Source organism: Bombina bombina, chromosome 7, assembly GCF_027579735.1.
Source record: "Bombina bombina isolate aBomBom1 chromosome 7, aBomBom1.pri, whole genome shotgun sequence".
Lineage (NCBI taxonomy): Eukaryota > Metazoa > Chordata > Amphibia > Anura > Bombinatoridae > Bombina > Bombina bombina.
Window position 1 is genome coordinate 85,136,173 of NC_069505.1, and position 65,244 is coordinate 85,201,416.

At 36.0% G+C, this 65,244-nt stretch overlaps 1 long non-coding RNA gene across 1 annotated transcript; it reads right to left on the bottom strand.

Annotated features, from left to right (window-relative positions):
• Nucleotides 1–21,819: 21,819 nt before the first annotated feature.
• On the bottom strand, nt 21,820–35,625 carry LOC128665905 (uncharacterized). Its single transcript, XR_008403191.1, has 3 exons — nt 35,578–35,625; nt 32,375–32,598; nt 21,820–21,963 (listed from the first exon to the last, which is right to left on the bottom strand). It is a non-coding gene; the product is annotated as an uncharacterized LOC128665905 (long non-coding RNA).
• Nucleotides 35,626–65,244: the final 29,619 nt, after the last annotated feature.

The window sequence follows — 65,244 nt, forward strand, 5'->3', positions numbered from 1 at the left end:
TTTCATGAAGATTTAGAACCCTCTAAAATGTTGACTCACCTGATATGTTGAATTGTTGACTACACATACATCCATTGGTACTGTTAGAAATAGAAGAATTAGCATTAGCAAAGCAGATCTTATATCTTATTATATTATTATGATGATGCATTGAATGTCTGTTTGTTCAAAGTATTAATTTCATAGAGTCCTTTACAAAATATGTAATAATATAAAAAGTATTCTATAAAAGATCATTTAAATGGTTTTACCATATGTAGTATTGGAAATATACAGACAATACATATAGGTCATGTTGACAATACAGGAGCAAAATTTTATCCAGACTGCTTGGCACTGGAAAAGGTTTGGATTTCAGAATATTTGCATTTGTAAAATGGGACAGCTCAGAGAGGGGATGGGAATTAGTGTAAACAACAATATCTTATGTAGTTTAGGTAATATTTACATGACATAATACATCTTAGCAATGCAAGCTAAAGTTTTATATCAGACATCTGCAATTGTTTTCTTTCCAAATGCAAATTCTTAAATTAAAAACTTAAATTTATTTTGTAAATCCAAGCAAATGTACCAACTAAATTTAAAGAAATTTGTCAATATTTATTAATTTCTTTAAATTATCTGTAGAAGTTATAATAGTCCCCTCTAGTGTACTAATCCCGACACTTGTTGTTAGAGCCCCAGGCTGGGCAATGCTAATAGAAGGTTTGGCACGGTGGATCCCAGAGCCTGCATGGAAGGAGAAGGTCCTTTAGCTGCCAGGATAAGCCTCTTATTAGCATGGCCCGGGGCTCTAAGAAGAAGGGTCAGGATTAGTGCGTCTCTCATTAGAGGTTACTATAGATCATGATACAGATGAACTTTTTCTCCTGTAGCAAAGGAACATTTTTATGTTTAAAGGAAACTAATGTAAATGTTCCATGAATACTGTTTATTCTTCATGAGGTATCACTGTGTCATTGCTATTAATTATTGTGTTATGCATAAAACTATAATAAAACTATAATAAAATCACATTTGTGTATTTTCACGTGGGGACAAAGGTGACAAAAAATATGATTATTATATAATTTTCTGCTATGAATGTATAAAATGATGATTACAGACTCAATGACACTTTACTGACTGTTACAGACGAGGAACAGGACTTAGGAATTATTATTTCAGATGATTTAAAACTTAGTAAACAATGTAGTAATGCAGCGAGTAAGGCTAGCAGAATGCTTGGATGTATTGGTAGAGGTATTTGCAGCAGAAATAGTAAGGTTCTTATGCCACTTTATAGATCATTAGTTAGGCCTCATCTTGAGTATTGTGTGCAGTTCTGGAGGCCATATCTTCAGAAGGATATTAACAAACTTGAATCTGTGCAAAGGAGGGCTACCAAAATGGTACATGGTCTAAAAAATAAAACTTACCAGGATAGGCTCAATGACCTAAATATGTATAGCTTAGAGGAGAGAAGGGAAAGAGGTGATATGATAGCAACTTTCAAGTACATTAAAGGGTTTAGTAAAACTGAGGCTGTGGGTATTGTACATAAAATGGAAAATTCAAGAACAAGGGGTCATGAGCTCAAACTAAAGGGTAGTAGATTCTGTAAAGTAAAATGTCACCTTTGCTATATCTGGTGACTCACTAACTTACCACAATTGTAGTTTAAGCAGCAGTCGCCTTCTGTATAGGTAACATCATATTTAAATCCAATTTGACAGCTCTCTTCTATTTTAATGCAGCTTGAGGTATTGCACCCTGCAAAGGTTTATAATGGTTAAAACTTGTCTGTTGGTTCTTAAAATGGTTGATTTCATTATTTTTCTATATTGTAGATTTTCATGCAGTATTTTTTCGATAAATCTTTGACAATCCAACAATTTGTCTATTCCAGGACATGCAATATAATTTTGTATTAAATGTAATGTTTTAATGTGGTTTTAATAATAAATACTTGAAATACCTATGTTCTTCAAAAATAAAACATGTTCTACATATATATATATATATATATATCTGTATGTATTCATATAGATATATAAAAAAAAATATAGATATATATATAGAAATTATATTTAAAATTTTTAAAAATATATTTCTTCTAAGTAAAGAACATAGGAATGTGAAGTATTCCTAACCCACCTTCGGCTTTATCGCAGTTTTTTTAGAGCATTTGTTTTTACCTTGAGTGCAGTTAGCGCTTAAACACACACACCAAAAACATAGATCACCACTTGTAATATATCCATATATTGTTTACTAATTAGAGGGGATTTACAGTTCATCTAGTTTAAACTGACATACAATGTTTTTGCATAGGAGTTATGATGGACTCATATGGGGTAATATAAAAAGGAATTAGAATGGACTTGTATGGGAACATTATACAAATTAGTTATGATGGACTCATATGGGGGTGACATAAAAAAAGAATTAAAATGGACTTGTATGGGAACATTATAAAAATCAGGTATGATGGACTTATATGGGGCAATATAAAAAAAGAAGTAGAATGGACTTTTTATGGGAACATAAAAAAAATTGTTATGATGGACTCATATGGGGTGATATAAATAAGGAATTAGAATGGACTTTTTATGGGAACATTATAAAAATCAGTTATGATGGACTCATATGGTGGTGATATAAAAATCAGTTATGATGGTCTCATATGGGGGTGATATAAAAATTAGTTATGATGGTCTCATATGGGGGTGATATAAAAATTAGTTATGATGGTCTCATATGGGGGTGATATAAAAAGGAGTTATGATGGTCTCATATGGGTGTGATATAAAAAGGAGTTATGATGGTCTCATATGGGTGTGATATAAAAAGGAGTTATGATGGTCTCATATGGGGGTGATTTAAAAAGGAGTTATGATGGTCTCATATGGGGGTGATTTAAAAAGGAGTTATGATGGTCTCATATGGGGGTGATTTAAAAAGGAGTTATGATGGTCTCATATGGGGGTGATTTAAAAAGGAGTTATGATGGTCTCATATGGGGGTGATTTAAAAAGGAGTTATGATGGTCTCATATGGGGGTGATATAAAAAGGAGTTATGATGGTCTCATATGGGTGTGATATAAAAAGGAGTTATGATGGTCTCATATGGGTGTGATATAAAAAGGAGTAATGATGGTCTCATATGGGGGTGATTTAAAAAGGAGTTATGATGGACTCATATGGGGGTGATTTAAAAAGGAGTTATGATGGTCTCATATGGGGGTGATTTAAAAAGGAGTTATGATGGTCTCATATGGGGGTGATTTAAAAAGGAGTTATGATGGACTCATATGAGGGTGATATAAAAAGGAGTTATGATGGTCTCATATGGGGGTGTTGGCAAAATAAAAAAGGATTTATGATGGACCTATACTGGGGCAATATAAAGACTATATACAGAAAGAAAATAATTTTGAAGAGGAAACTTTATGCTTTTAGGGAACATTATTGGTAATGATCTTCAATGTGAAAGTCATAAATAAGCTAAAGAGACTGTAGGTTTAAGGGATTATCTCCAAAGAAAACATTTTTAAGAACTGCTTGCTCTCATTTGACACATGTAAACCACCTATCAGGCTTTATTACACTATGATTAATTGGTCCCTGCTCAGGTACATAGGATCATACAGCTGCATCTCAATAACAAGCTAATCTTTGTTTGGGTTATTTCTCTTATTCAGTAGAATGTCGATTAGAAGCTTCCAACTAGGCTGGTTTCTGATTATTATACTAGCACAAAGTATATTTAGAAAGATACCCATGAGAAAACAAGGGTGCATTGTGAACTATGCTATAAGTTCTTCATAGCTCAACATATTTAAAGATAAATTAAACCCAAAGTTTTCATTTGTTTTTCAGACAGAGCATATAATTTTAAACAAGATTCCAATGTACTACTCCTATCAAATTAATTTCATTCTCATTTTATTATTTGTTAAAGTTCATGCCTAGGTAGGTCACGTGCATATGTATGGGGAAGTATGTAGCAGCTGTGTTTGCAAAATTTTTTTTTAAAGAATGTTGTAAAATTTTTAAGACTAACGGGACGATTTATTAAGTGGCGGGTGGACATGCTGCTGCGAATCATGTCTGACCGACATTGCTAAATGCCGACAGCTTAACCACAGAGGTGGCTCGCGTGGAAACAGCTGCATTTGCAGCTTAATAAATTAGCCCCTAGATGTTGAAAGTATTCTTGCAAAACTGCTTCTTTATTGTTCTCCAGACGCATGAACATTACCTATTTAGATATGCACTTCAGTAAAAAAATAAGAGGAATACATTTGGTAATAGAAGTCAGTTTTTTTGTTTCCATACACTATTAGATTCATGAAAGACAAACTTTGGGTGTTGTGTACCTAAGAGTTGCTTGTTGCCAGTTGAGCCACATAGTCTGTGTTTAATTTTAAATAAAATAAGTACATAAAGAAAAGTAAACAAATAAAAAAAGGTAAGGAGATCTCTGCTTACGACACTCAGTCTTCATACAGCACGGGTTCTCTGGATCCACTTTCGGTACTACAATGTATCCTTTCAGGGTGCATGTCTCATTAACTAATGGGGGGCACAGGACGGGCTTGCAGATTACAGTTAATGTGTGAACATTACAGGAGCAGTTATTGCAATTACACGACCATATATCCCCAGGCTGTAAAAAAATAAATACATGATGTCATTTACTTGAACTATTACTTTACTTTTATTTTAATTTAATTGACGCTTTTCATTTACTTATTGTCAGCATCAAAATCTAGATGTAATAATACTTAAGTTTAATTTTAGAAATGTATTTAAAAAAAATAGAAACTTTGTTGAGTATTAATTTATGCTATTACGTCTGTTTATGTGGTACCCAATTATATTTCTGGGCTTACTGACATACAACTGTTTGAAACCTGGGCAGTACAATAAATATATTGTTGGTAATAAAGTCTTGTAAATTCGGGTCTGGAAATGACAATCACAGAATTAATTATTATTATTTTTTAAACATTTTACTTTTATTTTGATTGTAATAATTATTAGATCTGTGCAGACCAGAAAATTAAGTTTTGCATGAAATTATCATTCCGAATATTGAGGAAAAATTAAGCGACACTGAACCCAAATTTTTTCTTTTGTGATTCAGATAGAGCATGAAATTTGAAGCAACTTTCTAATTTACTCCTATTATCAAATTGTCTTCATTCTCTTGGTATCTTTATTTGAAATGCAAGCATGTAAGTTTAGATGCCGGTCCTTTTTTGGTGAACAAACCTGTGTTGTTCTTGCTGATTGGTGGATAAATTCATCCACCAATAAAAAGTGCTGTGCAGAGCACTGAACCAAAAAACACCTTAGATGTATTCTTTTTCAAATAAAGATAGCAAGAGAACAAAGAAAAATTTATAATAGGAGTAAATTAGAAAGTTGCTTAAAATGGCATGCTCTATCTGAATCACGAAAGAAAAAAAATTGGGTTCAGTGTCCCTTTAATATCTCCGAATATTCGGTCTTTGTACTATTCAATTTTTGTTTAGTTTAAAATTTAAATATTTCAAAGTTGCAGGTGAAAAGTTCACCTATAGCTACAATACTTACCTTAATGTGCTCTCAAGATCATGAAGAGCACAGTAAGTATTAAAGCCTTAAGGGAATAGTTTTGTCAACTTTCATGATTAAGATAGAGCGTGCAATTTTAAGCAACTTTCTATTTTACTCCTATTATCAATTTTTCTTCGTTCTCCTGGTAAGAATGTAAGCTTAGGAGCCGGCCCATTTTTGGTTCAGCACCTGAGTAGCGTTTGCTGATTGGATGGCTAAATTTAGACACCAATCAGAAAGTGCTACCCAGGTGATGAATCAAAAATGGGCCAGCTTTTTCTATTACATTCTTGCTTTTCTAAATAAAGATACCAAGCGAATGAAGAAAAAATGATAATGAGAATAAATTAGAAAGTTGCTTAAAATTGCATGCTCTATCTGAATCATGGAAGTTTAATTTTGACTAGACTATTGCATTAAAATAAAAAATAAAGAAAACAAATGAATACTTTTTCATCAGTACTTTTTCATTTTCTTTAATTTTCCTTGGTGCAGTCTTCAGATATTAATTTAGTTAAAACATAACAAAAATCCCCATTTTTGTGACGAGTGTGCATTCATCCGAAAATGAATGCACATCTCTAGTATTCATACTCAACAGTTAAGTTAAATTCAAACAAGGGTATATTTTGTTGTGTATGTAAATAATAGTGAAGTTAGGAAAAAGCCACATTTATATACACTGTCCCCCAAAACGTCACTTTTCACAGTAAAGGATTACTTTTGAAATGACCAGAGAGTGCAAGTTTTTTTGTTCGTATCTATTTAAAATTCACTAGCACCTGGCAGCTGTTTGACGGAGTGAGAGTGCGCATCCCAGCTGTGTTTAAATATATTTATATATATATATATATATACACAGCATATATAGATAGATAGATAGATACAACGCACCTTTGGCTTTGCACACTTTTGGGTCAGCACTTGGGTTTTGCCAGGATTTGAGTTTTGAAATGCACCTCATAAAAGTCTATTATGTAAGGATTTAGTACAGCTGCTCTATTCGACCTCAAATGATATGCTTTTGCTCAAGCACTAACATATTAATTAGAACTTGTAATATGAGCACAAAAATAAACGCTCTATTGATTTATCTTGAGCAGTGTTAGCACACAATAGTGCTAATATTGTTGCACTCCACTTAGGCCAGACTATTTACTGTAAATACAGCCCTTTCTTGTGTTCCTTGTCCTTTTATACAACGCTCTTCCTAGGTGTGCTGTATCTTGAAAACTTATTGCTGACCTGGATTTGTTTACTCTTTTGTCTCCTGATGTTGTTTTGACCTTACCTGACCTGACTTTACTTTTTTGTCTCCTGATTTTTGACTTCCATGCATGATCATGTTTTGACCTTACCTGACCTGATTTTGTACTTCTCTGCATAAACCTGTTTTGACATTATCTTACCTGACCTGACTTTACTTTTTTGTCTCCTGATTTTTTACTTCTCTGCCTGATCATGTTTTGACCTTACCTGATTTTTTACTTCTCTGCCTGATCATTACAAACTTGCCTAATGGCTTGTAGATCCCACCACCTGATGCTGAATAGCTGTCATTAATAGCAGAGGGGAATCTAGCTGCTGGGTGGTTACAAAACCGATAATTATTTATTTATTGGTTAAAAATTTATATTTATTATTATTTGTGGGTTTCATAATTACAAAACATCCCTAAAATCAACTGTGAGGGATATAAACTTTTTATGATTCCATACACAAATAATCAAACAGTTAAATTATAGCAGACATTAAAGCTGTATTTTCCTTTGATTTCAGAAAAAAAAAACATCTGATGATATTTGGATACAATATACATTTATACCTATATATAAATATGATTATATATAGATATAGGTAAAATACATAGACCATTTTCTGCTTTGTGTAGAACATCGGAATGTGAAATATTTAAAGCAAATACACACTAACACTTTATTAAAAATGAATATTGCATAAATATGCTTTTAACAATAAATAGAAACACATTCTTCTATGTGAAGAACATTGGACCGTGAAATATTCATATTGTTCAGGTTAGCGCACTTAAGAATATGCAATTGGGTTTGTGCACGAGTTGGGATTTTCCCACTGTTTGTACTCGATAGACTTCTATGGGGGAACAGTCTACTTTAAACTTGTATTACGAGCGCTACCCGATGTGTGCAAAAGCTAACTTCTAATGGCGTTAATGCTCGAGTGGGAGCATTAAATACTGGTCCACTTGTAATCTGGACCAAAAAGTTTACAGTGTCAATTACAAGAGTTCTCACACCCACCCAGCTGTTAGACTGTACACTTCCAACCTCATACTCATGTAAACAGTGAATTGACAACATATGCATGCAGTATGACAGGTGGGTTGGATAAGCACTCTTGTAATTAATACACTACATTTTTTTCTTGCATTTGTCTATTTATTTGTTAAAGGTTAATATATATATATATATATATATATATATATATATATATATATATATATATATATATATATATATATTGTTTTTTGGCTACATATTTCTCAGCTGTAATGTGTAATTTTTGAAAATAGAATTTCAGGTATATTATCTAAATCTGTTAAAATCAAATGCAATATTTCTTACCATTCTTGGCAATCCATCAGGACCAACGCAAACTGTAAAAAACAAAAAAATTAACATGTAAGTCAATAAAAATTGTTTTACTTACTTCACAGAGCATGAAAGCCAGATCATTAGAAACATATCATACATTGATATTAAAGTTAAAAAGCCTATTTAGTTAATCATCTTTATTATTGAATTAATAAGCTGTCGTGTTAATTTTGCTTTGCTCACATATCTTTTTTATTTTTATGATAGATTAAACAAGGCCTAAATTATGTTGTTAAAATAGATTAAAAAAGAGACTACTTAGTTGTTTTAAACCAATACTGTAAATACTAGACATGTGAATTTAGATCCTTCATTAGAATCAAATGCGGAAATATGCACTATTTGTCTCTTTTCTGAGCCAGATAGATTCTTGTGCAAGATCTCCATGTTAAGATCTGTGCAAAGTCTGATCTTAACGTAGTGATCTTGCACAAGAATACATCCAGCTCCAAAAAGAGCTGAATAGCGCATACTTCCGAGTTTGGATCCTAACGAAAGTTCCGAATGCACATGTCTAATACTTACTGTATTTATGCAATATTTTTAAGATCAAGATAAAGATAGATAGGTACTTGATATTTCATTGTCATAGTTTAGAAATGTTAATATATTGTGTGTCAATGTTTTGTGAGATCTGAGAATTAAGTTCTTTATATTAAAATGCAGATTTATCAGGACAGAAATTAGCAGCACAGATTAAAATAAATACATAAATAAATAAGTAACAAATGCATATCCAATATGACAAACATTACCTCATACTTCATCTTTAGAGGCATTATTGAGGGAATGTTGGTTGAAAGGATCTGTCACTTACTGTAGCTGCCTGAACTCTATTATTTTTTTTAATTGGGATGTGGGTAAAACTTCTGATAGGGTGTACCAATCTATTTGTACAAATAATAGTAAGAGAAATCACGCGGACAGCTTTTTCAGTCTCATTAGTGCATGATAGATGTCTTATGTGCTTCATAGTGAAGCTTGCATAGGGCATCCAAACCAGACTCAGAATAAATTACAATAAGTAAAAATAGATAAATAATCCATTCACTTTGGGTACAGTGACATACAACAGATAATTTCAGTGTTTTAGAATTTAATAGAATAATTTATTCACCAAGTATAAAAAAAAGAAAAATATACAAGGAATTAATCATGGTACAAAAGGTATCAGATGACAATGAACAAACAAATACAATCAGCAATGTAAAAATCTAATCATCAAATATATTCACAAAGAGTATATAAATTAATAGCCAGGGGGGAAACTATTTAGAATACATGTTATCCTAGTTCATAAAACTTTCAACCTTGGCCTATGATAAAAAGATAGAAAATTAAAAAAATAAGGCCAGGGTGAGATAAATTATTTAACATTTTACAGATTCTCTTATTCATCCTTGAAAAGTAAATGTCCTTAAGAGAAACAAGTCTGCCGCCAATTATTTTTTTTCGTAGATCTCACGATTCAGTGTAATTTCTCCCTAATTATAATGTATCAGAGCTATACAATGTAAAGATAGAGGATAATAAAACAAATTTGATGATGGCTGAATAAAAACAAGTTAACAGTTTTTGAGACGGGCCAATTTTTTTTACGTTGCCTTATGAAGTACAAACGTTGTTGAGACTTAAATTATAGTAAAAATATTAATGTTCCATTTCAAATCACGTTAAATTGTTGTGCCATGGAATTTGTACAATGTCTATATTCTTTGAAAATCTTTAATTTTCAGAGAAAAAGGTAATGGAGACTTTTTTTTCTAAAATCAATTATCATCTCTTTGGTTTTATGAACATTTAATTCTAAATTCTTTGCTTCACTCTATGTTACCCGCCTGTCTACTTCCATGTTATAGCTTAATGTATCTTCATCTGAGATAAGCACAATCAGAGTAGTGTCGTCTGCAAATTTCAATAACTTCACAGATTCATTTGGAGAAGGATAATTGTTGGTGAATAAGGAATAGAACAAGGAAAAATAACATAGCCCTGTGGGACACCAGTATTGAGGAAGATGGGGTCAGAAATCAGACCATTCACTTTAACAAATTGTTTCCTATTAGTTAAAAAGCTATAAAACCATTGGCATGGAAAAGGGCACATTGAGTTGTTTTAATTTAACAAAAAATAAACCAGGAACAATAGAATTAAGAGCAGAACTGAAATCCCCATATAAAACTCGGACATAGGTGTGAGGATTATCCAAATGTTGTAAAATATAATATAAAGTGACGGGTACAATGAGTGCTAGGTTCAGTGTGTGCCTGGGTATAGGGTGTGCCTGGGTACAATGTGTGCTGGGTATAATGTGTGTTGGGTACAATGTGTGCTTGATACAGTGCGTGCTGGATACAGTGTGTGCTGGATACAATGTGTGCTAGGTGCAATGTGTGCTAGGTGCAATGTGTGCTAGGTACAATATGTGCTAGGTACAATGTGTCTTAGGTACATTGTGTGCTAGGTACAATGTGTGCTAGGTACAATGTGTGCTAGGTACCAGTGTGTGTTAAATACGGTGTGTGCTAGGTACAATGTGTGCTAGGTACAATGTGTGCTAGGTACAATGTGGGCTAGGTACAATGTGTGCTAGGTACAATGTGTGCTAGGTACAATGTGGGCTAGGTACAATGTGTGCTAGGTACAATGTGTGCTAGGTACAGTGTGTGCTGGGTACAATGTGTGCTGGGTACAATGTGTGCTGGGTACAATGTGTGCTAGGTACAATGTGTGCTAGGTAAATGTGTGCTATGTTTAATATGTGCTAGGTATTGCGTGTGCTAGGTAAGGCGGGTGCTGGGTACGGCGTGTGCTAGGACAGTGAGTGCTAGGTATTATGTGTGCTAGGTACAATGTGTGCTAGTTATAATGTATGCTAGGCACAGTGTGTGTTGGATGTAGTGCGTCCACAGCAGCGTGTGCTAGGTACAGTGAGAGCTAGGTACAGCGTGGGCTAGGTACAGTGTGTGTTCAGTACAGTGTGAGCTAGGTACAGTGAGTGCTAGGTATTATGTGTGCTAGGTACAATGTGTGCTAGTTATAATGTATGCTAGGCACAGTGTGTGCTGGATGTAGTGCGTCCACAGCAGCGTGTGCTAGGTACAGTGAGAGCTAGGTACAGCGTGGGCTAGGTACAGTGTGTGTTCTGTACAGCGTGTGCTAGGTACAATGTGTGCTGGGTATAATGTCTGCTAGGTACAATGTGTGTTAACGATTGTTCTGATAGTCTTTCGAGAGTTTTATATAATACTATGTGTCGTTGGAATATATTTCTCCCCTGAAGTACAAAAGTTTTTTTCGGAGAGCTTCTTTTTGGTTTACCTCACATATTCCTTATATTCCTATATTCCTTATATCGATTCTTGGAGCTCTAATTTCAATTTTTGTGTGTTAGCTCCCCCCGCCCCCCACATTTCGAACCCACATCAGGGTTCCATCTCGGTGAATATTTTTCACCTCTGATTCCCTCTTTTTACCCATTCCCCCCTTTTCTGGTCCCCTTTACCAAAAATATTGTATTACAGAAGTGTGAGTTCCCAATGGCCAGATGTATATTAGTTTCTGTACTTCTATATCCTAGTCTGCCCTTGGGGACATAGGTACCTTGTTTATTGTTTTTATATGTACTTTATCAATGTTTTGACAATAACTTTCACCGGACCTGCGAGTCCCTTCCATATGTTTGTGTCTACTGGAGCAGGGGTCCTGCGTGTCCCCAACTGTTACCTATATTTTTGAAACTGAATAAAAATGTAATATTTAAAAAAAATAAAAATAATAATAATAAAAATAAATTAATCACATTATCCACAGATCTATTGTATTGTTAACTGTAGCTGATTTTCAAGTCAAGGCTCTTTTATATGGCACAGCATAATTCTTTCAAAGCATTTCATAATAGCAATGTAAGAGCAAAAGGTCTGTTATCATTCATGCTCAAAATCTCTTGTTCTTCGGAACCAGTTGGAATGACACATTGAATTAAAGACTGGTTAAAAAGATCAGTAAAAATAGGAGCACAATGTTTCACTGTAGCACAAGAAATATTGTTAGTGCCTGGTGCTTACGTAGGGCTTCTGTCTTTTAAACAAAAGAGTTTACTTGTGTTTGGTGACAGAACAACATTCAGGGCTCGATGATTGAAAGCTCTCTGGGCTGGCGAGATTATTAAAGAATGCTCGCCAAGTCCTTCTATTTCCCTGGTGGAATGATCTAAAGCCACCTTTACCCTGAAAACAGGGTGTCTCGCTAAGGGGCGTATACTGCATTTTCATATGAAAAATGCACAATTAAATTTGTATTTTAAACTTCATACAAAACAAATATTTGAACAATTCACACAAAATAGGCAGAAAAAAATGTATAGTTAAGGTGCATCAAAAATTGTACAAAATTCTTCACCAAAACTCGTATGTTAACAAAAAAGTAAAATTTGTATGTAATTTACACAGGAATACATCAAATTAAATATGCACAGTGTAAATCGTAATTGTAGTACACTGGATGTGCAGAAATCACACAGAAATATGAACTTATAATAACAAATGCAAAGCGTAATTGTTTTTTTGTAAAATGGGCTGAACATGGGCGTTTTATGGGCGTATATGACAATGTCTCTCTAATCCCGGCGTAATTCTATAAAGATTTTCGCACTGCAAATCTCACCGTTTTTTCTCGCCAACTGAAAGATGGCAAGCTTTTCTCAACAATACGAACACTTATAACCCCAATAGAAAATCAAAAGCATACTAAATATAGGTAATGTAAGATGCTATAAGCAGAAAGCAGCGCAATGTGAGTTATATTGGCTGCTGGATTTTATTTTTTTTTATTTTTTTTTTTATTTAATTTTTTTTTTATTGAGGTTATTCATAAATACAGCTCCAAGCAATGCACAATAGCGGAAAAAGCTATACATTATGTTACACAAGTATGACATGGAAGTGCATAACATTAAGTTACAATGATAATTAAAAGTCAAACCAATAGCACCGTAAGTAAAGCTATTTGCACTAGTAATAAACCTCATTTTATGTTTTTAATATATAGATAGATATGTGCCCCCCACACTTCTAGGGGCACTCCTTGGACCCATGAAAATATATGTGACTCAATAGGGGGACTCTAATGATAGGTGCAGTCACTTTTGGACCACAGAATTTAATAATGACCCAAAGTGATAATATTCCTATGTCTGCCATATCAAAGTACAGCTAAAGGAGAAATGAGATAATAATCAATTATAAGGGACATATTACAAAGGTGTCCAAAGTTTGTTCTAAGCGATTGTCATCCCTGTTATATGCGCACTATCTCTTGACTAAGTCTATGTCCGCAATGGAAGGAGAATTGGAGTTGAACATGGCGAACCTATTACTCATTAAGGTTGACAGGGGACTAATGGTGACTACAGATAGGGGAGTTGAACTATCTTTGCTGCCATTGATATACCTTACAACTACAGAGCCAACCTCCTTAGGCCATAGGTGACCTCCAACTCCCCCAGATAATATCCCTGAATGCATTTTGGGTGTTTAAATCCCAAACCACGGCCAGCCCCTTACTCAAGCTCACTATTACTTAGCTCTCCCGTTTTTTTTTTTTTTGTTTGTTTGTTTGTTTTTTTTGTTTTTTTTTTCTTTCCCCCAGTAGTTACCCTCAAAGTATTGCGCTTACCTTGGCCGCTGGCCTGCGCAAAAGAGGAATTAACTGATGTTATGTTAGCTATTATCCATCATGAGAACTATTTTCTAATTGACCTCTGCAAGGGGGCCTCTAAGTACATAGGGACATCGTGTGAGGAGAAGGGGTCACCCAGAATGCACAGTCAAATCACTCCAAAGTACCTGAATAGCAAACTAACTTAGATACTGCTCTAAACATTAGTAAAATAAAATGGAACCTCCAGTTCAACTAACATAACTACAAACATTGAAACAAAAAACATGTGTTTGAGGGGCACTATCCTAATGAAATATCTTTCCTCCATATAACGCCAAAGTGGAGTAATACCCCTGATCCTGGAGTAGGAAAATGAGCCTACCCACCTTTGCAACCAAATCTCTTCTGGTGAAGGACATATATAAAAATACAACAGCGCCCATTATAACTCTAATAAATTACCAGACATTGCCCCCAACACAGACATAATATAAATCATTGTGTGACGTGTAGGAAGTTTGTAAGGGAAAACACTTAGGGAGCATAACAGAGTAGAGCAGAATATTACATTTAAGTCTAAGCAATATAAGCTACCATATTAATCCTGTTGTACAGTGACACATGTAGGTGCAGCTTAACTATAGAGGCATGCACATATGAAAGAAAGCAGATTGCAGGGCCAAAAGCCTTTAACATATAGATTGTTCAACCTGCATTATAAGTTAGTTCTGCTTTATATTGAACTGTCGGTTAATGTTCCTTATGTTATCCTGTATTAAACTAATGAAGAGAAGAATCATACAACAGGACATATAATGCTGAAAGAAAAATAAAGAATACAGTGAAATTAACAAAACAAAACAAAAAACAACCACCAAAGGGCTTAATGTAGTTGTTAGATTTCCCATTCTGTCCATGTTCATAGTGGAAAGTAACCCCATACATAGTGTAAGCAGGGAATGAACTTGCCTGCTGATCCCTTATAATTAGTTCTGCGGGTGTGTAATATAACAGTCTGTCTAAGTGCTGCACATCAAAAACCAGAGAGAGCAGCTTCTTATCCGATGCCTGTTCTCCTTATTGCGTCTTCGTTTTTAAAGCATAGGGGTTGTGACCCAGAAGAAGGAGGTCAATGCGGTGTGAACTGGTTATCGGATATGCTGAGGAGGTTAGGCTCAGACGATTTTCCCCTCTTTGTGAAACTTTGAGTGCGGTGGCTTTGGCCTATAAATCCAGGTGATTTCCCCATGACCAGCCTCCCCCTGTGTCTCTGCCCATGATAGGTCCCCTCAAGACCGGGGGAAGCAACATTCAAATCTACTCTAGTTGCGCTCGCGAGTCTCCCCGCATTCGGCTTCCCCACAAAGGAGCCACTCGTTACCGCTCTCATTCCCGGTGAGTGATCAGAGGAATCGTCCACCCTTAAAGCGGTGTACTCAGATTGCGGTGCTGTGATGTCCCATCCGGGATCGGGGACCTGCAGCGAGGGATCCAGTGTGTTTGGGAGGTGCGCTTGGGGGCTGTCTTCTTTGTCAAATTTCTTCAGGAAGCTTCTGGGGCATTATATCGATGTCTAGCTTGCTTGTGAGCTCTCGCAGACTATCAGTTTCAGCCAACCAGGTCTGTAATATCCTTTTGTGATGCTCCTCTAGTAAGCGGGGTCACAGTCTGAAGTAGTATAGCGAAACAAGGTGCCATTTCTTACATATGGTGTGTAGCAGTGAAGTTTCTCAATCCTCTCTCCTGCTTATCCCCCAGAACAAGGATGGCATAGCAGACATAGGTAGCATGAATGATAAATGTTTTCTCCTTTAGTGAAGGATTGCAATCCAGTAGGGAATGCCTTACCCGGATGACCGGGGGGGGTGCTGAGGTCTCAGAAGAGGCCGCCGCCAGAGGCCACAGTGGTCCAGATCAGCGCTCCAGAATCATTAAGTCAGCAAATTTGGTATAGATCAGTTCAGTGGATTATACTGCAGACAAATAAAATGTTTTTTTCCCATAGATGCTGCAATTATCTGTGCATAATCGGCGGATTGTGCAGATATTCTGCTAAAGCTCCTGATAACACGTCCTGTCATGGACGCCGCCTAGACACGCCCCCCAGGATTTTAATTTTAAAGTGCTCCCCCTGCTCCCTGCTAACTTTGCGAGTTCCAATACTTTTAATAGGAGCCATCTCGCCACTCGCAGGGACTGCCCCTTTTTTACGATCATTGCACCGGGGAAGCAATGCGAGAGTCGGCGAGAAAAGTAGGTTTGAGCTGGCAAAGATTATATCATCGAGCCCTAGGTCTCTTTAGATTGGAAATCAGATATAATTACAGAAGGCCTCTATTTGTCAAATCTAGAGTACAATTTATTTAATTGGTTAGGTAATAAAGCATCCATAATAACTGCTTAAGATTTTGTTTTGTAATAGACTGGAGACCTTTCCAGACCATTATACTGTCATTTGCAGCAAAAAGTTGTTCAAGTTTACCTCAAATTAATATTTATCACTTTTAAATGCTTCTTCATCACCATTTTTATAAGCTTCCTCTTCAAGAGAGCGTAGCTTCCTTAGCTGTAGAGTGAACCCAAGGTTTTTAATTATTATGGAATTTACGTACAGACTTTGCTAGGATACATACTCCTTTGCAAAAGCATAATTATCTAAATTAACATTGTTAATACCAAAAATACTTCAAATCCTGGATTCAAACCAATCATTTAATTTCTCAGTATTATTTTCTATCCATAAATGCACTGATTTTACTTTAGGTTTTATAGACTTTAACTGTTTGCTTATAGGAAGGGACAAGATAAATAAGTGAAGGATCAGAATTTCCAAGAGGAGCATAAGAAACAAAATAAGAAGAAAAAGAGTGACCAATGGCACTACTGAGTAATTACCCTTGTTAGCCTTAATATGCTAACCACAACATTTTGGTAGGCCCATTGGATATAGGTGCTATGTAGTAAGATAACATAGTCCTAGCAGCCTATTATTTAAAAGAAGACTACATAAACAGCACTCAAAGAGTAGGATGTAGTGTATTAATTTTAACACTGATTTTGTAACACACACACACTTTGTTTTGCTGATTTTAATCAAAGAGGAAATGACAGTACAATATAGTGCTGAGGGATTTGTGCTAATTAAAACATAACTTTTAATAACAAAAACACAGTTTTAAAATAGGAAAGTGTAAATATATCACACTTAGAGGCCTATTTATCAAAGGTATATCAGACCTAATCCGTCAGTGCGGATCAGGTCCAACAGACCTCGCTGAATGCGGGGAGCAATACGCTCTCTTCATTAAGCATTGAACCAGCAACTCTTGTGAGCTGCTGGTGCAACGCCGCCCCCTGTAGATTCGTGGCCAATCAGGGGTGTCAATCAACCCGATCGTACATGATCGGGTTGAATTGTGGGCAATCTCTGTCCGCCTGCTCGCCAGAAACACGGGCCCTCAAGCTCCATCAGAGCTTGATAAATGGGCCCTCTTAGGCTCTTTAAATAGATGTATTAAACATAATAAGTGTAGAGAGTAGCTAGGTACTTGAGATATGTACTTCAAGACAACATTAACATAGTGTATTACATTAACTGGATACTTTGAAATCTAGGATAGAATTGTAGACTATAAATAATACCTATAATATCTGTTATGCTTAAAGGGACACTGAACCAACATTTTTTCTTTCATGATTCAGATAGAGCATGCAAATTTAAGCAACTTTCTAATTTACTCCTATTATCATTTTTTCTTTGTTCTCTTGCTTTCTTTATTTGAAAAAGAAGGCATCTAAGCTATTTTTTTGGTTCAAGACCATGGAAAGCACTTGTTTATTGGTGGGTGAATTTATCCACCAATCAGAAAGAACAACACACTGTGTTCACCAAAAATGGGCCGGCATCTAAACTTACATTCTTGCATTTCAAATAAACATACCAGAAAATGAAGGACAATTTAATAATAGGAGTAAATTAGAAAGTTGCTTAACATTGCATGCCATATCTGAATCACAACAGAAAAAAATTGGGGTTCAGTGTCCCTTTAACATATATTGCAGTGGTTACAATAGTCACTATAGTTTAGTAGGTCAAGTGGCTGCTATACTTGTTAGCTTCTCACAGCGTTGTAAGACCATATGTAAGCATAATTTACCTCAAATGGTATAAATTGAGTGACTTTAACCAGACAGCTTAAAACCAGAGATCCAAGGGACATTAGGGTACTGGCGAGGAGTCATAGGAGCTTGTGTGTTTTAGTTTGCCTTAGGCTTCTTCTTTGATGTAACTTTACATTTATTATTAACGTGTAGAGCATTGATTTAGAACCAACTGTAATCTTATAGCTGGTAAATGCAGTATACGCTTAGGCAATTTGTACTTACAACGGGTATAACTTTTTCAGGGCAACATTAGGTATTGAATTCAAGGACATACTTGTAATACTTTTTACATATATAAGCCAGCATTACTTCATATATACTAAAACATCAAGGAGGTTTGACGATCTCTGGTTCAAGTAGCTTGGTTAGATTCACTAGATCTATACCGTTTGAGGTAAATAATATTTACATATGGTCGTAAATGCTGTTAGAAGCTAATTAGTATAGCAGCCACCTGACCTACTAAATGCTAGTGACGCTTATAACCGCTACAATATATGTTAAGTATAACAGATAGGTATTATATATAGTCTACAATTTTATTTTCGATTGTAGGATTTTAGGAAATATTTATGATACTTTCTACATATATGAGCCATCATTCCTTCATATATATTAAACCACAAAGGAGGTTTGACGATCTCTGGTTTTAAGCAGTCTGGTTAAAGTCACTCAATTTATACCGTTTGAGGTAAATAATGCTTATATATGGTCTTAAAACGCTGTGAGAAGCTAACAAGTATAGCAGCCACCTGACCTTCTAAACTATAGTGACTCTTGTAACCACTGCACTATATGTTAAGCATAACAGATAGGTATTATTTATAGTCTACAATTCTATCCTAGATTGTATGATTTCAAAAGTATCCAGTAAATGTTAGTGTCTTGTCTTGAAGAACATACCTCAAGTACCTACTCTCTACGCTTATTATGTTTAATACATCTATTTTAAAGAGCCTTAGTGTGATTTTATTTACACTTTCCTATTTTAAAACTGTGTTTTTTTTTTTGTTATTAACAGCCTGATATGCATTTTTAATTTCACAGTAGCAGTCACCCAACGATCTTTTCATCACTAGTCGAACCTTAAGGGCCAGCAATATTTGTGCTCAACTTAGTAATACCAGCGCACGCAAATATGCACTGGTATTACAAGTTACAGTAGGTGCAATGCGACACACCCTAACACTGAACTGGCATTCATCTGTATAAAAGCCTTCCCCTTTATTATCCCAAATGTAAAAACACAGGAACATACTGTATATCACATCTTTTAAAACATGTGGATAATAAAGTGAAGGCTTTTATACAGAAGAAGTGACAGTTTATTTGTAAAAATTAAGCTTTTGTTCCACATTCGACTAGAGCATCTTGAAGGGGCTGTCATTGGTTGCAGTGTGTCTCGTGATATCCTTGCAGCGAGGAGTGTCTTACCAGCCCGGTGTGGTATTGTTTACAAGCTAGAGTAACAACGTTCCGAGGAAAGGTAACAAAAGAATGTGAGGAGCAGAGGTGGGGAGGAACCCAGGTACTCCTAACAGATATTCTTTGAGCGCAGGAAGATTGAAACCCTCCTCACAGTATGGTTCATTTATAGTGAGTCTATAGCAGCATTGAGTTGTTGGTTTCCATAAAGACAGCACTTACAGAACTAAAGGTATGAGGAACAGCTTCATAGGGAGAATGTAAGTTAAAACCTTGATGTATGCACATTCACTCTCCTATATCATAAGGGACTAACCTTGAAATACAAGTAACACATGGAACAGTGATTAGGTGAGTGGAGACACTTCCTATAAGGAACACCAACACCATTCTTAATTCTTACTGATGATAAACATTTACTTTATTAACAGTATGCCAAATATTTGAGTTCATGCCAAGGTTGACGGTCTTTTTATTTTTTTAATTAGGGATGTAGGACAACTGAAACTGAACCTTGAGGAAAACAAAGGCAGATGCCTTATCACAACAATCTTCTGATGAGCACATAATACCACCAGAAAAGATCATATGTTCTCTAGCTACAGCATTGTTGGAGAAGACAAAGATAGCTCAAGGGAATATTTCTCATATCACTAAAATTCCTAAGAATAGGTACTATGTGGCTTTGTCTCTCAAGAAGGAAAAACTTCATTGGCTTCATGACTGTCAGTGCATTGATTGTTAAGGCCTTAGCAATGATGCCTAGCTGCTTAGCGTGCCTCAGGTTTGTCAGCACTTGTCTGGTGAACATGTCCGCTGCTGCACTATTTCCACTGCAGTTCTGTGGGTTAGTGCACCTCATTGTCTTTGGCACTATCAGCTTTAAATGGGGCATGTGGACTCCTGCTCTTTTCCTGTGTATTGGTTCCCTGTGTTCCTGGGTACACTATTCTGTTAATTCTGCTGCCAACTTCTGCTTGTTGTTTGGACTTCACCTGCCTGCCACCTGCCCTGACCCCTGGATTGTCTCAACTCCCCGTCTGGCTCACAATTTGGTACCTTCTTCTGCTTGACTGATTTTTGACCCCTGTCTGATTTCAACCATTCTTCTGTCTTAATAATTGGTGCCTATTCTGCTCATCTGGATCTCCCACCACTGCTCTACTGACCAATCTATGCTTGTCCTGACCCTATCATGTGAGTGTGCAAGCTAAAGTTTCAACTGTAATCATATAATCACTATACAATTCTAAGAGTTTCGTCCTGGGTACTACTAAACGTGGAAACAGTGTTACTTAACCACTTCTCTGCCTCTTGATCCTATTGTGGAAAGACAATTACAACAACCTTAACAATGGCTCCCAGATATGCCAACATTTACATAGGATGGTTGGAGAAATATTATTATTATTATTTTAGTATATGCTGTACATAGATATACTGGTTTACTTTGGTTATGATAGATAGATAGATAATGTAATAATATTATGGAAAGGTGAACATATACTATTCATAAAATTTATGGGAGCACTTACGGTAATACTAATGTTTTAAATCATTTATTTATATCAGAGCACAGAGTACATTTCAACAAACATAGTTTTGCTCATTAACAAAATTATTTATACAGAGGAAAACAACAAAAAAAAAAGAAAAAAAAACAAAAAAAAAAAAAAACACAATTGGTTTCCTCCTATATTTGTATCTTCTATACAGTAAATTAGAGACATTGTTTACTCATTAATCAATTCTATAATCTAGGACTTTTATTATTGTACACTTGTGGCACCATTTTCTGTTTACCTAATAATAATAATAAAGAGAAAGAAAAAAAAAAAAAAAAAAAAAAAAGAGGAAGGGAGAAAATCCTGCTCATCCCACTCCGCATTATACCCTATTATAGATATGGTCCAAGTTATTAATACCAATTGAGGGGGGAAATATTGTTCAAGACTAGGGTTCCAAAAATATCTGTTTTATGGAAACATTTTGTTAGCAAAAATTGTATATTACTTGGCTGATATAAAATAATGTTAAGCCATTTGCTAAAAAAGATTTGGACCTGGTTACGATGTAGTACATTGGTATTTAATTGTTCAAACATAACTTGTGAATAAACTGCTTGTTTAAATAGTGTAATTGGCGGAGCTATCTTCTTTTTCTAGTACCTAAGAATTTGATTACGACCTATCATGATTAGTGTATCTTACGGTAATACTAATAATATTATTGTAAGGTTAACAAGTTAAAATCATTTTGTTTTAATTATTATATGCATTGAAGAATAATGTAATGCAGTTGGGCAAAATACTTACCATCACATACATATTTAAAGCAACACCCATTTTCAGTACTGATGCGAACTGGTGCCAGGCCATTAGAACAAGGCTTGGGATCCACTGGTGGACATATAAGAGGTTCAGTTGTGATATTATTGTTTCCATAGCATATGGACTTTGTGCAGTCTTCATTTATCCAAGTTTCATTTATCTGTGTTCAAAATGAAAATATAATCACATATATTATTAGCAGATTTTGTATAATATTTATCTTTATTCTATTAGGAATTAAAAATATAAATATTATTATGGTGAAAAGTTAAAAACAAATAAAGTCTTCCATAAATAACAATTGCATATACAGGGCCAGAATATTAATTTTAACACAAAAATGCTAGTGGTATGGAGCAATAATACCTCCTCAATGAAAATCAATAGCAATTTAATTTTTTAACTCAGATAGGTATTTTTTTGTTCTTTTTCTAGCTACTGTTGACATAACACTATTAACACCCGAAGCTTACACAAACACTCAGCCTATAAAAAAGCCTGTGGCTAATCCCCTTCTGCTACTAAACCCTAAACTGTCACAACCTCCACCACATAATTCTCTAACTGCTACTAACCTTTAAACTTCTAGAATCCCCTATGGAATAAAACTCACCCATGGCTAACACCCAGCACTAATATTAACTCCTAAACCACCACAATCACTATGGGAAAAAACAGACCTGCTATTAACCCCTAAACTCCCACAACCATCAAAAATGTTACTAAAACTCTCCTCTTTTTTAACCCCTAAAACTCCACAACCTCTCATTGCAAAGCCCTCCGGTGAATAAACCTTCCTTTGATATCAACCTCTAAACCCCCTCAACCCCCAAAGAAATAAAATGTAATTATTATTGTCTCCAAAACTGCCGAGAAACCCCATAACAAAATTGATATCAAGATGCCCATATTCTAATGTATGTATTTGAGAAGTGGTTCATAGTCACTTTAAATCTAAACATGATCTTTTGTTCCATGCTGTCTACCAAAACCCCTGCTATACGATCATCCTAAATAAAAAAAAAAAGGGAATTTATTCTAATGTTTGACAAGTTTTATAATGTAGCAATAATGTCATCAGAAGAAAATAGAAAATCCCTATATGTTGTGTCAAGAAAGTGAAATAATCCTGAAAAATGGTTTTCCAAAAAACATGTCACCTTATATGCAGTTTAGACTATATTAAATCAAATTCAAATGATAACTCAGATTCTTTATATATTAATGTTCTCCACAGGAAATGTTGCCATCATTAGGAAATGAACTGTGAGAGCAATGTAATATTTAACAATATTATAGTATTTTCTGTTACTCATAAATGCTATGCGATATACATAGTAGGTTACATATAAGGGTTTGAATAAAATCACTATAAAAACTAAGAGCTAGATTACAAGTGTTGCACTAATTCTTGTACACAAGCAATATCGATTTTTTTCAGATGTTTGTGTGCGTCACAAAAAGTGCCCATAGTACAAGCTGAAAGTTTATGCTTTCGCTAAAATGCTCATTGGTTTAGCGTGACTAAAGAACTTGCAAAAAGGGTAGTGAGTTTAAAAAAGTTACATTGAACATAACATAAATCCATTTATAAGTACAGTTAAACTCATATAAATACTATCTGATAAAAAATATTTAATTAAAAAATTATAAAAAAAAAGTTATAAGGGCTCAAAGATATATGGTTTAAGGTGTTTGACTAAAAAGGGCTCTAACAAATTATATATATATATATATATATATATATATATATATATATATATATATATATATATATATATGTTTATATATGTATATACTATTTAATCATTTGTTTAACTTTGTATATAGTGTAATTATTGTACATTACAATGTTCTTCACATTAGGGAATTTATTCTATGTATGTTTAAATATTTTTTTTAATATATATAGATAAGTTTTTTTACAAAATAATAATAATAATAATAATAATAATAAATATAAATACATTTTCTTCTATGTGAAGAACATTGGAATATGAAATATGCAAATTGTGAATCAGGTTTAGCACTGTAGGACTAACATGGTGTTTGGTTAGCACACTTGAAGACAGTTATCTTAAGGCACGTTATGTAAATATTAAATATAAAAATAATGTTATAATAAATATTAAACATATATACAGGCATATGTGTATATATTTGTAGCTGTATATAGAAATATATATTTAAATATAAATATTACATATATTTTTTGTTGACTGATATTACAGACGATAATCTTTGCTAAACTTCTGGTAGTGAAATTCTCCAGGGTAGGGGGGCTCGGGTAACCTGGTGATCCATCTTCTTCACAGCATCTTTTTACATATACTGTATATATTTCTTTATCATTACATCCTAGTATAGGTAGGCATCCCTAATTCTCAAATTCCTAATTTTGAGCCCCAGGTTTACATCTTTTAGTAGCGAATTCTGAGTCTAGAGACTACAGTATCTTAAACTAACTAATACTACTACATTAGGCATTACATATGTCATGTAAAGCTATTTTTATATACTATCTCATATGTATGTTTAGAAAAAATTATGAATGGTTCTACCTTTCCAATTTAGTGATTATAATATACTGTCATTTTATTTTGAGAGCTATTCTTCTCTTACACAGGCAAGGTGTTCATAAATATCCATAGTGTACAGTGCGCCTATTTGACCTAACATAATTCAATGGTCTAATAACATAAAGGTTTCAATATAATTTGCAATGTTGCTACTTCATAGGTTGTCACATCTCCCTTACATAGATATGGTGCCTTGTTTTTTCCCTCATGTCCATGCTCAATAGTTTTAACTAGGACTCGTAGAGTATAGAAATAGTTAAATCCCTAATAGGTCAATGTCCTTAGTATTTCTCATCAACTTGCCACCGAGAATGTAGGTTTCATACAAATATGCTTATAAACATTCAAATTTACCTCTAACGCGCCCATTTTTATCCAATAGCAATGTTTTACTAAGTATAAATATTTGTGGGAGCATTACAACAGCAGGCTATGATTATGGCGTAAAGCTGAAATGCGTAAGCCAGTTGTACAGCGTGGACACCACCGTGTATTGCTCCTATTTTCCTTGCTTTGTGGAATTTTAAAATTGGCATCTTTTTGTGAGTGCTAAATAAAAGCTACGTTTTACATACTGTATATCAACCTTGAGCGGAGTACAATTTTTTCTCTTTTTTGCTGATATATTTTTTGTTGACATTTATACAGGCATATGTGTACACATTGAAGGAAATCAAAAAGTAGAGAAGGCGCTCAAATAGAAAGGAATATGTTGCTGAAAGTGCTCAAAAGAACAAATAAAGTCAAATTCCAGGCAGCTGGGTATATAAAAAGAAGAACTTTATTCCAAACGTTAAAAAGGACAAAACCAGGATGTCCTATACAGAGCCAGCAGTGACTCTAACAATCAGGCAAGTGAGCTGATCCCCATGCACACATTTGTAGCTGTATATAGAAATATATAGTTAAATATAAATATTACATATATTTTTTGTTGACTGATATTACAGACGATAATCTTACGCGGACAGAGAGGAAAGGGGCTGAATTATCAAGCTCCATTCTATTCCCCTGTTTCTGAGTGAGCCTTCAGGCTTGCCAGAAATGGCAGTTAGGAAGCAGCGATCTATAGACCACTGGTCCATAACTTGTCCACCTGCTCTGAGGCTGCGGACATCAATCCGCCAGATCGTATACGATCGGGCTGATTGACATCCCCTGGTAGCGACCGATTGGCCACGAATCTGCAGTAGGCAGAATTGCACAATAACTGCTTGTGCAATGATAAATGCCGACAACATATGTCTATTTCCCAAAGACAACCTCTGGATATGACGCTGAGCACGTGCACTCAAATGGTCTTCTTTGGTCGACCATGGTGAGGCCTGTTCTGAGTCTTGTCCACCATGCTGCAGCTCAGTTTTAGGGTCTTGGCAATCTTCTTATAGACTAGGCCATCTTTATGTAGAGCAACAATTCTTTTTTTCAGACCCTCAGAGAGTTTTTTGCCATGAGGTGCCGTGTTGAACTTCCAGTGACCAGTATGAGAGAGTGTGAGAGCGATAACACCAAATTTAACACACCTGCTTCCCATTCACACCTGAGACCTTGTAACACTAACGAGTCACATGACACCAGGAAGGGAAAATGGCTAATTGAGTCCAATTTGGACATTTCCACTTAAGGGTGTACCCACTTTTGTTGCCAACGGTTTAGACATTAATGGCTGTGTGTTGAGTTATTTTGAGGGGACAGCAAATTTACACTGCTATACAGGCTGTACACTCACTTTTAGTGTAGCCAGGAAATGTGGTGTAGCCATCTTGATTTATAAAGATTTAAATGATAAGAATTTAGATATAGATTTGGATCGTGAATCAAGATATTACATTGTAGCAAGGTGTAATTTCTTCAATGTTGTCACATGAAAAGATATAATAAAATATTTACAACAATTTAAGGGGTGTACTCACTTTTGTGAGATACTGTGTATATATATATATATATATATATATATATATATATATATATATACTAGATTATTCACAGTACAGAGGGGAGGTGTTCAAACAGCTACATGATACTGACACATATTGCCCACTTCAATCTAATCCGACATTAATGTTTAAAAAACGAATTGATGCGTTTCTGGGGTTGGCCTATCAGGCAGGTTTATTAATGATGATGTATTGGGATTTCTTACGGTAGATTATCCGATTTGCCCAATACTCTATTTATTACCAAAGATTCACAAATCGCTTGAGGACCCGCCTGGTAGACCTATTGTGTCTGCCAGGGGGTCACTCATGCAACCATTGGCAGAGTTTATTGATTTCTATCTCCAGCCAATAGTACAGAGTACACAATCACACGTGAAGGACTCCTCTGAATTAATTAAATTACTGAAGGGTGTAGATGACATTTTAGTTACCATGGATGTGGTAAGTCTATACACCGTGATCCCCCATGCCCATGGAATTGACATGGTGAGACAAATCCTGACTGATAACTACCTGTATATGGGCCCCCCTATTGAATTTCTTTTGCATTTGTTGGAGTTCTGTCTGGAGAAAAATTACTTCCGGTTTGAAGATAAGTATTTCTTACAGATTATGGGCACAGCCATGGGGTCGAACATGGCCTCATCCTATGCCAATATCTATATGGCAATGTATGAGAAGCACAATGTTTTCTCCAGACAGAAATCCATCAAACTGTACCGACGGTATATAGATGATGTCTTTTTAATCTGGGGCGACACATCTGAAAGTCTTGTAAGATGGATAAATGAATTTAATTCTCTTGATTCAACTATCAGATTTAAAATGGAACACAGCAGGGATAAAATCCACTTTTTAGACTTAGAAATATTCAGGGTAGATACTATGAATGGATATAAGCTAGAAACAACTGTTTTTAAGAAACCAACGGATAAAAATTCCATTCTTCACTATCATAGCTTTCACCCTAAATTTCAAAAGGATAGTGTCAGTTCCTCTCAACTCCTGCGGGTCGTCCGCAATAACACGGATGACTCCCGCAAGGAGAAACAAATTGCTGAGATGTCTGAAAAATTTCTGGAGAGGGGCTATCCATCTACGCTTATAGAATAACAAAGCTGTAAGGCGAGGAGATTAACACAAGATTCACTAACCACCAAAAGAATCAGGAATGAACAGCCTAAGCGGCTGAACCTCATAACAACTTACAACCCGGGGTCTAAGTTGGTACAGAATGTGATCAAGAAAAACTGGTTGATGCTATCTAAGGACACTAGTCTTCCCTTTGTTGATACACCAGAACCACGATTGGTATATAAACGGGCGAGTAACCTTAGGGATCTATTGGTGCTAAGTGACCCAACACACTGTTACGAGAAACAGATGTGGCTGACTAGAGGCAAACCAGGATGCTACAGATGTGGCAGTTGCGTTACATGCAATAATCTCCTAGTTGGGGCCTCCTTTCAACATCCCCACAACAACAAGCGACACAAGATCAAGCACAGACTCACATGTTCTTCGGAGTTTGTGGTTTACACAATTATTTGTCCTTGCTCCAAATACTACATTGGCAAAACAGTGACACCGTTCAAGGAACGTCTGGCCAACCATAAGACAGCCATCTGTCAGGCCATTGATAAGGGACAGTCGGAACAGCCGGTGGCACGCCACTTTGCGGAAGCAGGCCATAATGTCTCCTCTTTACGAGTAATACTGATTGACCATGTCCCTCGCCATAGGCGGGGTGGTGATAGAGGCCGAGCCCTGCTGAAGATGGAAGCCCAGTGGATCTTCACCCTGGATACGGTTGCACCTCAGGGACTTAATGCCAATATAGACTTTGGCTGTTGTTACAAATAAATCTGGACACCAAGGGAGTCATCCTGTTTGATGCTTTTCTACCTATTCCTCTAGCGCATGATGCTAATACAATTATAGTACTAAATTTATGATTGGTTTATTTTTGTCACTACAACCCACATGCCTTGATACCGAGTTGGGTATAGAGGGCTGTGCTATATGTTTACCCTTGGGTTTATGTAGCACTGTAAATAACCATCTCTGCTTTTTGCTTATATAAATTGTGTTAAATAACCCTGTATACAATATTTAGATACCATGTCTTTTGTAAATAGACACCAATGTTGTGGTTATTTTGGGCTTTCACTCATGGCCCATCTATTTTATTTTATTCACTGACTAATCACGCCCATCGGGTGTATGACTGTACTCGCTCATTTACGCATCTCCTTGGAGACTGGAGGTATTTGTTTACCCGGCGTTCCCTTGGATACCTGGGGCACAGATATTCCTATGCAGCACGTTGGTGCATGATGACGTCACTCCGCGTCTGCATGGAATCAGCTGTAACATAATGCTCAGGTTTGTTGATTGTGTGCGGGAAGGAGCGGCCCAGCCTTGCATGCTGATTGGCTCTCACTTGGGAATGGGTGGGTATTTAAGGTGTGGGTTTTGTGGCTTACATTATCCGGTCTGAATACCATTGAGAAAGGCTCACGGTAGAGCCGAAATGTCTGGTTTCTTACTTATTGAATAAATCGGATTGCTGAACAAAACTCCTGTGTGCCGGCTGTTCTTGGATCTTACTAGACAACGGAGTCCGTCCGTTGGATCCAGTTCCGTTTCACTGTATGTACTGCTTTTGGCTGAGCACCAGGTGGCTGTGAATTAAGCGTGTGCCATTTCCTTCTACCAATTTATATATATATATGTATATATATATATATATATATAATAAATATATTTAAATATATATATATATAATATATATATATAAATATATATATATATATATAATATATATATATATATATATTATATATATATAATATACACTAACTGGCCACTTCATTAGGCATGCCTTACTAGTACCGGGTTGGGCCCCATTTTACCTTCAGAACTGCCTTAATTATTCATGGCATAGATTTAACAAGGTGTTGGAACATTCTTAAGACATTTAGTTCCATATTGACATGATAGCATCATGCAGTTGCTGCAGATTTGTTGGCTACACATCCATGATGCAAATCTCCTGTTCCACCACATCCCAAAGGTGCTCTTTTGGATTGAGATCTGGGGATTGTGGAGGCCATTGGAGTACAGTGAACTCATTCACATATTTAAGAAACCAGTTGATTTGAGCTTAGTGACATGGTGCATTATCTTGCTGGAAGTAGCCATCAGAAGATGGTTAGACTGTAGTTATAAGGGATGGATATGGTCAGCAACAATACTCAGGTTGGCCGTGGCATCTAAATGATGCTCAATTGGTACTAAGGGGCCCAAAGTGTGCCAAGAAAATATCCCCCACACCATTACACCACCACCTCCAGCCTGAACCGCTGATACAAGGCAGGATGAATCAATGCTTTCATGTTGTTTCTGTCAAATTCTGACCCTACCATCTGAATGTCGCAGCTGCAATCAAGACTCATCAGATCAGCCAACATTTTTCCAATCTTCTATTGTCCAATTTTATTGAGCCTGTGAGAATTGTAGTCTATCTTTCCTGTTCTTAGCTGAGAGGAGTGGCATCCGGTGTGGTTTTCTGCTGCTGTAGCCCATCTGCTCCAAGGTTCGACGTGTTGTGCGTTCAAAGATGGTATTCTGCATACCTTGGTTGTAACGAGTGGTTACTTGAGTTGCTGTTGCCTTTATATCATCTCGAACCAGTCTTCCCATTCTCCTCTGACCTCTGACATCAACAAGACATTTTAGTCCACACAACTGCTGCTTACTGGAAATTTTATTTTTTGGACCATTCTCTGTAAACCCTAGAAATGGTTGTGTGTGAAAATCCCAGTAGATCAGCAGTTTTTTAAATACTCAGATCAGCCCATCTAGCACCAGCAACCAAGCCACGTTCAAAGTCACTTAAATCCCCCTTTTTTCCCCATTTTAATGCTCGGTTTGAATTCAGCTATCATATTCACCACATCTAGATGCCTAAATCCATTGAGCCCGTCTGGCACCAACAACCAAGCCACGTTCAAAGTCACGTTCAAAGTCACTTAAATCCTGTTTCTTCCCCATTCTGATGCTTGGTTTAAACTTCAGCAATTGTCTTCACCATTCTAGATGCTAAATGCATTGAGTTGCTGCAATGTGAATAAACTCTTAAAGAGACATGTATGTTCTCATATTTCCTTAAAAACTTGCTAAAGTGCTCTAATATTAGTGTGTGATATATCTAAGCCATGCTATGTTTAGTTAGTGAGCTAGTATAGTGGGCAGAGTAGGAGACATGTTTGACTCACCTGCAGCACCTTGTATTTTAGAAGCTGGCAACAACATTTAGGGCTAGATTTAATAAGCCCCTACGGCCAGCAATGTTCTCACTCAAGAACTTGCTCGCCAAGATTTATCAAGCAGCTGGTCACCAGACCGCTGCTTCCCCTAACATCTACGCCACCTCTATTGTGGCGAAATTCAATCTCCTCGGTCGAGTCCGACCGAGGAGATTGACAAGCTCCTGCCGCGCGTGATTGGCTTGTGCGCGGGCAGGGGGTGGGATTGCACGCGAGCGCAAAATTGCGCTTGTGTGCAATGGTAATTACCTGGGGGTAATTTCACCCTGCCACAGACGAGCTGAGGCGTACAGGGGCGCGTATACGCTCCCCTGTATGGCCTCAGCGTTGATAAATCTAGCCCTTAGTTGAAGGCCCATCCAAGTTAATGCAATCACTGTTACAAGTATCTAGGTAGGAGCATTATAATGTAGATCAGGGAATTGTCAGATAAATCCAGATTTCATCTGGGTGTGTGTGACATCTCCACACAGAGAAGATTTCTCATTGCTAGGCTGAACTCTGTTTTATTTCCCCTCTGTCTATGACACATTCCGTAAAGGGGCGATTGGGTCTCAGATTGGTTAGAGTACCCCTATCAATCACATGAAGACAGATCATTTCTCAGTTTACCTATTCCATGCAAGAAACAAAACATGACTGAGGAATGCTGGTACATGGGGTGGAATACAAATCTACAATGGAAACTTTGGGAATATCATAAAGTAAAAAAGATTTTTTTTTCACACTAATTTGGTAGTTCTTTTTATTAATTGGAATAGATTAAAACACTCAAGCTGCTTTCCAGAATTTCTTCATGAGTGTTCTTAAAGATTATAATCCAGATCCATCTCTCTTTGTGCACTATCGCCACAAAAAGAATCTGAGAGCCTGTCTTCCATAATGATAGCTACCATGTCCATTCATTTGACAAAGGAGTAACTTTGTATTAGTGATTTCAATTTAGCAAGAATGTCAGGGTTTTCTTTTTTATTTCTATTTTTGCTTTACCAGAAAAACAACACATAATAGCCCATATAATACTTTCTAAAAAAACAAAAACATAAAAATGCTTAGAAAGAATATTAGTTTTTTTGTTGCTGTTTCCAAGATTGACTCTTTGGACCAAAAAAAATGTTCATCCCTTTAGTAAAAATATTATAAGATAAAAAATAAGAAAAAACATTATTTTGTCACCTTTGTGCAAAAAATGAGTTGTCTAAAATATTATAACATTAAATGTATAGAATACATTTTTAAATTACACAAAAATCAAATTTTTCAGTGTGGGGGCTTAATCTTTTTGACAAAGAATGTCAAATTGTAACTTTAGTTCACCCATTTATTTTTTTATAGACAATCAGCTGGCATAAGGGAGGACATAGGAAGTTAGGGCTAACTTGCAATGGGGGCCCAGGGGAAAGATTATGGCTAAGATAAATAATGGTGGGGGAACACAGCAATGGCAACAAATGTAAAATAGGGGAACCGTTTATAATTACACCAGGGTCAGAAACTTCCCTGATGGCTAATTGTAGCTATTTTATTAAATTAAAGTGGTGGGCTGTCACTAAAAAGTAGCTGAATATGTGGCTACTATACAAAAAAAAACTATACTGCTTATTATTTGTTTTGTTTTGTAAGTTTGTATTGCTTTAAAAAACATCAAGACAAGTCAGTTTGTCCCCTTGCTCTTTGGTTGTACATTATAATCAATTACAATTTAGTTAGGTCATAGTTACCTTTCTTGTACCACAATCTTCAAGCTTAGTAGTTGGGGATAATGTACTAAATGTAGATGCAGATGAAGAGAATGAAGATGGAGGTGGAGTTGTAGGCTGAGGGGTAGATGTTGGTGTTACAGGGGTAGGGCAAGGCTCTGCATACCTCTCTGTCAAACAGTTATTACCACAAATTGCATAAAAATAGCAACCAGATCCATCTGATACATTGTATATCAGATCACCTGCAATAAAAAAAAACATCTAAGTGTTAAGGTTCATGGGAAAAATTAAATGCAACATTATAATATCAATAGTAGCATTGCATGAAAAATGTGAAAAGTATGTAGTTACTCTATGCTCCAAACTTATGATACTATGATACAACTATAACCATTTCTTATGGAGATATACCAAGATAGGGTACTTTGAGGGTGATGAATGATAAATAAAAATCACGTATTCAATATATATATATATATATATATATATATATATATAGTATATATATATATAGTCTTTATAGCATGGCCTAATACTCCTTATGTTTCAGAGTTTTACCTCCGTTTTTCAACTGACAACAAGAATCAATTAGACAGTGCATTTCAATTCGGAACAAATCGAAATTCGGTACGAATTTGTTACAATTCGGAGATATTGGAAAGATTTGAATTTCCGAATTAACGGGTAGTACCGAATCTACTAAATAAAATCCGAAGTAGTTTGGATTTATTCGATAGATTCGGATGGCCATGGATTATACTAGTATTGTACAGTATATTTGGTTATATCACTCTGCTATGGGTTACACCTAATATACAGTACAATAATACTAGTCTAATACACAGCACATCACACCTAACACATACCAAAATTCTGAATTTCCGAATCGAACCAAACCGAATCCAGCCAAATTTATTCGAATCCGAATGAATCCGAAACAATAGCATTTGCTTATTTCTGAATTCGAATCGATCCGAACCGAAAATTTGAAAACATCCAAATCAAACCGTACCGAACCAAAATTTTCCGCCATGCACAAGTCTAGAATCAATGCTATACACAGCCTTAAATACCCCTTCACTTAATCACCTAGTGCAGGTGTTGCACAACACTTAGCACGCATCATCAGACAGTGCCAGTATCTTAGCATACCAACAACAAACAACCTTAAGTGAACACCTTACACTACAACTAATAATGAACGTGTAAAACTAACTTACTTAAAAACAAATTGAATTGCTGCAATATTACACCTAATAGCGCTAATAAGGTACTAAATACAATAATATATGTCTCCAGCACAGCAAATTCTACAGTACTTTGTTAAACTAAACTGCATTACTAACTCAGGACTAATATGCTACAGGATATAACCTCCATAATATACCGAGAAACATCCACACATTTCCTAAGTCCAGTATTCTAATTTTCTAGAAACAGATACATATGGCACTCATAGGATTGCTAATTTCGGCTGTCCTGCATCAAAAGATGACATGAAATCTCTTTGTCATGCCAAATTTTCTTTTGTGATTCAGGTTTAAGCCTGTTTATGTTCAGAAAAAGGTATGAACTTTAAAAGCCATAAAAGTTGAAAAATGACATGCTCTTATTCTTTATATCAAGTCATTTTAAGACTAGTGACCCAGAATTTTGCATTTTGTTTTATTTGTATCAAAAAGTGACAATAATATTGGATTAGCAATTATGCTGTATTTATGACGATGTCCAGACACTGGGTCTATTCCAATCCAGCTAAATTATCAGCAATGGCTTTTTCACAATTATTACAAAAAACAAGACATTGGGTGGTTTCCGGTGACTTTACATTCTAATTTACCAACACTTTGCATTGTAAGAAATAGACAACGCTATGTTCAACTCTTTTTAATTAGCTTTTTCCATAGATTTGGACTTTCAACAGCCTTGATCTCATCTAGGCCTCTGCAGAACAACATGGCTGATTTCAGCGTTTTTTTTAAATGCTAATGCTTCTAATATATGAATCAAATACACCACTAATCTGCATAGAATTTGTGTAAAATATATATAAAAGTTACAACAACAAAGAAGCTCCAATTTCCAATGAATCTGCAGAGCTTCTGATACACTTTCTGAAGATATCTAAAAAAAAATGAAAACAGAGACTTCCATAGTCTCCAACTGCTCTGGATAAGAGTTTTGTAATAGATGGCCAAATGGAAATCTTGTAAAACGATTCACTTTATTACACAATTAAAACCCACATAAACTAATTGGCAGCATGGTCACTCAGGGAATACACCAATTGTCATGCAGAAACTAAGTTAAACATAAACAATGCATAAAGGTTAGCTCAGAGAGTGATGCCGATGCTGCCAAATAATCTTTACCCTTATTGGTTACTAACCTCCAATGAATCTCCAATGTGCATTTCACTGCTTAAGCTCAGTATTTTCAAGGAGAATCATTTTGTTTGTAAAATGTGGTTACCATTATCATATACATAAAAAAAATGTAACTCAAATGACAACTTGATCTATGCAATTCGTACTGAACAAAAATATGATAATTAGATGTTGATTTATTACAGCAAATATGGCCACAATACAATCTATCAGGGGCAATGTTTTTGTAGTATGATGTGAAATGGCTACTTTTCAATTCAGCATCAACACAATATTATGATTTCTGCTGATTTAAACAAATGGGTTTTAGGTTGCTTTTTTTCAAAAGTGAAATGCATTGTTGTGCATTTGAATTTTGGATAGAACTTTCCTTTAAAGGCAGACAGTAAGAAGTTAAAAGGACCTCCATATTTTTGTTTTGTCAAAATATTGATAAAACAAATATTGATGGTGTACTCTTGTCATACCTAGACTTAAAAGGACAGCAAATAGATTTTTTTATATAAAATTTTTGGTTATGTGTAATAATACAGCTTGGCAATATATTTCCATTATTTATTTTGCCCCCATAGCATGTAATTTATTTCTGAAAATTGAGCAGTTTCTAATTTTCAGAACTTGGAATGCACCCTCAAGGGTTACCCTGATAAATTTCTTCTAATTGCAAGTTGTTTACTGTCCCTTTAATTACAGATTTTAAGTGGTTGGCTTGAATCCACTTAATTTTATATAAATAGACCACACCTTACAACAAAGAGCATATCAGATATATAAATCAGAAAAAGTTACATAGATTTCCAATTCCATTATTTTAAAGGCAAAACAGTGGCTTACCTGGTAAGAAAACCGAGTTATTGAAATAACAATAGCATTGAGTTGTTGTTAACTGTGAAGTGGAAAAAGAGGTCTTGGTTGAGGCCGTTGCTGGAGAGGTTGTTGTAACTGTACAAAGAAAACAACAATACAATCAGTTCTGTGGTCCAATAATAGTCAGTTCTGTGTTATAATAATGGTCACTTCTAATTTCCAATAACAATTAGTTCTGTGTTCCAATCACAGTCAGTTCTGCGTTCTAATCACAGTCAGTTCTGTGTTCCAATCACAGTCAGTTCTGTGTTCCAATCACAGTCAGTTCTGTGTTCCAATCACAGTCAGTTCTATGATCCAATAAAAGTCAGTTCTGTGTTCTAATAATAGTCAGTTCTGAATTCCAATAACCACAGTCAGTTCTGATTTTCTATCACAGTCAGTTCTGTGTTCCAATAAAAGTCAGTTCTGTGTTCTAATAATAGTCAGTTCTGATTTATAATAACAACAGTCAGTTCTGTGTTCCAATAACAATTAGTTCTGTGTTCCAAAAACACAATCAACCAATATTTATTATATTTAAATGAATAGCTTACTTTCAGATTTCAATACTAACTCACTAAAAGTATAGTTATTTTATTTTAAAGATGCAGGTGATATAGTTAAAAAAAAAACAAAAAAAAAAAACAGGAAATATGAAAATATTTTATTTCTAGTTTAGATTATGCCAGACTTGGTAGTAGCTTTTAAGAAATTTAGGGCTAGATTACAAGTGGTGCTCTATTGTCAGCACGGGACGCGATAAGCAATATCGCGACCAATTTAGTGATGTCGCGAACATAAAAATTTGGGTTCGCGAACGGCGAACGCAAACTTCTGAAAATGTTGGCGAACCGGGCGAACCGCTATAGACTTCAATAGGCAGGCGAATTTTAAAACCCACAGGGACTCTTTCTGGCCACAATAGTGATGGAAAAGTTGTTTCAAGGGGACTAACACCTGGACTGTGGTATGCCGGAGGGGGATCCATGGCAAAACTCCCATGGAAAATTACATAGTTGATGCAGAGTCTGGTTTTAATCCATAAAGGGCATAAATCACCTAACATTCCTAAATTGTTTAGAATAACGTGCTTTAAAACATCAGGTATGATGTATTGATCAGGTAGTGTAAGGGTTACGCCCGCTTCACAGTGCGCAGTGTAGGTGATATACCTGCCCTGACCATGCTTTGCAGACCAGGTATCATTGGTCATATGGACCCTTGCCCCAACACAGTGTGCCAGACATGCCATTATAGCAGACTTATATGGCTTTGGCGTTGCTTTTTGGTAATTAGAAGGCTGTTAAATGCCACTGCGCACCACACATGTTTTATGCCCAGCAGTGAAGGGGTTAATTAGGGAGCATGTAGGGAGCTTGTAGAGTTAATTTTAGCTTAAGTGTAGTGTAGTAGACAACCCAAAATATTGATCTAGGCCCATTTTGGTATATTTCATGCCAAATGGGATCAAATAAAAAATGTACACTTTTTCACAAACTTTAGGTTTCTCACAGAAATTATTTACAAACAACTTATGCAATTATGGCATAAATGGTTGTAAATGCTTCTCTGGGATCCCCTTTGTTCAGAAATAGCAGACTTATATGACTTTGGCGTTGCTTTTTGGTAATTAGAAGGCTGCTAAATGCCACTGCGCACCACACGTGTTTTATGCCCAGCAGTGAAGGGGCTAATTAGGGAGCATGTAGGCAGCTTGTAGAGTTAATTTTAGCTTAAGTATAGTGTAGTAGACAACCCAAAGTATTGATCTAGGCCCATTTTGGTATATTTCATGCCACCATTTCACCGCCAAATGCGATCAAATTTAAAAAAACTTAAATTTTTCGCAATTTTAGGTTTTTCACTGAAATTATTTACAAACAGCTTGTGCAATTATGGCACACATGGTTGTAAATGCTTCTCTGGGATCCCCTTTGTTCAGAAATAGCAGACATATATGACTATGGCATTGCTTTCTGGTAATTAGAAGGCTGCTAAATGCTGCTGCGCATCACATGTGTATTATGGCTAGCAGTGAAGGGGTTAATTAGGTAGTTTGTAGGGAGCTTGCAGGGTTAATTTTAGCTTTAGTGTAGAGATCAGCCTCCCACCTGACACATCAGACCCCCTGACCCCTCCCAAACAGCTCCCTTTGCTCCCCCACCCCACAATTGTCTCCGCCATCTTAAGTACTGGCAGAAAGTCTACCAGTACTAAAATAAAAGGTTTTTAATTTTTATTTTTTTTTATATAATTTTTATTGAGTTTTCATGTCATAGCCATATTTTATACAAAGGAACCAAAAAAAAAAAGAAAAAAAACAAACAAAATACAAAAAAAAAACATAGTAATATAAACATTTCTTGTATATTGACAGAAAGCCATATTCTTCCTTATAATTGTGTCTATCTTCCATATATCTAACAAAACCGTATAAATTTGGCTAACACACTATGACACAAAACAAGACATCTGCCACATCTGAATACATATTGATTAGTTTCTATTACCTAGCTCTCCTAAACGAATCCTAAATCCTATAGGATCCTTTGTCAAGATAGGATCTTTAACTATGCATAAAAAGAAGGGAGGGGGGGAGAAAAAAAAAAAAAAAAAAAGGAATCACTCCGTACCAGCCCCCACCGCCCTCCCTCTCCCCATCACGACTCCAGAGTCAATACCCCATGCACTAGGGAAATTGCCGGCCAATATTTGCAATTGTACGTATACAGTATCCCTAAGTGGTTTAACCAACAAAATTTGTGTCTCTAGTGGGAATGTTAAAATAAATCCTTCCCATTGTTTGAAAAACTCAGCTACCCGTCTGTCTGTCGGATTTTGTACATTTATCTGATCATGTGTAAGTTGCATTGTCAGAACATTCTTAAGTTCATTCAGATTCGGGACACTTTTAGATTTCCAAGCTTTCAATATCATAGTACGCCCCAACAATATTACCATGTTAATTAACTTAACGTTCTTAAGGATTACTTGGGACTGCACCAAAAAAAATGCATCTATCGCTTGTATATAATAATCTAAATTAAGAGATGATCGAATCCAATATGCTACTTTCAGCCAAAATTGGGTGATTTTTGGGCAGGCCCAAAAACAATGCATAAGATCTGCTTGGGCAACAGAGCATTTAGGACATGGACTCAATACCTTATACCAACTGGACAGTCTGGCAGGAGTTACATAGGACATAAAAGCTATCTTGACCTGCGATTCTCTCCACGATGTCAAAACCCAGCTTTTATCCATAATTTTAAATGTATTTATTATAATTTGATCATTTACTTCAGGCAAAAATTTAGTCCATTTTGCTACAATATGTTCCCTTTGTTCAATAGAAGGTTTTGTCGGGTGCCCCGCTGTAATAATAGACGTTGGGAAATCTCGCCGTTGATTAATAAAGATGAGATTGGAGAGCTATATATTACTTGCGTGAACTCCAATATATGACCAGACAAACCAAATTGTTCTAATGAAAAAAATAGATGTTTCCAGGAGATGCGGTCGAACGCTTTCTCCGCGTCGACCGTTAATAGCGCTAAGTCCGGTATACCTTTCTGTCTTGACGATCTGAATTTATTCCAAAAGAAATCGAGTAATGTCATAACCTTACGTACATTTTTTGTGGGGTTTCTCCCTGTCATAAAACCAGCCTGATTTTCATGAATTATTATGCCTAAATGGGGTTTTAATCTTTCAGCTAAAATTGAAGTCAGAAGTTTATAGTCCGAGTTTAAGACAGATATCGGTCTATACGATGCTGGAATCTCCAAGTCTTTATTTTTTTTTGGAATTAAAGAAATTACCGCGGCCGCAAAATATGGTGAACATTTGTTATTTACAATAAAATAATAGTTAAATAGTTTCATAAGAGTTGGGGCAACTTGTGTCTGTAGTATCCTATAAAATTCAGTAGGGAGACAGTCCGGGCCTGCTGCCTTATTTGTTTTTGCTACTTTAATTGCAGTATGGATCTCTTGTTCATTGATTGGTTTGTTAATTTCTGCAAGAATCTCCAGCGGGATCTTTGGGGTCTTAATCTTATCCCAGAATTGCTTCTGTCTTCCTATATCATTTACCTCAGCTTTATATAATTCACTAAAGTATTGATGGAAGGTTTTAATGATATCTGAGTTACTTGTGAATCTGTCTGTCTTAGTTCTAATAGCTGTCACTACGTTACGATTGGTTGCTTTAGTTAGCTTAGCCAAGAATTTGGCAGATCTCCCGGCGAAACCACCATATAGGGCCTTTTGTCTTTGCAATTCTAAAGCTGTTTTTTGATGGTTAAGAATATCTTGCGCTGATTTGGCATCTATATACTTGCGCCATTTCTCATTAGAATGCTGACATAAGTAAGCCGCAAACGCATTTTTTACCCGATTATTCGCTTGTGTCTCTAATTGTTTCGCCTTCTTATTACGCATGCATAGATATGCCTTAATCTTGCCTCTAATTAAGGCTTTAGCCGCTTCCCAATATACCTCCGGTTTCTCTTTATAAGCTCTATTGAAGGACTCATATTCTTGCCATTGATTAATCAACCAATTCTGAAATTTACTGTCATTCACTAGATATTTAGGGAAAAATGGTTTGATTGGTGGCTATTCGCCTGAGCGGTGCGTTAAGTAATAATGTGATTACTGCATGGTCTGAGATTGTTATATCTCTGATGTCTGCTTTCCAATCTAAACCTATCATATTATTTGAAACCAGAAAAAATCTATCCTTGATAAAGAATGGTATCCTTTGGATAAACATGTAAAGGATCTTAAGTCTGGGTTTTGCACACGCCAGATATCTATTAGCCCCAATTGAGAGCAAAATTTCTGAAGTATACGAGTCTTCCTGTCCCGTGGAAAGATATGTGTTTTATTATCTCTATCTAGAATAGGATCTGCCACAAGATTAAAATCTCCCGCAACTATCAGCTGTTGCCCTATAAATTTATGTAGCTGTAATAACATCTTATCCCAAAATGCTTTATCTACTTTGTTCGGCCCGTAAATATTACAAAATACATACCGAATTTTATCAATAATGACTTCTACAATTAAAAATCGCCCCTCCTGGTCTTTTATAATAGATTCTGTTTTGTATTCTAAATTTTTATTAAAAAGGATGGCAACGCCTCTTTTACATGATTTAAATGGGGCCGCGATAACCTCTCCTACCCAATTAGTCTGAAGCTTCAACGATTCTGCTTCCTTTAGGTGTGTCTCTTGGAGAAAAGCTATATTCGGTTTAAGTTTAGCCAAATGTTTGATTATCATTTTCCTCTTTATTGGGGAGTTTATGCCCCCTACATTCCAAGATACTAACTTAAAAGTATCTAGCATAGACCCCGAAGGAAAGATTTAATAGTCGTCCCATTCTACATATAACAAATCTAGCATAGACCCCGAAGGAAAGATTTAATTAGTTGCCCCATTCTGCATATAACAATTATAAAAGCACAAAGGTGCACCAGTGTAAAGATGGCAATCACGGGAGGGAGAGAGGCGGATGAGGAGAAGGGGAGAGAAAAAAAAAAAAAAAGGGGTGTAAAAAACTTGCAGTTAAAACATAAACAATAAACACCATTCTATACATTATTGATTAACATACTAATAATGATCCTGTTACTTATAATACATGATCACTGAATATCCATCTTTTTGCATAGAGACAAAGCTTCCTCACTATTATTCATTACATAGGAGGTTCCTGCCTTATTAATTATAAGTTTGGCCGGGTATACCAATCTAACATTACATTCAGCTTTCAAAAATTTATCAAAAAAAGGGGCCATTTCCTTTCTCTTAGCCCTGGTTTCGGCAGAGAAGTCTTGGAATAACCAGATTCTATGAGAATTAATATTTAACCCATTAAGTTTTCTATAATGGGTCAAAAATAATATCTTGTCCTGATAATTGACAAACTTAAAAATAATGGGCCTTGGTTTGGAGATTGTACTATTTTCTCTGAGAGGCCCAATTCTGTGGGCTCTCTCAATCAGGAACGGTGTAGGAGGAGGAGGAAGCAAGAGTGCCTGAGGGAGAGTGACCGAGACAAATTGTAATAGGTCTTGATATTCAGGTGATTCAGGTAAGCCAATCACTCTCAAATTATTTCGCCTCGACCTATCCTCTAGGTCTTCTACACGGCTCTATAATTGCGCAATGGTCTTATCCAGAGTAATTACTGTAGGGGAAATAGAGTTTACTCTATCCTCCAAATCCGACACCCTTGTCTCCACCTCTTAAAGTCTAGCAGTGAATTGTCTAATCTCTTCTGTAAGATTCGTTTTTCAACTTTAATTTCCTGCTTAACTGCTTCTAGATGGGGGGCCATTATTTTGGCCATCTCAGCTGCAAATTCTGACATATCATTACAAGAAAAATTTACCGTCCCTACTTCTTGGGATATATCCTGGGGCATCTCTGTGTGTTTAATATTACTTCTCTTGTCTTTTGGTTTGGGCGGCATTATAGGTGAAGAACCCTTCTGGTGGGAGATGTATCTTTCCATTCACCGCAGTGCAATGTGAATTTATCTACAGGTGATAATGAAAAATCACTGGAATGTGTCTGTGTGTCCTACTCACTGTCAGCCTCGCGGGCCAGCTGACAGAGTGCTAAATAAAAAGAAAAACAAAAAGGAAAAAAGTCGGGGTGTGTGATAATGTCTATAAAAGTTGAAAAAATAAGAAAAGGTGAAAAAATGTGAGGTGGGGAAAAAAAAAAAAAAAAAAAAAAAGTGATATGACACCTACAATGCTGTTCAATAAAGCTGTTTTTTTTTAAAAAAAAAATAGAAGTTCACGAAGTGCCCCTTGCAGTTTTTAGCTATTTTAGAATCAGTCTATTCAGAAAGATCTTTAACAAAAAAAAAAAAAATCAGGAATGGGGAATCTGCATTTAACTACTAAATATATTGTCTTAATGTTCAATGCCACTTCTAGTTCTAAGCTTAGGGGCTGCAGTTACTTTATCCCTACCTAGATCAGGATTATGTTGAAAAAAAAATTTTTTTTTCTTTTCTTCTCCCTTCTCCTTGTGTTCAGATCTCTTGAGTAGTGTAATATATACGTTTCTAGTGACCGCTTGCAATATCCTTAATTAAAGAGACAGTAGCTATCACCCTAACTGTGAGATAGAGAATAACAATGCACATCAATATTTATACAGATTTCTGACCTCAACAATTTGAACTAATGTTTAGTTGTGGACGTATAACCTAAGTAAAGACCAAGTTTACGGCCCTCAACTGATAGAGTTATTCCCTGTTAATACACACCGTGATAATATATCTTTGGAGTCAGATACCGCTAAAAAAATGTTCACTCCAACAATGTAACTGTCTACTATATAGGTCTAGCTAATTTTAAAGAACAAAATGAGTGGCGTATATACTCTTTCACATGTATATATCCAGATTCTATTATGCATGTATGTCTTACAGTTACTGAACAACAGAAAAGAAAAAAAAAAAAGTCCTTGAGGCCTTGTTCTTCCCTTTAATCCAAGCTTATACGAGATAGAATACACCTGTGGCTTTCTTCAATACATTCTTCTTAACATAGTAACCGACCCTTTAGAAAGAGACAGGAATCCTTCCTTAAACTTCGCAAGTGGGTTTATTAAGCTTACTGCCAGCAAGCCTAATCTATAGAAGTGCCTCTATAGTAATTTAGAAATCTGGATTTTTACTTCCCATACGGCTCTTAATATGAAACAGTCTGTAACTTTTGGATAACACACTTTTCTCACTTGCAACGTTGTAGCCACTGGCTCTTGTTATATAGAGGCCTCCACAATTTAAGCGGCTATTCTAGGTATAGAACACATTCTTTACGTTAGGCCCAGTTAATTTGCTCACCAACAAGATATGATATAGTGATATCCATACAGGTCATAATCTGACAATATACTGTGAGACCAAAAAACATAACATACAGAGCTCTTCTTTCAGCACAGTCCTTCCAGCATTTACTCTCTGAGTGCCTGTTGAAATATTTGTATTGGGCAAAATGTTTGAAATATATTGAGGCAAAGTGTGCTTCTGCATACACATACATGAATACTGACCAACAATAGCCTCTTCAATATTATCTGTATCAGGGGACCTGCCGGGCTTAATCCTTTCTCCCACCACTCTCACACTGTACCATTTCTACTCACGCTTCTGCTGAGTGTCCAAGGCTCCCCTGGAGTTCCCGGGGCTTTAGATGTCCTGACAAGGCTGTAGTTATGGGCCCAGTATTTACCCCCAACACAGTGTGGATCGCGGCTTATTTTCTCCCCAGCACTACGGCTACGATCAGGGACTGAACCAGGTCAGTGTTACCTGAATCCGAGTCTGGGGTCCTGTCTTGATTGCCCGGTACCTTGTTCACCAGCGCACTGCGAGAGTGTTTGCGATAGGAGGGACGGGGGCCGTAGGATTACCTATCCCTCCGCCGATGTTCAAGACGCCTCACGAAGCAGGAACAGGTCTGTGTGGGCTCTTTTCAGGTAGGCTCCGCTTCTCTCGTCTGGATACTGTAGGCAATGGCCGTTCAAGGTTTTTAATTTTTTTTATTTTTTTTAGCATATTTACATATGCTGTGGTGTAGTTTCCCCCCTTAGCCCCCAACCTCCCTGATACCCCCCAAAAACAGCTATCTAACCCTCCCCATCTGCCTTATTGGCGGCCATCTTGGGTACTGGCAGCTGTCTGCTATTATTTCACAGTCAAAAAAGTGTTGTTTTTTTTAAATGTACTCTACTGTTACACCAGATATGAGTGGTGGCACTGGGCAAGTGGGTACAGTATACGCTGTCAGCCTGACACACACGCTGGCAGGCAGGCAACTGCAATTAGATTACGCAGGAAAAAAAAAAAAAAAAGCAGACTGATGTTCTAGCCCTAAAAAGGGCTTTTTGGGGTGCTGTCCTTACAGCAGAGATTAGATGAGTCCTTCAGGACTGTAGTGGACACTGAATACACTAGCCTAGCTATTGATTCCCTATTAAATCAGCAGCAGCTACACTGTCCCTCCTCTCACTAAGAATGCAGATTCCAAATGAATCTAAAATGGATGCTGTCCAGGAGGTGGGAGGGTCTGGGAGGGAGGGTCTGCTTCTGATTGGCTGTAATGTGTCTTCTGACTGTGAGGACAGGGTCAAAGTTTACTCAATGATGACGAATAGGGGGCGGATCGAACATCACATATGTACGCCCGCCGAGGCGAACGCGGACATGCTATGTTCACCGGGAACTATTCGCCGGCGAACTATTCGCAACATCACTATATGGGACTCTATTTTTACAGGTTATTAATTTATTTTAGAATAATAGATTTAAATGTCATTACTTTTAAAACTGATTAATAATGTGGACTACAAAAGCTATTTAGATAATCTTGTTAAAAAAAATGGAGAAACTTAAAATTTGCTAATATTGATGAACAAGTAATTTTGCATAACTTAAAATGAATTGAGGAAGTTATCTGTCAGCATTTATGAGAGAACAACAACAAAAAAATAATTGTTGGTGTCATATTTAACTACTGAAAGGATTTCTAAATGGGGGAGTAATACTGTTTGGATTTGTTGTATGAAGTGTAAAATGTGCAGTGCAAATACGCTGATTTGCTTTTAGTCATGTCCAAAATTCTGAAATTTTGGAGACCGATTTACTATTAGATCAACATAATCTGTAATATTCAGATCTTTTTCAACCAGAGCATATAGGTTTTTCTTTTCTCTAATAAAAATTATACTAAATTTACAGATTTTATAAATATTAATATTCTTGTTGGTGGAAATATAATTAAAAAAAAATTGTAAATCTAATCTTGTACCATCATTTAAAATATTTAAATAAACAATTCCTTATTGAACAATGTGATATTTGGTTTATTTTGGAATATAATGTAGACATTTTTTTGAGAAATTTAAATGTATTATTTTGAGACTAGAATTATAGGTTCTGCATGTTTTGTCAAACATTTCTACCAGTGTTAACAACCAATTCATTGTGTAATCAATATTTTTGCAATACATTTTAGCAGGCATTGTGACTTATTATGGAGATTTTTTTAAAGGAAATATAACATCAGGAATAAATTAAATTACACGGTTGAATATCTTTATAAACACCAATCTAACGGCCAGATTACGAGTTTTGCGTTATGAGGGGTGCGGTACTAACTTGCACGTTATTGTCACCCCTCACTTTCCTACAGCGCTGTTATTACAGGTTTTTCAAAACCCGGCGTTAAAAGACAAGAAGAGAGCGTAGAGCAAAATTGTGCTCCATACCGCACTCAAATACCAGCGCTGCTTAAGTCAGTGGTAAACTCGTTTTACGTGCTCGTGCACAATTTCCCCATAGACATCAATGGGGAGAGCCAGCTGAAAAAAAGCCTAACACCTGCAAAAAAGCAGCATAAAGCTCAGTAACGCAGCCTCATTGATTCCTATGGGGAAACTACATTCATGTTTATACCCAACACCCTAACATGAAACCCGAGTCTAAACACCCCTAATCTTACATTTATTAACCCCTAATATGCCGCCCCTGACATCGCCAACACCTACATTATATTTACATTATGCTTATTAACCCCTAATCTGCTGCTCTGAACATCGCCAAAACCTACATTATACTTATTAACCCCTAATCTGCTGCCCCCAACATCACCGACATCTACATTATATTTAGTAACCCCTAATATCCCTCCCCCAACGTCGCCTCCACTATAATAAACATATTAACCCCTAAACTGCCGCACTCCCGCATCGCAAACATTAGTTAAATATTATTAACCCCTAATCTGCCGCCCCTAACATCGCTGAAACCTACCTACAATTATTAACCCCTAATCTGCTGTCCCCAATGTCGCGACCACTATATTATATTTATTAACCCCTAAACCTAAGTCTAACCCTAACCCTAACACCCCTTAACTTAGATATAATTTAAATAAATCTAATTAAAACCTACAATTAATAACTAAATAATTCCTATTTAAAACTAAATAATTACCTATAAAATAAACCCTAAGCTAGCTACAATATAACTAATAGTTACATTGTATCTAGCTTAGGGTTTATTTTTATTTTACAGGCAAGTTTGTATTTATTTTAACTAGGTAGAATAGTTACTAAATAGTTATGAACTATTTACTAGCCACCTAGCTAAAATAAATACAAATGTACCTGTAAAATAAAACCTAACCTGTCTTACACTAACACCTAACCTTACAGTACAATTAAATAAATTACATAAAATAAATACAATTAAATAAATTAAATACAATTACCTAAACTATATAAAAAAACACTAAAATACACAAAAAACAAATTACAAGATATTTAAACTGATTACATCTAATCTAATAGCCCTATCAAAATAAAAAAGCCCTCCCCCCCAATAAAAAACAATAGCCTAAACTAAACTACCAATAGCCCTTAAAAGGGCCTTTTGCGGGGCATTGCCCCAAAAAATCAGCTCTCTTACCTGAAAAAAATGCAAACAACCCCCCCAACAGTGAAATCCACCACCCACACAACCAACCCTGAAATAAAACCCTAACTAAAAAACCTAAGTTCCCAATTGCCCTGAAAGGGGCATTTGTATGGGCATTGCCCTTAAAAGGGCATTTAGCTCTATTAAAGCCCAAAGCCCTAACCTAAAAATAAAGCCTACCCAATAAACCCTTAAAAAAACCTAACACTAACCCCCTGAAGATCCACTTACAGTTTTGAAGATCCGACACCCATCCTCAACGAAGCCAGGAGAAGTCCTCATTGAAGCTGAAAGAAGTCGTCAACGAAGCCGGGAGAAGTCTTCATTCAAGCCAGGATAAGTGGTTCTCCAGACGGGCAGAAGTCTTCATCCAGATGGCATCTTCTATCTTCATCCATCCAGCGCGGAGCCGGTCCATCTTCAAGACATCTGGCGTGGAGCTTCCTCTTCGAATGAAGTCTTCTTCCCGAATGAAGGTTCCTTTAAATGACGTCATCCAAGATGTCGTCCCTTAGATTCCTTTTGGCTGATAGAATTCTATCAGCCAATCGGAATTAAGGCTGAAAAAATCCTATTGGCTGATGCAATCAGCCAATAGGATTGAACTTCAATTCTATTGGCTGATCCAATCAGCCAATAGGAATGAGCTCGTATTCTATTGTCTGATTGAAACAGCCAATAGAATGCAAGCTCAATCCTATTGGCTGATTGGATCAGAATTCTATCAGCCAATCGGAATCTAAGGCACGCCATCTTGGATGACGTCATTTAAAGGAACCTTCATTTGGGAAGAAGACTTTGTTCGAAGAGGATGCTCTGTGCCGGATGTCTTAAAGATGGACCCACTCCGCGCCAGATGGCTGAAGATAGAAGATGCCGTCTGGATGAAGACTTCTGCCCATCTGGAGGACCACTTCTCCTGGCTTGGATGAAGACTTATCCCTGCTTCGTTGAGGACATCTTGCCGCTTTGATGAGGACTTCTCCCGGCTTCGTTGAGGATGGATGTCGGATCTTTAAAATTGTAAGTGGATCTTCAGTGGGTTAGTGTTTTTTTAAGGGTTTATTGAGTGGGTTTTATTTTTAGGTTAGGGCTTTGGGCTGCAATAGAGCTAAATGCCCTTTTAAAGGGACATAATACTCATATGCTAAATCACTTGAAACTGATGCAGTATAACTGTAAAAAGCTGACAGGAAAATATCACCTGTGCATCTCTATGTAAAAAAGGAAGATATTTTACCTCACAATCTCCTCAACTCAGCAGAGTTAGTTCTGTGTAAAAAGTTATACTTCACCTGCTCCCAGCTGCAGGTAAAAATAAAAAAAATGAAGAAATGAACAGCAGCCAATCAGTTTCAGCAGTGCTGAGGTCATGAACTCTTACTGTGATCTCATGAGATTTGACTTAACTCTCATGAGATCACAGTAAGTTTCCTTTACCTGATTGGTGAAATTATATGAGAGTGCACGATGCTCATCCTTTCAGCTGTCCTAGGACAGACACACTAAAATGCTGCTTCAAAAATCCTTTACAATGGGAGGTGGCTACCGAGGAACTTTTGAGGTAAAATAACTTTATTTTTTACATAGAGATGTTCAGGTGATATTTTCTAGTCAGCTTTTTACAGCTATGCTGCATCACTTTCAAGTGTTTAAACATTTGGGTATTATGGCCCTTTAAGAGCAATGCCCATACAAATGCCCTTTTCAGGGCAATGGGGAGCTTAGGTGTTTTTAGTTAGGGTTTTATTTGGGGGGTTATTTGTGTGGGTTGTGGGTTCTACTGTTTGGGGGGTTGTTTGCATTTTCTTTCAGGTAAAAGAGCTGATTTCTTTGGGGCAATGCCCCGCAAAAGGCCCTTTTAAGAGTTATTGGTAGTTTAGTTTAGGCTAGGGTTTTTTTTTTGGGGGGGGGGGGCTTTTTTATTTTGATAGGGCTATTAGATTAGGTGTATTGTAATTTGTTTTTTATTTTGTGCAATTTAGTATTTTTTTAATTAGGTAATTGTATTTAATTTATTTAATTGTATTTAATTTATGTAATTTATTTAATTGTACTGTAAGGTTAGGTGTTAGTGTAAGACAGGTTAGGTTTTATTTTACAGGTAAATTTGTATTTTTTTTTAGCTAGGTAGTTAGTAAATAGTTAATTACTATTTAGTAACTATTCTACCTAGTTAAAATAAATACAAACATGCCTATAATATAAAAATAAAAGCTATGCTAGATATAATGTAACTATTAGTTATATTGAAGTTAGCTTAGGGTTTATTTTATAGGTAAGTATTTAGTTTTAAATAGGAATTATTTAGTTATTAATTGTAGGTTTTAATTAGATTTATTTTAATTATATTTAAGTTGGGGGTGTTAGGGTTAGGGTTAGACTTAGGTTTAGGGGATAATAAATATAATATAGTGGCGGCGACGTTGGGGCAGCAGATTAGGGGTTAATAAATGTAGGTAGGTGGCGGCGATGTTAGGGACATATTAGGGGTTAATAATATTTAACTAGTGTTTGCGATGCTGGAGTGTAGCGGTTTAGGGGTTAATAACTTTAGTATAGTGGCGGCGATGTCGGGAGCAGCAGATTTGGGGTTCATAATTTTATTTTAGTGTGATGCGGGAGGACCTCGGTTTAGGGGTTAATAGCTAGTTTATGGGTGTTAGTGTACTTTTTAGCACTTTAGCTATGAGTTTTATGCTACGGCTTTGTAGTCTAAAACTCATAACTACTGACTTTAGAATGCGTTACGAATCTTGTGGGATAGGCTGTACCGCTCACTTTTTGGCCTAAAAAAAAAACTTGTAATACCGGCACTGTGGTCCCATTGAAAAAATACTATATGCAAATTGCGTAAGTTGATTTGCGGTAAGGCAAAAAAGTGTGCAGGACAGCTGTACCTACAAGACTCGTAAAAGCAGCGGTAGTAAAAAAGCAGCATTATGAGCCTTAACGCTGCTTTTTTACTCATAACGCAAAACTCGTAATCTAGCCATATGTTTTTATTGTTTCAAATGTTTGTTTGTTTCTTTGAAGTCTGATATTCTAACATTTGTTTAGTTGCTCAAATGTTTGAACTTATACATCGCTCGTGTTAATTCTGCTATTTCAAATGTTATTCAAAACACACACAGAAATATAGTTTTAATGTTAACCATTCATTTTGAATGTAACGTTGAAGCCAAGGACAATTATTTTTTTAATTGAAATAATGCTTTATTTATTTTAATACTACAACTGCGTATATTAAATGAGTGATATGGAGGAAATCTGATAAATTCAAATTAGATATTGAATAAAAATGTTTTTATTTATAAATAAATTTAAGGCATTTTTAAGGAAGCCAATTATACATAAATAAAGAAATAAACTGTTTGTTCACTTTGTCCACATAATTTACATTACTCAATTGTGTTTTAGAAGATAAAAAATAAACAAAATTGTTATCGAATCAAATTCAAAATCCAAATCTTTAAATTAAATATAATAATTTCAAGTCTTACCTGTAGAACTCTCAGTAGTAAACTCTAATGGGGTTGTTCGAGCAGATGTTGTAGGACATGGGTAGACTTCTCTATAGATGGTTCCATTTTCTTTGCATATTGCAATAATACAGCCTCCAATATTATCTGTGGTGTTGTAAATGACTTCATTGTATTTATAAATCTTTCCTTGATACTTGCACTTACAAGCTGCCAAAAAACGTACAGTTTATAATAATAAAAGTAACATATCAAATATTTAATAAAATGTATATATATATATATATATATATATATATATATATTTATATTTATTTATCATACCTTCTACTTTGTACTTGCATTCAATACCATTTAAGGTACAAAAACTGTGGGGAGAAATCAGAAGATGTGTTTCATTAAATGATATATCAAATGTTTTATAGTCAAAAGAGTTAAAAATAAATATTTGGGAAAAAAGAGATATGGAATTTAAAATAAAAATAACAATACACATATACTAGAACAAACACATTAATAAATGTATACATATAAATATTTATATGATTACTTGTAATGGCTGAAAATTGATTTGTGTTGGAAAAAAATAAATTAACAAATAAATAAAAATGAAAAAGGATCTGTTTTGGCAGTAAGCACATTTACAATTACTTACAGAAAAAAATGAATGAATGGTTTTGGCTGAAGTTTGGTATAGAAAATGGTCTCGCTACCTTTACGGTGTTATTAAAAAAATATTCTTTCCTTAATGGCATTTTTGAAAGAAAAATAAGTCAATTATTTGTTTTTTCTGAAATCAGATTTGTATTTGCGATGTTATTTGATTGAAACCACACATTAAAGGGACACTGTAGTCAGAAATGATATGCAAATAAAATCGTAGTATAGTTTTAAAACTCTTATTTTCTAATGTACTTCATTTATTAAATATGTACCCTTTGGCCAATAATTTACTTTGAAATATTAATTGTTTCCCAACCTACTTGTATGTCAGCCGTTACGGATTACTAATCCGTGCTGACAACTGCAGTTGTAAGATGGCGTTTTTTCTGAACTAATGCGCATGTGCGAGTTACCGCAGCATCACAGGAAACGTCACCATCTGCAGTAGAATAAGGCAAGTAGAATCTATCAGCAGCAGTCGAGTGAGCTGCGCACATCACGTAAATACATAGCTTACTATCGCTTCCAGAATCGCCCTAGAGTAAATGAGCAAACTATACTTAAAATGAAAACTAGTAGGTATGCTCAGCACTTTTCCGGCCCAGCGTACCTGGTTTTCAATCCGCCGCCCTGGAGGCAGCGGATCCCATAGGAATCAATAGGAGTCTGACCATAGCGAAAGTTCAGGTTCGCTGCTGCCAGACATCCCATTGATTCCTATGGGAAATGTCTACACCTAACACCCTAACATGTACCCCGAGTCTAAACACCCCTAATCTGCACACCCCTACACCGCCGCAACTAAATAAATGTATTATCCCCTAAACCGCCGCTCCTGGAGCCCACCGCCACTATAATAAATATGTTAACCCCTAATCTGCCCCCCCTACACCGTCGCCACCTATAATAAATTTATTAACCCCTATCCTGCCCCCCCCTACACCGCCGCCACTGTAATAAAATGATTAACCCCTAAACCTAAGTCTAACACTAACCCTAACACCCCCCTAACTTAAATATTAATTAAATACATCTAAATAAATGTAACTCTTATTAACTAAATGAATCCTATTTAAAACTAAATACGTAAATAATAATTATATTGTAGCTATCTTATTTTTATTTTACAGGCAACTTTCAATTTATTTTAACTAGGTACAATAGCTATTAAATAGTTATTAACTATTTAATAGCTACCTAGTTAAAATAAAGAGAAATTTACCTGTAAAATAAATCCTAACCTAAGTTACAATTATACCTAACACTACACTATACTTTAATAAATTAATCCTATTTAAAACTAAATACTTACCTGTAAAATAAACCCTACGATAGCTACAATGTTATTAATAATTACATTGTAGCTATCTTAGGATTTATATTTATTTTACAGGTAACTTTGTATTTATTTTAGCTAGTTAGAATAGTTATTAAATAGTTATTAACTATTTAATAACTACCTAGCTAAAAGAAATACAAAATTACCTGTAAAATAAATCCTAATCTAAGTTACAATTAAACCTAACACTACACTATCATTAAATTAATTAAATTAATTACCTACAAATAACTACAATTAAATTCAATTAAATAAACTAACTAAAGTATAAAAAATTAAAAAAGCTAAGTTACAAAAAATAAAAAAATAAGTTACAAACATTTAACAAATATTAAAACAATTTTAAGCTACTTACACCTAATCTAAGCCCCCTAATAAAATAACAAAGCCCCCCAAAATAAAAAAAAATGCCCTACCCTATTCTACATTAAAAAAGTTCAAAGCTCTTTTACCTTACCAGCCCTTAAAAGGGCCTTTTGCGGGGCATGCCCCCCAAAAAACTGCTCTTTAGCCTGTAAAAGAAAAATACAACCCCCCCAACATTAAAACCCACCACCCACATACCCCTAATCTAACCCAAACCCCCCGTAAATAAACCTAACACTACCCCCCCGTGAAGATCATCCTACCTTGAGTCGTGTTCAGCCAGCCGACCACCGATGGAACCGAAGAGGAGATCCGGAGCGGCAGAAGTTATCATCCAAGGGGCGCTGAAGTCATCATCCAGGCGGCGCTGAAGAAATCTTCCATCCGATAGAAATCTAAATCCAGGCGGCGTCTTCAATCTTCATCCATCCTGAGCGGAGTGGAGCCATCTTCAGAGGAGCCTACGCGGATCCATCCTCTTCTTCCCGACGACTAACGACGAATGACGGTACCTTTAAGTGACATCATCCAAGATGGCGTCACTCGAATTCCGATTGGCTGATAGGATTCTATCAGCCAATCGGAATTAAGGTAGAAAAATCTGATTGACTGACTGAATCAGCCAATCAGATTCAAGTTCAATCCGATTGGCTGAACCAATCAGCCAATCGGATTGAACTTGAATCTGATTGGCTGATTGGTGACGGTGTAGGGGGGGCAGATTAGGGGGTTAATAAGTTTAATATAGGTTGCGGCAGGGTCTGGGAGCGGCGGTTTAGGGGTTAAACTATTTATTTAGTTGCGACAGGGTCCGGGATCGGCAGGATAGGGGTTAATAACTTTATTATAGGTGGCGGCGGTATAGGGGGCAGGATAGGGGTTACTAGGTATAATGTAGGTGGCGGTGGGCTCCGGGAGCGGCAGTGTAGGGGTTAATACATTTATAAGAGTTGCAGCGGGGTCTAGGGGTGGCGGTTTAGGGGTTAGTAACTTTATTTAGTTGCGGGGGGCTCCGGGGGCGCCGGTATAGGGGGTAGAACAGTGTAGTATAGTGTGGGTGCTTAGTGACAGCTTGTTTACATATAAACTGAACAAGAAAGTTACTGCTTTAGTTCTTTTTAATTGTAAACAGCCGTACAATATTTAGCTAGATATAAGACGTGTCAATGTTATCTAATACGTAGAAAGTCTGGATAACCGATTCAATAGATTTTCCCTCCAATGCGCAAGCGTAAAACTAACAGAGATGTGGGTAACTTCGGCTTCTACAATTACAAATGCGCATGCGTGATTTAGCTGAATTGGCGCGCAGGCTTATTAGGAAGGGTTATGCTGGTAATGATATGCATAGGAGCGAAATGTTATTGGTCAATCATTTCATATGCACACTATGCCGAAAACGATGGGCTGGGAAAGGTGACGTCATGGCCGGGTAATATTTAGTTAAAATATAAGGTTTGTAAGCTTCGTTTTATACAAAATATAGGTTAGTAGCTTTTAATAGATGATAATTATACAAAATATGGGACTATTGAGTAACGAAAAAAGTAAAAAACAGTAATCCTTTAATGTTATTGTTAATGTTTTTTCTTGACTTTTGTTCTTTAAAAGTACTTTCACTTTATACTACATATCAGCCTTATATACATGCCTCAGAAATCACTGTTCACTAAAGTTTTCAGATGCTTTTAAAAATTAATATATTTAGTAAAATGCATGGAAAAGGTTTACAAAACCTTTATTTCTTTCATGTAAGTGACAAAAGTCCATGAGCTAGTTACGTATGGGATATACATTCCTACCTGGAGGGGGCAAAGTTTCCCAAACCTCTAAATGCCTATAAATACACCTCCCACAACACTCATACTTCAGTTTTACGAACTTTGCCTTTGTTGGAGGATAGTGAAGCAAGTCGTGCTTTATTTCTTCTGTGAAAGGCGCTTCTAAGCATTTTGAAGCCCAGTTCCTCTCAAAGTACAGTGTGTGAGGGATGTGAAGGGAGCATTTGCCTAATGATGCCATACTTTCGCCTATGGGAAATCTATTCTAAGGCTCTCTGTAAATTTGGTCGTGGGGATTCATCTGCAATCTCCCTTTACAGATCCCCATTATACTCCTCTACCATTACCTCTGCTGATATGTTTCAGTACTGGTTTGGCTGTCTGCTATATGTGGATGGGTGTCTTCAGGTAAGTATATATCTTTTGTTAAGACACTCTCAGTTATGTTTGGCACTTTATATTTTTAAAGTTTTAATATATATTGCATATATTTGCCATGAGTCAGGTCTATGTTTATTTCTCTTTGCAGTCTAACAGTTTCAACATGAAAAATTATGTTCGGGAGAAATTTAGTATATTTTTTACTTACCTGAGCTAGTTGTAACTTTAGTCTGTTTTTTAAAAAATTTTAGCAAGCAAATAAGGCTTGCGATTGGCACAAAATACTTCTATTTATTGCGTCATTTTTGGAGCAATTTTTTTGGCGCGAAGGTGCGCCTGTTATGACTGGAATTGTGTCATTTCCTGTTAACCTTGGCGCCAAAAGATTTTTTCTCAGCATTTGCCTCATCTTTGTTGGCGTTATTTTTGGTGCCAAAATTTTTATTATATAAAAACTCTCCCTCTTTTGCACTCTGCTTTCATTTGTTACAGAGGGTTTTGATATTTGCTTTTGTTTTTCATATAAGCATTTTTTTCCCATTCCTGAAACAGCTAGTTTGAAGAAAATGGGATATTTTGTTTCAATGTTATTTTTTTTCTTTTTTGTAACATTTTTCAAGATGTCTCAAACTGATCCTGCTTCTGATGTTACTGTAGGAACCAAGTTGCCTGAAAACAAATCTACCAAAGCTAAGTGTGTATGTTGTAAATTGGCTGATCTTCCTTCTTCAGCTCAAGTATGTAGCACTTGTTATGAGAAATTGTTTCATGCTGATAAAGTTTCTATAAGTACAAATACATCTACTGTTGAACCTTCATAGTCAAATGTACATGATATTCCTGTAGATATAAAAGATTATATTGCTGCAGCCATAGAGAAAGCTATGACTGCTATTCCACCTTCAAATAAATGTGAAAGGTCTCTTCCTACTGCTCATAATTCTGATGAAGCTTGTATTGACCAACAGCATAATGAAGTATTGTCTGCTGATGAGGACTTCTCTGGCTCAGAGGATCCTACTTCAGACTGAAATTGATAAATCTTTCTTTCTTTTTAAGATGGAATATATCCATTCTATGTTAAATGAAGTATTGTTTACTTTGGGTATTGAGGAATCCAGTCCTCTTGATAACAAGAATAGCAAACGTTTTAATTCTGTTTTTAAAACTTCTGAGGTTACCCCTGAAGTTTTTCCAATTCCAGATGCTATCTCTAATATGATTACTAAGGAATGGTCTAAGCCTGGTACTTCTTTTAATCCTTCTTCTAGGTTTAAAAGCTTGTATTCTTTACCTGTGTCTAATTTAGAGCTTTGGGAGACAGTCCCTAAAGTTGATGGTGCTATTTCTACTCTTGCCAAACATACTACTATTCCTATGGAAGATAAGACTTCTTTTAAATATCCCTTAGATATGAAGATTGATTCTTACATTAGGAAGGCATATTTACATATTGGCTATATTCTTAGACCTGATATTTCTATAGCTGATGTTGCTGCTGCTTCAACTTTTTGGGTGGACAATTTAGCAGATTGGATCCTGATTTGTCTAACATTGTTGTTTTACTTCAACATGCTAATCATTTCATTTGTGATGCTATATTTGATATTATTAAGATTTATATTAAATCTATGAGGGATATTTATCAAGCCGGCAACTTTCTTGCATTCAACCGCACCAATACGCTCACCTAACATCGTGGCCACAGACCTGAATACGATCTCCATATTTATTTTAAAAAAAGCTGGCAAAAAGCCGCGCACCAAGTACAGGGCGATGAGCAGCGGACTGTTGTTAACTAACAGTCATCGATCTCGCTGATATTTGGCTTTTTACCAACTTTATTTATACCCTGTCACTAAACACCGCCACTATACTAAAATGTTTAACCCCTATCCCACTGCTCCCAGACCCCACTGCAACTAAATAAAAGTATTAAACCCTATCATGCTGCTCCCGGACCCCATCGCAACTAAATAAAAGTATTAACCCCTATCCCGCCGCTCCTGGACACCACCACAACTAAATAAAAGTATTAACCCCTAAACCCCTGGCCTCCCACATCACTACCACTAACTAAACCTATTAACCCCTAAACTGCCAGCCCCCCACATCGCCATAAACTAAATTAAGCAATTAACCCCTTAACCTAACAACCAGCTAACATTAAAATTACAACATCCCTATCTTATAATAAATTTAAACTTACCTTAAACTATATTAAACTATTAATTAACCTACTCTAATTATTATACTAACATTACATTAAACTACCAATTAAATTAACTATATTACATATTAAAAAACCCTAACCCTATTCAAATTATTTAAATCTACAATTAAAAATGACAAAATTACAAAAATAAAAAACACTAAGTTACAAAAAATAAGTATAACAAAACAAAAAACACAGTATCAAAAATAGATTAGAATTACACCTAATCTAATCGCCCTATCAAAATAAAAAAGCCCACCCAAAATAAAAAAAAACCCTAGCCTACAATAAACTACCAATGGCCCTTAAAAGGGCCTTTTGCGTGGCATTGCCCCAAAGAAATAAGCTCTTTTACCTTTAAAAAAAAATACACACCCCAACAGTAAAACCCACCACCCACACAACCAACCCCCCAAATAAAAACCCTATCTAAAAATCCTAAGATCCACATTACCCTGAAAGGGCATGTGTATGGACATTGCCTTAAAAAGGGCATTTTGCTCTTTTACTGCCCAGACCCTACTCTAAAAATAAAATCCAACCAAAAAAACCTTAAATAAACCTAACACTAACCCCCAACGATCCACTTACAGTTCTTGAAGTTCCGCTTGAAGGATCCATCCAGCCGTCAAGAAGTCTTCATCCGGGAGGCCTCTTCCATCTTCATCCATCCGGCAAAGTCTTCATCCATGCGGCCACTTCTATCTTCATCCATCCGGCGAGGAGCGGGTCCAACCCGAAGACATCCGGCGTGGAGCGGGTCCATCCTGAAGACATGAAGGTGCAGCCCTCAACCCAGTTTAACTGGTGGGGGTCAGACTAAAATTATTTCAAGACAATTGGGCAGATTCTGTCCAAAATCAGTGGATTCAGGATATTGTTTTTTAGGGGTATCAAATAGGTCTCAGAATAAGACCTCCTATGGGAATATTCTTTCTTTCCCATGTTCCAACAAACCCTGTGAAGGTTTAGACTTTTCTGAAGTGTGTTTCAGACCCAGAGCTTTCAGGGGTGATTGCTGCAGATCCTCTACAGGAACAGGGTTTGGGTTTTTATTCAAATCTGTTCATTGTCCCAAAGAAGGAGGATTCATTCAGACCAATTCTGGACCTGAAAACTTTATATCGTTTTGTAAGAGTCCCAAATTTCAAGATGGTGACTAGAAGGACTATTCTGCCTTTTATTCAGCAAGGTCATTTCATGTCCACAATAGACTTACGGGACGCTTATCTTCATATTCCGATTCACCCAGACCACTATCGTTTTCTAAGATTCTCTTTTCTAGACAAGCATTACCAATTTGTTGCTCTTCCATTTGGTCTAGCGACAGCTCCGAGGATCTTTTCAAAGGTTGTTATTGCAGTTTTTCCTTAGTTGGATGATATCTTGGTACTATCTCAATCTTTTCATTTAGCAGAATCTCACACAAAACCACTTGTGTTGTTTTTTCAAAGACATGGTTACAGGATCAATTTACAAAAGAGTTTCTTGATTCCTCAGACAAAGGTCACCTTTTTAGCTTTCTTTGACAGAAAAGAGACAAATGAAGTTAGTGTTAGCGTGTCTAAACCTTCAGTCTCTATCATTCCCTTCAGTGGCTATGTGCATGGAAGTTTTCGGTCTCATGAATGCAGCATTGTACGCGATCCCTTTTGCTCATTTTCATATGAGACCTCTTCAGCTTTGCATGGTGCACCAGTGGTGCAGGGACTATACTCAGATATCACAGTTGATATACTTAAGTCCCAACATTTTTTTTTATAAATCACATTATTTTTTCCAGTTCCTCTTTTTTGTATGCTTTTTACTCCTTCTTGGCTATACATTAAACTGAAGTATGAGTGAGGTGGGAGTTGTATTTATAGGCATTTTGAGGTTTGGGAAACTTTGCCCCCTCCAGGTAGGAATGTATAACCCATACGTCACTAGCTCATGGACTCTTGCCACTATGAAACAAATTCATTTATCAGGTAAGTTCTTACATGAATTATGTTTTTTTTTATACTTTTTCTTGTGTTTAATGTGAGGGTAGACTATTTCTGAAGAACACTTTTTAGATTTATCTAATTCAACAGCTTGGATCAATGTAAACAGCCTGAGAAAAGACTGTTTCTTACAGATGATTATTCATTCATTCAAATGTTTATTCAATATGAAATTCAGGCTGCTTCAATAACCCAAATAACCAGACTTCTAATGGACTGGAATGCCATAGAAAAGGAAGTACACATTTTTTGCAAAACATATTCAAATAGATGGAAACATATACCAAAGTCTCCAAAATGAGATTGAAACAGGTAAAAAACATTAAAGGGACACTGAAACCATTTTTTTTCTTTCATGATTCAGATAGAGCATGCAATTTTAAGCAACTTTCTAATTTATTCCTATTCACAATTTTTTTCATTCTCTTGGTATCTTTATTTGAACAGCAAGAATGTAAGTTTAGATGCCAGACAATTTTTGGTGAACAACCTGGATCGTCCTCGCTGATTGGACAGTATCAATAAACAAGTACTGTCCATGGTCTGAACCAAAAACTTGCTGGCTCCTTAGCTTAGATGCCTTCTTTTTAAAATAAAGATAGCAAGAGAATGAAGAAAAATGATAATTGGAGTAAATTAGAAGGTTGCTTAAAATTGCATGCTCTATCTGAATCACGAAAGAAAGAATTTGGGTTCAGTGTCCCTTTAACTTTAAAAAAGTACAATTATGTGAAAAAACATACAAAAATGTTATCTGATAGATTTGAATACTAAGAATAAGCTTTTAAAAAAGTTGAATATAGGTTAAGCTATAAAAGGAGAGCGGGTCTGTTTTTTTCAAACAGCGCATCGGGCCAGCTGTATAGTCACAGCCCGGCCCGACCGCGCCATAGCACTAAGTGCAGCTCGCTCCTGCTCTGTCAGGGGAAAGGGGAAATTTTGTTTTATAAAGTTTGCGCTAATATAATGTTATATAATTCTGCACTATGTGCAGAATTATATAATATTATTTTTAAGGTTTACTGTCCCTTTAATGACATCACATAAGATTAGCCCTTTCACTGCTGTGCCATTTTTACTCCCCTGTACAAGAAGAATTTGTAGTTATTTGGCCCTCATCATATTTACATTTTTAATTTTATTACCTATTCCTGTGTTTTGCATAACAAAATCTGTTATATTAATACACTTTTTACCTCTGTGATAACCTTGTATCTAAGTCTCTGCAGACTGCCCCCTTATTTCAATTATTTTGACAGACTTGCATTCTAGCCAGTCAGTGCGGATTCATAAATAATTCCACAGGAGTGAGCACAATGCTATCTATATATGGCACACATGAACTAGCACTGTCTAACTGTGAAAAATGTAAAAAATCACTGAGGTAAGAGGCAGTCTTCAAGAGCTTAGAAATTAGACTATGAACTTACCTATGGTTCATCTTTCAACAAAAAATACCAAGAGAAAAAAAACAAATTTGATGATAAAAGTAAAGTCCTTCTAAAATGTCCTTTTAAGATTAGCAATTACAAATCAAAAGAGAACATTTATTATGTTGAGCACTATGTACCGTGTTGTAATTTAAACAAAAAAATTGAGAGACGCACCACTGAGGTAGAACAATTGCTATAAAAACTTCCATGCTTGTCCACAAGGCCAGTGCCACTCAGTGTTCTGTCTCTTTTTGCACACTATGGGGCCCATGCTCCGGATGAAGCTTGAGGGCCCGTGTTTCTGGCGAGCCTGCAGACTCGCCAGAAACACCAGTTATGACCGCTGATCCATAACCTGTCCACCTGCTCTGAGCAGGCGTACAGACATCTCCACAATTCAACCCGATCGAGTACGATCGGGTTGATTGACAACCCCCTGCTGGCGACCGATTGGCCGCGAATCTGAAGGGGACGGCGTTGCACCATCAGCTCACAAGAGCTGCTGGTGCAATGCTGAATACGGAGAGCGTATTGGTCTCCTCATTCAGCGCGGTCTGTCGGACCTGATCCGCACTGTTGAATCAGGTCCGACAGACCGTTGTTAAATAGGGGCTTATGCCTTTTCACAGAGAAAAAATATCCTGTAGCATATCAGTCTGATCCTGCCCAATGACAGCGCAGCACCGAAATACCAGGCAATTCTTCTCTGAACAAGATAAATCAACAAACCCCAGACGTACGTCTTGTAATTGTTCTTGTTATTACGTTTTGTTATTTAAGCAGAAAATAAGTAGTTGTAAAATATCTAACCATTACATGTGTCTTTTTTTTAAATTCTCTATATTAGCCCTTCAATATACAAATCATTTTAAAACACATTCACTACCTAGTGGCTCTAATAAAAAATGTATGCACACTTAAAAGGACAGAATATCTATGTGCTAAATTACTTGAATGTAATGCAGCAAAACTGTATAAAGATGACAGGAAAATATCACCTGAACATCTCTATGTAAAAAAGGAAGAGTGTTTACTTCAAAATTCTGTTAGCCTGTAAGTGCTCTGGTAACAGCTAAAATTCAACTGTCCAGCTGCAAGTTAAAAAAAAACCCAACAACAATAGCCATCAACAATCAGCATCAGCAGTGCTAAGGTTATGAATTGAGATTGAGAGAGCCAGTAAACATAGAAAATAATGTTATATAATTTTGCACATAGTGCAGAATTATATAACATTATATTAGTGCTAGATTTATAGAACCTAATACTGCCGGTGAATTGTTATAAAAAAAGAGTGTTTTCCAGACCCGTTCTCTGTGCTCTACTGAGTGGGTCTGTTTTTTACACTCAGCGCTTCTGGCCAGCTGTCTAGTCACAGCTCGGCCTGAACGCGCCATTACACTCAGTGCAGCTTGCTCCTGCTGTCAGGGCCGTGGACTCACTGTGTCAAGAAATAAATGAATTTATCAGGTAAGCATACATTTTGTTTTCTTTCTAATGACACAATGAGTCCACGAATCATCAATAATTACGGTGGGGAATCAATACCCCCAAGCTAGAGGACACGGATGATAAGGGAGGGACAAAACAGGTAACCTAAACAGAAGGGACCACTGCTTGAAGAATATTTCTCCCAAAGGAAGCCTCAGCTGAGGCAAAAGTATGGAATTTATCGAATTTTGAAAAAGTATGCAAAGATGACCAAGTTGCAGCCTTGCAAATCTGTTCCACAAAAGCTTCATTTTTGAAAGACCAAGAAGAAGAAAACAGCCCTCGTAGAGTGAGCTGTAATTGAGTGAGCTGTAATTATCTCAGGAGGTTGCTGTCCAGCAGTCTCATAGGTCAAACAAATAACACTCTTTAGCCAAAAGGAAAGTGAAATAGCCGTAGCTTTCTGACCCTTGCATTTCCCAGAAAAACAGACAAACAAGGCAGAGGACTGACGAAAGTCCTTAGTTCAAAGAGAAAATTATTAAAGCGCCAAAAGGACAAAGACTGGGTCTAAGTGAAAATATATCATGTATTACAATAAATATAGAAAACAATTAAAATATGTCTAGAGTACATAAATAATATATAAATTATATATATATCCTGGATCCAAGATTTAACAATAAGTAAAACAATAAATAAAAGCAATAAGTAAAAACAGATGTATCCAAAACTTGATTTGATCAGTGCTTCGAATGGTTTGGAAATCTGATTTGTTGTGAGCAATGGTACAAGCTAAGTATCTTAATGAGTGGCTGTCTAATAATGTCGACAGTGCTAAGGAGGGTAGATTGAATGTTGTTTGATCGAGTGTGAGTGCTCTTGTAACAAATTGGTGTGAAAAAAATAATGAATTGGTGTGAAAAAAATAAAGTTGAAAAGATGGTGCTAACAAAGGTTAACAAAGAACAGTGTAAACCAACGATGTAAACACAACCAGCAATCCTTAAAATTGTGTAGTGTAAGTGTGCGATTTGAGTGTTAGAACATAATGGCAAACTCCAAAAAAGCCATATAAAAATATAAATTATATAAAATGCAAAAAATCCAAAAATCCAAAATAGTCCTGAGAAAAGTGAACAGTCAAACAACAATGGAGAATGTCAGATTGGAAAAATTAAAATTAAAAAATGAAAAAATGAAGAAATGTACTTGTATGTCCCAAATAGATGTGGTGGTATTCCTCCCAGTGTTTTTTTTCAAGTGTGAGATGTAGATAGGACTCCTAAGTGATGACCCAATCGGTCAGTTCAGTGTTCTACCATATTGATCCTTTCTGTCAAAGAAACAAGAACAATAATAGTGCAGACGTTTTACAAAATAGCTCCCTATCAGAGTATCACTTACCAGTCGACGCGTTTCGGTCAGGCATTGACCTTTATCAAGACTGGTTTTAGCTAATTTTTTGCGTCTTTTTATACCCTTGTTAGTTTTCGTATTACCGGAAGTGCAGTTTCCCACTTCCGGTTTCGGGTGACGATAATTAGTTAGTATCGTGTATGAAAAGACTTATCCATTGGCATTGTTTTATTCAAAGTTTGGAATAGAAACTTGTGTCTTAAATATATATAGTTTGGTATGTTTTGTTTAATGTTTTCTTATGAGTTCCGATTTTCTAGTGGTCTGATTGGTCCGATTTAGGGCGTGTGTTCTATGCCTCTTACTATTGGTGGTATATTTCGGTCATGTGAATGGACTCCAACTACCTATTACATGTGGGGGGTGTATTAGTTCCCTTTTCTCATTGGTCCAATATTTCTTGATGACGATTTCCATACTATTTTCAATGTATGTTAATTGTAAATTGGATATATTCTTTTATGCGGTTTGGTCAATATGGTATAGAAATTGTGTGTAACATCCACAAAGTCAAAGATTGACTAATATAATAATAAATTAAAAATAAAAATAAAAATAGAAATAGAGATTTAAAACAATAGAAATTATATAAATATTGAAACAAGTACATACATGCTTTTTATACAGACTTTTTGCATTGTACATTCTCAGCATTTTAAGCTTCAGTCTTATGCTGTATTAGACATATTTAAAGGGAGAATGACATATTGATGGTATATAGAGATTTCAATAGACCCGTACTTTGTTGTTTTCTTATCTGTTTAAAATGAGGGTTAGATGTTATACTTTTTCTTGTCGGTTATTCTTCGGTTATTTATTATCAATTTTTGTTTTTTTAATTTTTGTTTTTTTGAATTCTTTCTGATTATCCAGCTTAGATTTTAGCTTAAATTATAGCTCTAATTTTTATTATAGCTTAAATTTTTTGGAGGACTGGGTGAATGATTCTTCTCTAATAGATTGGATGTTCTGTCTATTGTTAGTATTGGGTATATTGGATTTTTGTTAGAAATCTGTATATGCCCCTTTATTAAGTATTAGAGGGCCGATCATAAGGGCCACTCGGTTATGGGATTAGAACCCCATGTTCGGTTGTTTCTATGTGGTTTCTTTTTCTGAAGTTATCAAGTGGGGGAGGTCTCAAATATAGACCATAATCATCAAAGCTAATTTTTTCATTAGAGTTTCTAAATTACCGGAGGATTTTATAGGCGAAATCTTTTCCCTTCTCTGATGTTGTTACATATTGGAATCTAAAAGTGTTCTCAAATATGAGCTTTTTATAGTTGTCCTCATATATAAGTATGATGGTTAATATCAATACGGTGAATTGGTCTTTTTAATGGGCCAATGTTAAGTTAGCAATCTGATATGTTTAATATATTTGATATATTTAGATAGTCACCACATTTTTGGGGCTAGATAGACAGTTTGAGAGGCAGTTTTAGAGATGATATATAGAGGGAGAGGGATTTACACTTAGCTTCTGATGTTTATTCATCTATGCTTTCATTCTCTCAAGGTGGGAATATATGTGACATTTATTCAGGATTTTTCTTTTCTTTAGTTATGATCCTCTAAGTGATGTTTTTCTTCTTATGATGAACTGTTTTCTTAAGGTAGTCAAATTCTCTTACTTGGATATG